Raw genomic sequence first — 69,255 nt, 5'->3', positions numbered from 1 at the left:
ATCTGGTCTCCACTGTGCAGCTCTTGAAGTTGTTCCAAGAGCGTGCAACTCACAACCTTTCCTGCTGGGCTTGGGGCATCTTGAAATACAGCCTAAGAGTACTGCAGTCAGTAAATACCACGTACTGAAAGGGCACAGGGCTTTGTCCTGTAAAGATACACTTCCTAATTGAACCTGCTGTGCCATGTGCTGAAGTTGTCTTTAGCAGGGCACATAAAAGGCTGATGTTTAAGGCCAGTTTTGCTCAGTGTCAGCCTTCATAGAGGGAGAGGATCCGTCATGGAGGATGGTAAAATAAGCTGAAAGGATGTTTAAATTCCATGCTTCACATAATTTCATGTTAGGGCCTGGCCTCTCTTATTGTTTCAGCTTGCAAAAGCTTTGGCCCGGCATCCACGAAAGCAGGGACTGTAGTGCAGCAGCCTTTATAGAGTGCCATGCAGTAGAATCCACAGTGGTGGTGGATCACAGGGGCCTTTGGGCACACCGTCAGCTCTCCTCCACTCTGCTAGTTCATTTCATATAGCACAACCCTGCCTGTTGTGGCAAGGGAAAACCTTTTTGTTAGGGCAGAGGGGAATGGTTACTGTGTGCAGCTGCGGGTAGCAAGCTGCCTGCCTTGCAGAGCTGCAGTCAGCAGTGGAATCCGCGAACAGCTTTGCTTGTGCTGAGAGCAGGCTCTGGCGTTCGGCTCGGCCCGGGAGGCAGCACTCTGTGCCGCAGCACTGTGGCTGGCAGGCGCTGACCCAGATCCGAGCCGCTGCTGAGCCCTGTGCTAGCGCATCCTCTGCGCTGCGCTGCTTCCCTGGGCCAGCACTCCTCGCCGGGCCGAGACTGATGGCGCTAATTAGCGAGGTGCTAATGAGCACCGAAAGGCACAGCAGGGCACGGCACCGCGCGGGCTGCCCTCACTTCCCTGCGGGGCCGCAGTGCTGCGGCAGCGCGCTCGGTACTTTTCCATCGCGGCCGACCCCCGCGCTCCCGGCCCTTCCAGCAATCCCAGCCCTTCCAGCGCTCCGGGCCGGGACGCGGCGGAGCCCGGGCGGGCGGGGCGGCGCATGCGCGGCGGGGCCCGGAAGGGGCGGCCGGGCTGGCGCCGGTGCGAGCGCCGCGCTGGGGCTGCGGCAGCGCCGGGGCAGCGGCGGGATGAGCCCTACGGAGTGAGCGCAGCCCCGCCTGACGCCCCGCGCCGCCCGCCTCCGCTCTGGCTTCGGGCCCCTTCTCTCTGCGCTGCGGCGGGCGGAGGCGGCGGAAGGAGAAGCCCATGGAGGGGAACCGGGACGAGGCCGAGAAGTGCATCGGGATCGCGCGGGAGGCGCTGGAGGCCGGGAACCGCGACCGCGCCCTCCGCTTCCTGGGCAAGGCGCAGAAGCTCTACCCGACCGAGACGGCCCGAGGTGAAGCCCGGCCCCCTCCCCGCTGCCCGCGGCCCGGTTCCGTCGGGGCGAGCCCGGAGGGACCGCGGGGCCCGCAGGAGGCGGGCGCGGGGCCTGCCCGGGGGCCGTGCGGGCTGAGGCGAGCGGGACCGGCCCCAAAGGCAGCCCGGGGCGCTGGGGGCGCGGCTCGGCTGGGAGAGGGGCCGGAGTGTGTGCCCGGGAGCGGCGCTCGGGGCAGTGCCTTCCCCCGCCAGGGCACGGCTCTGGCGTCGGGCGCTGCGCGGGAGTGGGCTCACCTCCCCCTTCCCAGCGGGATCTCCCAGCGCCCACCCAGCTCCTCGCCTGCATCCCCCTCCTCCCTACAGCCATCAGGAAAAGCGCAGCCATACAGACGAGGCTTAGCCCCGATTAACATCAGGACATCTCAGGCCCCAGGCCGAGACAGGCTGGGTTGGCTGCTTTTCTGTCACTGTGAATCACCCCTCTCTAACAGCTTGCAATGAGAGCTGCAGCTCCAGAGTGGACGGCGTCTTCATTCGCTAATATACTTGTGGTTTGGGTTTTCTTGCGTTTCATTCCCTTTTGGTTGTACAGCAGCCACGTAGGAATTGCACACGGGTTTACCTTTCCTAGAGAAAATGGAATATGTGGCACCCCCAAGACTTAATTAGCTCTTCTGATTATTCCATACTAAAAACTGGGAAAATACTTAGCAACCTTTTAGTGAAGAGTGTTAAAAATAATTGTCTCAAAGGAACAGTAGTAGGGTTTCAGTGTATGTAGGACTGTTATCTGTCTTGGAGCCTTTCTGTCACACAGTGCCAGAAGTCAGCTCAAAACACCTTTGGATGCAGCAGGGACTTGTTGCGTTCCTCTGGTTCTCACTTACGTGGTCTGTGCTGTGCAAGGAGTAGGAGCAACTTCAGTGCCCTGTACCACTTAAAGGCCTCAGCATTTGCCATTTCTGCAGTGGAAGTCCGAGGCCAGATCTTGACTGGAAGTTGCTGTGAGGAGATGCAGTGAATTTTTGGGCCTCTTATCTCCTGACTTCTTCTTATATGCAAACAATAATTGAAGATTTCACTGGTGCTTTTCCTTTTTAATTAGTGTTTAATTTTTCAAGAGTTTGGTTTTTTCTCCTGCAAGACAGTATGGATGTAGCCATATTCCCCTAAATTTCTGTGGCTTGAGAACATGACATGCATGCAAATACGTGGAGGTTTTTGGAATCTGTGTTGGTCAGGAGCAGGAAGGCAGAGGATTTCAGTTCAGCTTCTTTCACCAAGGAGAGCAGATATCTTCATCTGCTTCACACAGCTTGTATCTTATATCTCAAAGATAAGAGTTAAAGTAGATTTCAGGAAAAAAAATCTGACTTGTTTTGAACATTTGGGTTTTTTTTTTTTCAAAGTAGGACTGCCACTACATAACCACCATTATAAAGTATTCAGTGCAAGAAATAGATGGCTAATTAGGCTATTGTCTGTAGGACACTTGTTTTATTCACTGTGGAAATTAGCAAAGTCAATCACAAATGAGGTACAGAGCTGGGGAAAAGAATTTGGCCTTGTGGTAGTGGGCAGTAATCTGGGGAATTGTGTCTTCTTATATTAAAAGCTTCACAGAATTTCTGTGTATGTTAAATAAGTCAGTTCACACTGTTTCCATTAGTGACCAGCTAATTGTTTGTGCTTCGTTTTTCAGGTATTCAGCTTGAAACAAGGGCCTGATTTGTGGAACTGGTGGGCAGTTAAAGCTCCATCTGAAGCTAAAGAGAATGCACATGCCCTAATACCACTGAAAAAGTTCAGGCCCTAGGCCTGATTTGAACTAGGTACTTAGAAATTAGGGGACTCTGAACATTTAATATCTCTGTGCTTCAGTTTTCTATCTGTGGAGGTGGTTAAATCTTTTAAACTCATTTCATTTCCTCCCAAAACAACACCAACTCATTGGATTTATTTTGGTTTTAAAGTTTGAGGTACTTAAATGGCCCTCTTAAAAGTGCAGTAAAGTGCAAGGACACAGACTCTTTTTTTCAGGACAGGTTCTGGAAGGGCTGCAATAAATTACAACTGGCATTTTACACTAAGAACAAATTAAATTGCTCTCATTGGCATCTTTTAGTTGGGGATCCACTTGAAGAAAAAAATCCAACCTGTAATTCATAATTCAGATAATCAAAAATGTGTCATAGCACATATCAGAGAGAAAGAAGCAGTTAAGGTTTTGTGAGCCCATCAGTTCTAACAAATTCTCATTTTACAGTCATAATGTGTTGGGTTTTTATGGTGCTAGGACAATGTGGTGCAGCCCCAGTTGTCTGTCTGCTCACTTATTTTTCTCTGGAGTGTGAGTTAGAAGGTGGTTGAACAAATTTCTCCCTGAAGTTGCAGATTATTCGTATGCTGTACCTTCAGTATCATTTTGAGAACAATTGCCCACCATTTCACAAACGAAGTTGTCAGTCATAAAAGCAATGAGAATGGTAGTGCTGAATCTTTTACTGGTGGGAGCTTCCTCCTCCTCCTGATGTTGTAGTGGATTACAAAAGGGCAGATAATAGGTTTTAACTATTGTCTCTGAAACAATACTATGTGTGATCTGCTTTTGGCAACATTTACATTTAAAGGGCATTCAGCACTGTCAGTGAAGTTTAGTTTTGCTAAACAAAGCTTCTGCCTGAAACACGCTGACTGCAGCAGTGCTATTTTAAGGCTTTACTAGTGTGAAATGTAAGGTCAGTGCTTGTTTAATGATTCTGAGCTAATGACTTCATAGTAGCAGTGTCCACGTTGACGTCATTCTTTGCTAGAAAATTGTTTTATGTTTCAGCTGTTCAAAAAATTGTTTGATTTTGGTTTTTGCTAATGATTCATCTTGCAACTGAACAGAACCTAATCGCTTGTCTGGAAAAGATTTTTTAGAGTGAGCTTAAAGGTAACAAAGGACAAGATGTCCCTTTCAAACTTAGGTGCCATTCTCTTTGAAGGCAGAAAACAATGTTAAGGGAAACTTGATTTTTTAGTGCTTCTTAAGATTTTTTTGCCCCATTTCTGATGCTGCCTTTAAAAACAAGTTTTTTGGGAGCATGTCAGTTTAGTTTTTAGACTATTGCATTAAGACAAGTTCTGAATTAAACAGAATTCTTCCATTAGTGAAAGTAGGTGGGGAGGGGAATCATGTTCAATGCATAATGGAATCAAATGTAGTCCAAGGATCTTTCATTCAACAGCAGGTAATAGTACACACAAGAGAGGCTTCAGACACACTCAGAGATAAGATTCGTTGTCTTACCTGCTAACAAAATAAGTTTTTGGTTCCCCGTATGCCCTATTTTGAAATACTAGATGCACAGTGAAGGTTTTCTTAAGTGCAGTGTTAGTGGAATAATCTAACAGCTGGTTTTACCACAGGCAGTTCATGGAAGAGTCAGAGAACTTTCTGAATATCTAGACTGTATCTTCTGTTTGAAGGAAACAATGGCCCCATACCCTTTGTGTGGTTTTCTTTTTCAGTGTAGGACAATAGCATGTTTGTGTACGCTGTGTTCTGCTATTTTAAGAAGTTCACACTGATATATTTGAATTCGATTTTTTTAAGCATCCTGCATTGTATTCTCAGCAATGCAGCTCCATTGTGAGGTCTGAGGAGGGGTTTAGAAAATAGTGATCTTTAAAGTATACTGCAACCAAACCTATTCATGAAGAGACTTAGAGGCACAGAGCTTGCTGTGAAGAAACACTGGATGTTGAAAATGCAAACCATCGCCATGCCTGCATTTCTGCTCCCACAGGTTCTGCATAAATATTGGTGCAGGGATGAGAAATTTCTAGAGCAATACCAGTATAAAAGGAGGAAGTGCAAAACTTTGAGTAAGCATTGTTTCAAGAAGGCCACATGTTCAGTAGGACTCTGTGTGATGCCAATGTTAAATTGTCATACTCACTGGATAGAAAAATAATTATTTTTTTGTTTTGTTTTCTGGTAGCACTTCTTTGGAGCACATGCAGACTGAAATCCTTAATTCCCAGGGCACTGTCTGTTCAAAGCTCTGTTCTTGATTAGTTCTTAATCTGCAGACGTGGTCACCTTGTTGGAGTTGTTATTACTTCATTTACCTCAGAACTTCATGTGCCACAACGGAGGATATTAAAGTATTACAAATATTGAATGTGTCCTTCAGTTATAATGCATAGTGCAGCTGCAGCTGTCCTGTTTTCAAGCTCCAAATTTCATTTGTAGTGAGAGCATGCCCTCAGTTACAACTAGGCATCTAAAGCTTAGTTTTTTCCTTCTGTCTGCTGTAAAGAGCTGATCTGATCAATCCGTGAGTCTTGCTGAGGCAGGCAGAGGGCAGGACTGGCTCTGAAGTCAGCTGACTTTCTTCAGGCTGAGTGTAGCTATTCACCAATAATGGAATGGAAAAGTAAATACTGGGGAGCTTTTAAGAAGTGGCTCTCCTTTTCAACAAAGCTCCACTTTCTATTCTTCCTGTGGTACACAAGCTATGATGTGTAGGATCCCAGTTTTCTGATGCTCTAAGGAAGACCATGCTAAGCAGAGGAGAATTTTTTTTTTTTAATTTAAGAGAAAATTCTTAAGGATTCTTCCCACTGGCTTTCTAGAAGAAAGTGCTATGCTTTCACAGTGCAGAGGACATTTTTCCTTAGCAGGTTTTGTTAGTGCATTTTTCATGCAGATAGTAACTAATTTTCTTTATGAAACAAATTTAGCCTATGTAGTTTGCCATGTTGCTCTGAAGGAATCTGTTTTCAGGAAAGGTGGACTATTTAATAATCTTTGATCTGTATTATACTTTGTGTGCAGTCCCTTATGTTAGAATGGTATTGTTTCTGATTCATTGCTAAGACAGGTACCCCCAAAATACAGGCTTACATACAGAAAGAAAAACCAGACTTTGTGTATAATGTTTATTAAAACTGCTAAATTTGAGATCTGCTGGAACATGGAATGAAGGAGGATTTCAAGGACTAGCAGAAGCCAACTGGTTTTCAAGATTCAGGTCTTGAGTTGGGTGTACTTGGCTGGTCCTTGGCTGGTTGTGGCACTTTAATAGTGGTTTGAATTTCAGCTGATATTGCCTGGAAGGAATAGAGCATCAGTTTGTGGCAATCATGACTCAGGTTACAGATAGGTATGTACTGTAGGAACTGAAATGTGCTGGAGATGGGCTTGGTGTCTGTGTGGCATACTTTGTACTTTCTGTAGCGTGTAAGGTTAGTTCCTCTTCTTCAATTTGCAGTTGCTTGTTCTGATGTTTTCACCCCAAGGCACAGGTTTAGTGCCTCTAAAAAACATCTAGAAATGAAGCACCTGGACAAATTCTCTTCAGTGTTACATTACCTTGGCAGAGATGGATGGGAGGAGGCCGTTCACTAATTTTGAAACACTTTTCCATAGTTTTGCCACAAAAAGGAATTGTTAGACTGGCTGCAGAACCATTTGTGGCGCAAAGTGGTGATCAGTAAGGAAGGAGGACATAGCAGCAAGTCTTGTTATGTGGTGCTCTCATCTTAGATACCTGAGAGCCCTGACTCGCTCACTAGTACCTGTAATGATACTATGATATACTGTTGTTTTTATAGTTTTGTTGGAAGCTATTACGAAGAATGGAAGTGCTGCTGGGGGAGGAGCTTACTGCCGAAAACCAGCCAGTAACAGTGATCAAAGTAAGCCCAATAGCGCGAAGGAGAGCAATGCATCTGCTGCAGGTGAAAGTGGAAAAGGCTACAACAAAGACCAAATGGAAGGAGTATTAAGGTATGGCTTAAATATGTCGCTGCTTTTCATTCTGTGTATTATCTACTTACCCTTTCAACTCTGTCATCTAAAGGAGCCACAGGAAGTTTGAGGTTAGCTCAGAGGGGTTACTGGTACTGAACTTTGACTGGAAGGAAGAGCTTTGCTGGTTTTAAACACCAAATGAGACGCTATCACTTTCTGCAAGAAAGATGCTACTCCTTTCTTCAAACTATTAAGGCTGCTTTATGGAAAAATAATACTCAGAATAGTTATTGAAACGATCTCATGGTAAATGGAAAAATTCTGTTGTACAACTTGCAGGACAGTGTTTCTATTCAATATTTTTATACTAAAGATACATGGTCACACCTAAAGTTTATTTTCAAGCTAATCTTGCTGTACTGGTCTTAAGAGTGGACTTAGACAAATGTTAAAATTACTTTGGTTTGAATGTAAAGGTGTCTGAGAAGCACTGGAATACATCATCTGAGCTGCAGTATAAACTCTGCTTAGTGCAGCTTGATAGTATTAAGAGGAGGTGACATCAGGAAAGGATGTGTGAAAAGAAACAAAGGTCAATAAAAATGCCCTTTTGAGGCAAGTAAGTCTTAAGTCGTGTTATTATTGCATTCTTGCTGGCTGTAGGAGCAAGAAAAATATTGTTTCATATGTGCCTGGGTTTGTGCTAAAGAAATATGGATATAGCAAGGAAATTGCACAGCTCAAACCCCAGTATTTTCAGATAAACCTAACCCAAATATTTTCAAGGTAGCTTGAAGGAAAATCAGGAGATCCCTGTCTCCTAGTTTGTGTATATTGGATGTTGTGCATAAGAGAAATTTGGGGGGGGGCGGTTTATGTGCATCTGTATGTTACTGTTGGTATGCTCTTGGGATCTTCTTGAATTTCAGTAATCTGTTCAGCTGTGCTAACAGTGAGGCAAGAAGTACTTTTTTATTTGTTGATACAGAAACTGCATTCAGGCAGGTAGACAGCAGCAGCTCTCACATAGTTATCCTCTTGGCGTTATTTACTAGTGCTTTTCATTTGCCATCATCTCTGCTTAATTAATGTTATTGCCTTTTGTGATACATCTAAAGTAAAACACAGATAAGCCTGTATATTTTTTGTTAAAATGAATGTGGAATGTGTGTTTGGATACACGTATGTGAGACAAAATATCCAGAAAGAAGTCCTCTGTAAATGTGGCTTAGGTCAAAATAAGGCATGTCACATTCTCCCAGAAAGCTGCTGCAAGGAGGGCTGTCTTGGTGCCAGCAGTCACTCACCTGTGACGTGCCATTCTGAGCTGCAGTCTGCTTCAACATCAGGCTCCCTGCAAGATCAGTCTGTTTGTTTGTTTTAGCAGAAGGTATGTTGCCTGCTTTGTCTTGACTGAAATGGTGTTGTGGAGCTACCTTTTTTTCTCTGGTAGGCTTTTGTGATATTGGGTATTGCTTTCTTGAAGGGATTTGTTAGATGCTATATGGACTTAATCCAGTTTCTTGAGATCAGGAGCGGAGTTAGGGGTGTTCAAGAATTGCACATAGAGAATAATCTTGATGCAACATTGCTTCAAGAATATCGAATGTTGAATATGGAGTTTTAAAACCTACCAAGATCTTTGCGAAATAAGTGATTGTCATACCTTGCAGAACAGCCCATGTTTGTTTGTTTAACATACCACTTAAAATCATGTGTTAAAACAATATCTTCACCTTCACTTGGGGAACGCTGCCATCTTTTAATACAGCAGTTCATGAACCTTTAGAGAGAGATGGATTTTTTTGTTTAATGTGCAGTGATCAACAGAGCAAGTTTTGAAATGTTTGTCATGTTATTATTTAGTGACATAAACCACTTAAAAAATTGGTGGTAAAGAATTAAAAAACATGCGTGCCTTGCCAAGGAGAGCAGAATTAAATACAAGCAATGGCCTAAAACTAAATGGAAAAATATAACTCATTCAGTGATGATAACTGAGAGAAAGTTCATGTTTAAACCACAGTGAGAATGAGCTTTCTAGTTGGAAACATGACAGACACTTCAGTCAGGCCCCAGATTTTTCCAATTAAATGAAACATGCCCCTTTGGGGAGGATATTCTTTAGAGAATAGAGTTTGTTGCTGCCATATGCTTCTGCTTTACCGCAGTGGAATGGTTTTCAGATGTTTGAATTGGTTAAAGAAATAGTGTGTGAAAAGAAGTGGTTTTAAACAGTGTTTCATGCCCAGTTGTTGTCTTTTTTTCTGTAAGGGAAGAAGTTTGCTGTAAGGGACAGCAAGGTAGCAAAACCTCCAGACTTCAATAAATTCTGACACTTGGTATGGACATCAGACAGATAGAGTGGTTTGCATGTGCATGATTCAAAAAGTCATTATCCTCAAATGTTCTTCCCTTCAGGAGTTTTTGGTTCAGTAACTGAATGTAGACATAGGGAAAGCGCTTCTGCTTTCAGCTGCACTTCCATGCCATTTCCAATGCCTTTGTTGTAAGCTTTACTGAGCTGTCAGGGCGACTGACTCTGAGCTCCCTGGCTTGGATCACTGATTAAAGTTCCTGGAATTGTATAGCTATCTTGAATTTGCTTGTGACAGCAGATTTAAGAAGCATAGTGAGGACATGCTTGGAGCAATGTAACTAATTTTGCTGCATTAATTTTCATCAGGGTTACTCTAGTAGTGTGAGTAGCTACAAGTACAAACAAGCATCTCTGTGCTGGCTTCATTTTTTCCACATACACAGGGGACACTGATCACTAGCAAGTTACCATAACAGTTCTGTGGAGTATTACGTGAGCTTGCAAGCTGCTCAACAGGGAGAAGCGTAAGATGTAACATATTTCCTTTGATTGCATAAGTGCTGGGTAATGCTGCTCTTTGTGGGAGCTGTGCTCGCTACTTCACTGTGACAGTTTGAAGGTTGAGAGATACCGCAGCACTTTGTTGCTTTTCGTGGAAATGCTTTGAAAATCCCATCTGTAGTACAAGCATCCTTTTCTTAATGATCCTTACCTTGTCACTGAGAACTGGATCAAGTTGTCTTAACACGCTTAGGTGACCTGCATGTGGGAGATACTGACAGGAGGCTAGCAGAAATATGCTAGGACCCACAGTAGGCACATAATGCCTTCTTAGAGCAAGTGCCCTAGAAGTCTCCAGTCTCCAGAAAGCTACACAAGCAATGTCAGCTTAAGACTAATGTGTGAGAACCACATGCACGACAAAAAATGAAGCATTTTCATATTGTATGTTTTATACAGGCTCTCTTTAAATGATCTTAAGATGCACATGGTGTTTGACCTCTTTGGTCTTTTTCTTTTTCAGTCAATAAGCCATAGCATGTATTCCATATTACCCTTTTGACATCTGAAAGAAAACTGACATGACTAGTAGTATGCTAAATTTGCATTGTTGTCTTGTGAAAACTGTGGTCAACAGAATACTGTTTTTCCTGCCTTGCCAGTGCCTGCTTCTTGGAAGAAAGCACAAGAATCAAATTTTGTATTTGGATCTTTGAGATAGAAGCATGAGTTCTGTAGAAACCTTGCAAGGCAGTATTAAGTGTCATTTAGTAGTGGTCAGGAATAATCTGTAGCTTGATTTGAATTCATGTAGTGAACAAAAAAATTGTCTCTACGTATTTCATGGATCAAACTAGGAATATAAGTTGTGTGACTGACTTTTTCCAGGCATTCTGCTGACACTTTTGCAAATCCAGCAAAAAGAGTGATATTGGTTCTTTTCTAGCTTGGTGTCGAGAAGATAATTAACTGGAAGAGGATTAATAAGAGCAATCAATATGTGTGAAAAAAAAACCAAACCACCAAAGCAAAGAAATCAGGGCATGCCTTTAATTAGGCTGTGGAGCTGCCATGAATTGTTGGAATATCCAGTTGAATGGTTGAGAAATAAAGGTGGAAATCATAGTCATAGAGCTTGTCACAGAAAAGTGGCAGAGAAGACATGATAGACTTTGTCAGAAAGGTCAGAACTAAAATAAAAGCTTAAATAAAATCTGGAGAAAAGTATGTTGATGTAAACACAGCCTTGACTATTTCATATAATACACACAGTAGAAACAAACTGATCAGGTGCATCCAAGAGCAAGGTAGTAAGACAAGCACCCTAATGTGTTGTTGAATCTATCAGTGCAACAGAAGTCTGAGAGTTCTGCATTTGTTTCAGAAACTAGGGATATGCTGGTACCAGCTCGAGTTCCTTGACAATGCTGTGACCTTCTCTTCCCAATCTAGAGCGCTTCTTTCAGGCCATGTTTGCCACCCAAACTGTGACTGGCACATTCCCAGCTCAGCTGCAAGATACCATTTGCATCAGGCTCTCTGGCATAATTGGAAATTTGACCTGTATAGATTTTGGTCTGCATTTTACTGTGTTTTTCTGCTCAACTCTAGGATCAGAAGTCAGTATAGCTTCCTCTTGCTGGATTCTTTGTTACTAACATTCACATTGCTACTCACTGTGCTGCTTAGTTCAGATTACCATTGGGAGAAATAATTGTGGCTCCCTTGACATGCTTCTGGTTGAGGTATTTGTCTTTTGGGCTGTTCCTGTGAGGCTTTGGAAGACCCTTTGAAATATCTCATCATACTCCAAATTTCATGATTGTGCATTGCTGCAGGTATTTGATACAGTAAGGCAAGCATCTCTGATAGGTTTTGTTAATCTGATAAAAGCTGGCAGTGCTGACCTAATCTGAATTGTAGATTTGAAAAGTGATCTGACAAGCACAGCATTAGGATCACATCATTTTGTAGTCACAGGAGAGCCAGTGGTGGCAGCCCTAGGGTTTCTGCAGGTGAGAAGAGACGTTTCAGGACCTGAAGGGCTTCCTCTGCTGTCAGCCATCAGAGCATGGAGAGGAGCCCAGCATCCAGCAGAGTTGTTGGTGCTGCAGTTTGAAGCTGGCTGACCAGTTCTGCAGGTGCCTTGTCAGCTGCAGGCTGGGATCGTGGAGCTTTGCAAGTCGTGATGAGATACCTCTGTCAACAGACTGGGGATAAATGTAGGCCATCACTTGCTCTCCTGCAGTTTGAGAAGTCTATTTTGTAAAAGTCGGGTGTTATTTCAGGAACAGCCAGCAAATCTGTTAATCAGAAGAACAGTGCCAAGGTGTTGGCAGGGGACTAACAATTCAACAAGGAGAGAATTAACAGAAATAGTTTGATAGTAATTCAGATACAGAAGTGATCCAACCAGAAATGAAAAGTACAAGAAAAGCAATTCACAGAAAAAACAAAACCCCAAGCAAAGTATCAGTGAAAACACCAAACTTCAAATAAGCCAGAAATAAAGAACAACAAAAATAACCTGTTCAATACAGAATGGGTAAGCAAGTGGTGTGTACATGAGCATTTTAAAAATAAATGTCTGCATGGAGTTTACATGTGCAAGAAAACAAGCAGTAGGAACTGCAGTGCCTTAAGGGCAGCAAGATCAAACAAACAATAATTTGCAATGCAGCATTCAGGAAGTTGTTTATGCTTGAGAGTGTTGCAGGGGTTTTAGGTGCAGTTAAAAGCCAGCAATAACATCAGTGATGGGGCTTTTCTAGAACCTCCACTGGTTTTACCCTTAATTTTTCCCTGCGTTTAGTGGCTGAGTTTTGTGCCCTGTAGTAGGAGAAAAGTGAGAAAGGAATGCATCCTTCTATCCACCTGCCTTCCCATGACAAATCTCCACAGGATAATTCAGTGGTGCAGGTGAAGGTTTCTGGCTGAGTGGGGATTGTCAGAGGTCAGTGTACTAAAGTAAAAGGTGAGGACTATGTCCAGAAATCTCTGCATCTTCTGAGGGGCAAGAATCAAGTTGGCCATGGCTTCCAACAACTTCCAGCAGCTGGAGAGAAATTTCTCATCAGGAGAGTGGAGTTTTGGGGGAAGAAGACTTGGGGTATCTCTTAAAGGATGAGGAAGGATGGGGCATCTGAGTGTGCACCCAACAGTGTTAGAGAAGCCTTGTGGCTGCACAGCGCTGTGTGAGCTGAGTCCTGGTGACCCCACAGTTTGTCCTGTGATAAACTGACTTACCAGGTTCCGTTTGTGGTGCATTAAAGTTTTTTCTTCTCAGGAGTACATCACAAACAGTGGTAACTTTGTTTAACTGGAAAGCACCTGCTAATCATCTTTGCTTGTTCCATCATCCCCAGTGCAAGTTTTGGTGCAAAATTCACATGAACTCAGCTGAGGGGGGAAAAACGGAGGTGTTATCCTGTTATGATTGCCCTGAATTGTGCTGTGTCAGCAACCTCCTGGCAAAAGTCACTGACTCCCTCCCAGGAGGAAGCTGCATTAATCAGATGCTGGTGACTTACAGTCCAGGTGGTTTTTCCTTGTGGTGGCCAAGCAATGGTGTAAAACTGTTGGCTAATGGCAGAGTGTGGCAAGGGCTTCATAGCACAAGGTCACTGCTGAAAATTCCAGGCTTGGGTATGGGGTTTTCCCCCTGTGAATTTGTAAGATAATTTAATGTTTTCTAGCTTTAAAGCTTGATCAGCCTAATCCAAAGTCCTACTGAACTGCAAAATTTCCATACATATATGCATGTTCCACATTTGTGTTTGGAGAATTTTTCATTTACCACTAAGAAAGACTTGCAAAGAAAAAAGAGAAATGTGTTATACCTCGGCTGAACATGTTTCTCAGTAATAAAAATACCTCAGTTGTGGGCCAGGTTCAGGATAGCTGTTGCATGGAGGTGATTGCATTAATCCTGTAGATCTTTTGGTAGATACCCACCGTTGCTGCTTCTCCTTTGAGGGTCATCCACTGTGGAACATCCACTGGTTGTGAGCAGGAGAGAGCTCTCAAGTGGGTTTTGGGGAGTTAGAAGTACAGGTTGGCATCTGTTGCATTCCTCTTTTTTTTTCCCCAATATTTCTCCTTTTGGCATCCTAGAGTTGTGAAATGAATGTATATTGCAAGTAAATAAACTTCCATGTTAGGTTTTTTTCATGAAAAATGACAATATGCTGTTGAGGGAGAGAGTTGTTGATGCACAGTGCTTAAAAACACATGAATGGGTGTTGAACATCAGAGTTTTAATGCTAAAACAATAACAACTTCGCTAAACATTGATGGCTTGCTATGTAATTTTATACCAACCAAAGTTCTGAAGAGTCTGGCCCACAAACAGAGAGCTCAGAAGCAGTTGTTGAAGAGAACTTAGATTGGATACTGAGATAGCAATTCCATGAAATAAAAGCTTAATTTGATACGGTTACACATTTGAATAAAGCTACCCGTTCTTGGTACAGTACATAAGTCATCCTGGCATTGAGTCTATGGATTAAAGGATCTGTACATTACCACACTTCTTTCTGCTTGTGCAGATTACCAAAAAAGTTTCCAGTACTCAAGAGTATAATTTAATGCATTTTCTTTCCATCCTTTCTTGATGGATTCACTGTGTTCTTTTTAGTTAGCTCTATCAGCTTCCTAATTGGAGCTTATTAAATGTTACTTCAATATAATGAGCTATATTTATTTCACAGGATGTTTGTGTTGGCAGCTGCCTGCATACATTCATTTCAGTGCTCTTGTGAGCATTACACCAAGGCTTCTATAAAAGCTTCTGTATTTGAATGCAGGAAAAAGGATCCCTCAAATGAAACTTGATTTCATCAATCTGTGAAGTAGGGTGGACCACACATGTTGGTGTGGTTGTACTTGTGATACTCACATTCCCTTAATTACAGGATACCCATACTTCTTTCATGGGAGTGCCAGAGGCTGGCTTGCCCCCTTGTTTTCCACATGGCTGCTCTGTGTATAGACTTGGAAACATTAAACCCAAATTTACGTAGACATTTGTGCATGTAGGAGAATGTAGATAAAATTACAGCCAAGAGAGGAGACTCACATGAAGCTTTTAAAGTATTTATGGATGTAATTTCTATTTCTTGCTCAGAACAGCCCATTTCTTTTGGCATGCACCCCGTGTCAGTGTGCCTCATTTCTGCAGTGCAAGTTTGGGATTCAGCCTTTTCTTTCTGAATTCTTACCCAAGTAACTTGGTTTGATTGTTAAGCTGTATTTACTAGTTTGATCAGTTCTTCCTGCCCACAAGAATTAATGTTCTCACTTTTCCTCTAACTGCTCTTTCTTTCTTCTGGGGTATTGTGAATTATACTAAATCATTACATCATTTCCAGATTTTGCTTTTCCTGTCTGGGTTAGACAGCCTACATAAAGAATATTTCTGAGGTTTGAGTTTTAAAAAATGCTACACTTGGTTATATGAGATAAGCTAAATATGTAATTGCTGGAGCTGACAGTGTGACTTTGAATTTATATAAACACTTACAGAAAGATTGTTAAGATCCAGGTGCATTCCCAGCAGCAGAAGTATTCTCACATGTTTTATTCCCTGAAAAGGGAATGCTTGAGTGATGGTATGATTTTACTTTTGTTTGGAGAAAGGGAGGTATTGTTTGCTTTGTTTTATATCCTTCATACTGAAGTGCATTTGCTGTTAATAGTCAAAACACATTTTCCTACCTACTAGTTGTGCAAAGTAAATTTGGAACCTTCTTTTTATGCATTATTAACAGCAATATTAATGTAATTGTGGATGAGGAAATGCTACAGTAGTTGCAAACTGAAACCCTTTCTTACAACTGTGGTAGTAGAAGTAAAAGAAATGTACATAATAAGCACAATTCTGAGTTTATTGTGAAAAAAATTACATTCTTTGTTTCTAGAGTGGATATTTTAAAAATAATTTATATTGAAAGCAAAAGATGTAATATAGTGCACCAGTGTAGTATATGACCTCACTCACAGCTGTGTGTTAATCCACTACTTTTACATCTTTCTGCTTGCAACATTTTACATCATTTTCTTTTGCAGTATAAAGAAATGTAAAAATTATTACGAAGTCCTTGGAGTGTCAAAGGATGCAGGTGAAGAAGACCTAAAGAAGGCTTATAGAAAACTTGCTTTGAAATTCCACCCAGACAAAAACCATGCACCTGGAGCAACAGAGGCTTTTAAAAGTAAAACACCATTTTTACTTTATATTTCTTTTATGATTAAACTTCATCCACATAAAACATATTTATCTGCATTGTTCACTTGTATTTTTACAAATGTAAATGTGTTTTTTAGCTCTTGTTGAACTGACATTTTTATTCAAGAAAATATTTTACCTTTGTTATATTAGAAGTATAGATAAATAACATGGACTTTGGCAGTAGGGCTTGGTTTCAGAAAATTGACTGTAATGTTCAGTACAGGGGACAAATACTTGACCTCTGAAACCCAATTGCACTTTTTTACTGTTGTTGACTTAATGTATTCATTGAATTTTATTGCCTTGGATCTTTACTGTACTTGAGCTAGAAATAAAAGAAAGCAATTCTTGATAGCAAAATGCAGTTTTTACTGAATCAGGTGCCACACTAAGTTGCCTCTTCCTTAGAATTTCTTGTATGTTTGCAGTTTTACTATTTTTTCTGCCTAAAAACACCTGAGTTCAATCGTGGCCTTACTAGTAGTTGCCTTTGACCATTTTTGAGGTAAAATTTACAGTCTGACTTGACCTTATTTAAGGCTGCCCAGCTTAGCCCTACACAAGGGAAGTTATTAAAAAAAAGCTTTTTAAAGAAAACTACAGCTTCATCTCAGATGAAGAAAAATGTGAATCTGTAAGAAATGATAATGCATAAACAATCTGATCATGGTACATTTTTTATTTTTTTCCTGTGTGAGGTTTACATGCAGACATTTGAAAAAATCATTCGGATAAAACACTTAAATTGGGGAGGGAAAAAAAGAAAAAAAAAGTCCTGAGCAAGACTTCTGATACAGACTTTAAGAGGTAATTATGATAATATATTAACAATTCCAGGTGAAAAGTAGATACTGCAGAGCAGGAAAGTTGATTGCTATTGATTCATTTAATACAGCTATGTGATGTTTTTATCTAAAAGGTACTATTCCTATAAAATTGTCTCAGGCAGTGGGAATAAAATAGTTCTTCCTTGTTAATAGCACTTCAAATCATCTTTAAAATGTTAAAAATCGACTTGTTAATATTTTATTTAACATGAGCACTTTCTACAAGTCCAATTTCTTCACCCGGATTTCACTTTCTGGTTTTTAAATAGATAAGTAAATGAACAAAAAATTTTGTAGGGGAATCTCATTGACCAAAAGTTATTTAATTTTCTTGCATTTAAATTATCGTAATCTTTTTGTATGGCTGAGTAAATTTATGGTTTAGTTTTCCTTTAAAGATATCTGATCAGTTTTTGACATGAGAAAAGGAGTTCATAACAGTAGTTTTTATTTCATAATAATGCTTTATTTTAAGGAAAGGTCACATTATAAAACAGAATTGCATTTCGTGATAAGTAATGTACTTACTTAGATCTTGACCTACGTAGTACTACTCATCTGTTGTACTGAGCAGTCTCACTGAAGTGAATTTTAAATCAAAAAGTTTGTGCAAATATAATAACTTCTGCCGTCTTTTATCCATTTAATCAAAAATCTTATCTTTGAAACTTTTGAACAGTGGCTTTTTTTTTTTCCTTTTTATGTCCTTTTTGAAAAGCAAATTATATTGGAATCAAATCTGTTGTGAATTACCACCAGAAAATCAAGAGCAAGTAACAAACAGGCATATTGTGACAGTAGGGTCACATAAATTCCTTTGAGTTTTTTCCTCCACTTAAAGGAATTGCTTCATTTTTTTCCTAAGGGCATCCTAAAATACATGTAGCTAAAACTCATTAACTTTTGCTTAGATTGGATAACGTTTAAAATATTAATTATAAAGCCACAGTCTTATTTGCCTGTGTTGAGGTTATAGTGTTGCACCTTTCACGAACTTCTGATGACTGATGGCTTTTCAACACTGAAAATCATAATCCCTGTGCCTTGGGTTGCTTGGCTGCAAAAGAACTCTTTTGTTGGAGAGGCCTGGAGGAGAGAGTAGAGAGGAAGGCAGAAAGGGTTTAATGAAGATATGACTGCGCGAAGATTGTTCATCAAGTGGCAATGCATACTTTCCATCAGTCTGCAAGGTCATTATGTCTGTGCACAGCAAGAAAAAAGCTTCTGAAGTCAGCAGTATATGTGGGTTTTCTTGCTGATATTTTCCGTGCTTACCTAAGTGAGGTTTTTTCCTTTCTGCTGCCAAAATGGCAGCTGTTCATTTGTGATACCATGGCATGAACAGGGACAAGAATCCAGGCCAGGCCCTCCAAACACTGAGGTCATATTTTCCACTTGAGGAACACACACATTCCTGTCACACCTGCATGCTCTACTCCTCAGGTTACATCATGCAAAACTTTGTGTTATTAATGTAATCCATAAATACCTTCAGAAGCATGAAGAAAAAATACATTCACACTCTTGTATGCAATGAAGTTGATGCATTCCAAGAAATGACCACTCACCAAATGAAACCAAAGAAAACCTGCTGAGTCCATGATGTTTTTTTTAAGCTAGGCTGCTAGAGCAAACTGCAGCTTCAGAGTCTCATTGTAATGCTTGATGCTTTTTTTGTAACTGCAGTGAGAGAGAACATTTCCACAAGGGTAGGTGTTCCCCTAGAAAAGGAAACAAAGCTCTCCTGCCTTCTGCCTTGTTTAACAGGATAAAAGGCCTTTGAATAGCGGTGGTGGGAAACTTTGTGGAAGCTATTCGAAGAAAAGTGGAGATGTTTCTGGACCTTGTTCTACTGTAGCTGTTTTGTAACATACAGTAAATTGCATCATTTTGCTGCCTATTTTTTACTTTGAAATTGCATTTTCATGCTGGAACAGCTTTTATCATGCATTTATGGGAGTTGTGTTTTATTCCTTGCTTCAGAAATTGGAAATGCGTATGCTGTGCTGAGTAATCCCGAGAAACGAAAGCAGTATGACCTTACAGGCAGTGAAGAGCAAACTTGCAATCACCCTAGCAATGGCAGATTCAACTTCCATAGAGGTTGTGAGGCAGATATTACTCCAGAGGATCTGTTCAACATGTTTTTTGGAGGGGCCTTTCCAACAGGTATTCGTATACATCAGCATAATTGTCAAGATGTACTGCCCAGAGTGGCATTAGAGTTTATGACATGATAAAACAGTAGAATAATTCCAGACAGCCTTGAACCCCAGCTCTACAATCTGCATCAGTTTATTTTTCCCTCAAGTGTTGCTAAATCCCAAAAATATCAGTTCTTTGGGATTACTATCATACAGCTTAAAATACTTAACTTTAAGCAACTTTGAAAGCAATACTTACTTTAAGAAACTTTTTAAGATACCTTAATGTAATTTTATGAGCTATTGTGGAGTAATGTAAAGTGCTTTATGTTGCTTTTGTACTGACCTCTAAATAGTATTTTTGTACATGATTTAAATGTGGATGTTCCTTCCTCAGGTAGTGTACACTCATTTTCTAATGGTCGTGCTGGCTACAGCCATCCAAACCAGCACCGTCAGAGTGGGCACGAGAGGGAGGAAGAGAGGGGTGATGTAAGTTTAAGCACTGTTGGCTTTAAACTACAAAATTTGCTTTCAGTATTGTGATTGTACAGGAGCTCTGTACTGTAGGGGAGGATTTGTACCTGCCAGTTGGGTATTTTAAACTTCAGTGGGTGGTTCGCTTACTGACTGGTAAATAGGCATTCAAATTTGAGAAGGTAATTAGCCTGGTTTTGTAAACCTGATGTTGTATGTCAGTCTCTTACTGGTGACTGGTATTATTAATCTATATATGCCACTAATTGTGGTCACTAATCCTTGTATGCATCGAAAAATTTACTTGGGCTGAGGTAAGAATTGAACTTACAGCCCAGTATTCACCTGCATGAATTGTCTCTAGTCCTGTATAACCACAGATCCCTGTATAGATGAGACCAAATTATGGCATACAGTGTAGCTGAATGCAGCTTTTATTTGGTACTTGCTTGTGTGTGCGTGCTAAGCCATGAACTCCTGCAGCTTGAGCACTGTGTGAATATTGTGTATGCATTTGAAAGTTCAGGTAATATCACAGTGTTTGCAGTTACTGTTTTCCTAGCAGCTTTTGAGGCTTAAAGCAAAAAGTCACAGTTAGCATTAAGTATTGTCAGAATTTACCTGTTTGCTTGATGGTTTATGAAATACCTGACTCTGTTTTGTTCCTTAGGGAGGTTTCTCTATGGTCATTCAGCTGATGCCTATTATTGTGTTGATCTTCGTCTCCTTGTTGAGCCAGTTGATGGTATCTAACCCTCCTTACGCCTTATACCCAAGATCGTAAGTAATGCTTAATTACATCACCTTAAAGCAGAGGGGAAGGTGATGTAAACCACCCTCTCCCACTTAGAAGCATTGTAGAGAGTCTTCCATTAGTTGATCTTTGATTTCCCACAGTGAAGAAAAGGGAGGGAAGGTGTAGATGAAGCAGAACAATTGAGGTGTGAAGAACATGCTGTGAGAATGTAATGGAGAAGAGGTCAGCAGTACCTGGAGTTCAGGAGGTCTAGTACAAGGCAGTGGGTCCATGCAACATGGCAAGTTGCAAAGATGTTTCATCTCCAACACAGTTAACCAAAACCTGAAATCTGCTAAAGCTTGTTACTCTTTGGGGGGTAATCTGTGTTTGTAGCAGGTGAAGAATTTGAAAGCAACTTTCTCATCCTTATTTAGGTGTTAAATATGATGACAGCTGGGAAGCTTGGCTGTTCTTTGCTTCATTCTAGGTGATGGTAAAATCATCTTTTTCTTGTGAAGAATTCTACTTGTGAAACTTACCTGTCTCATACAGTAGGATATTTAAACCTTTTTTTTTTTCATGTGAGAAATAAGTAGCTTGGTTCAAGTGTGCAGTTGGTAGAAAGGTGGTAAGTGGTGGAAATAGCCCACTCACCACACTGGTTTTAAAGGTCCTTAGTTCCTTGCAGAGCCCCACAACAGAAAGGTTTCTTTTCTCCTATTTTTCAAAGTTCTCTGTTTCTGGAGTAGGATGTTTTTCCCTTCTGCAACTAAGCTGTTGTAATGCTTAGAAAAGCTTTTCTGCCAAAATGTTTGCATCTGGTCTTTGATTTTTAATCTACAAAATGCCAGCAGGAAAATGACTTTATCAGGGCTAGCAGCAAGCATTTCAGAATGGGGATGCTGTACTGGGTTGCTACAGAATACTGACCTGTTTCTGTTGAGTTTGAATTTAATTTTCTATTATTAAAACTTATATTTGGCTAAAGAGGTATGAAATAAGTGTCTTAGTAAAGTGGATTTTTTTTGAGATCAAGTGTTTAAGCAGCAGAAGTTTAATGTTTTGGTAAATGCAATAATTTTATTCTCTAGCAGATTATAGAGCCATTCTTCTCATTATTTGTCTCAAAATGGCAAATTTAGGAATGTGCTGATATTGTTCTGTAATGGCAATATTTTTTTAAGTCTATTTGTGGTGTAAAAACAATAATCAAATTAATATTTAGTCTTTCTTTCCCCTGCCTCCTATTTTGCAGAAGTACAGGGCAGACCATAAAAATGCAGACAGAAAATTTGGGTGTCATTTATTATGTCAATAAGGACTTTAGAAATGAATACAAAGGAGTGTCATTACAGAAAGTGGAAAAGAGTGTGGAAGAAGATTATGTATCCAACATTCGTAATAACTGTTGGAAGGAGAGGCAACAAAGTAAGTTTGGTAATATGTGTCATTTCATGAAATCATGTACTACTATAAAAATAAATTGCCTGAGACAAGAAGGAAGTGCTTGTACTATTACAATATCTCAATGCAAAAGTAAGGGTAAGGTCTCCTGCTGTTTCTCACTTCAAAACTGTCCCCAGTGTCACTTAGTTTTTGAATTTTACTCAGTGATCTAACAACCATTTGCGAATTATCAGCAATTTTAACCTGCTGCTTTATTAGCTGTGACCATTTCTCAGAAAATGAAAGACTACACTAAATTGATAATGACAAAGCTTTTGTCCTTAACTCACTGTGATTTCACAGAATTCTCATGTCTTCCACATTACTTTATCATGGCAATAGCTCATTTCCCTACGTGCTTTTATACAAGTAAATAAATAAACCAGAAGCTTACATAGGTGTTTCCAGAGAGACGAAAAAATAATCTGCCTTGGACCACAGTACATACAAACACTGCTTTTCCAGGCAACCAAGGACAGGCAGCACATCCTGTAAAACAAGGGGGTTTAGTTTGCCATCTGTTTCTCCAGTCTAGTATTATAAAATGAGTTACTTCTTTTCAGAAACCTAGAATTCGGTGTTAAAGCATAAGATCACTGAAGAGCACCACCAGCCTTTTCTAAAGCAGCATCAATTCTAACCAGTTATTCTGTTATCTGTGACCATTTTGTGAGCTCTGTGGGAAGAGCACTGCTAAAATTACATCAGTGTTGAAACCAGATGGTTTTAACTTTTCAGGTGGTGAGCTTCAGTCACAGCTAACTGGAAAAATAATTCATTAATGAACTGTCACTAAACTGACCAGAAGCAAATAGAATGCAATTCTCTGAGTCAGATCACATGTTCCTGCCCAGCTTTGGTCTCTGCAGTCCAGTTGTTTGGTACTTGTAATTTATCAGGTTGTGAAAACTACCTAAAGTGATTTTGAGTAAGAAGCTCCTAATGTTTTTGGGTTTTTTTTTTTCTGATTATAGAAACAGCTGATTTTGTGGTTTTATGGATTTAAAATACCTGTTGTGTGTTAAATTTCTTTGACAGTTAAAATCTATCCAGGGTTAATTGATGTTTAACAATGTCTTGCATTTTGAGTTGAAGTGACAAAAAAGATTTTACAGAATGACAGTGCTCAGCAATGTCAAGCTGTTGAGCACCAGTATAATACAGAGAGCTCTTATTTATTAATAACTCTGAACACTGACAGTCTCAATCAGCATCAGTTGAAGTAAAGGGTATAACATTAAGATTGGATTTTTTGGGGCACAGACAAGATGCTAGAGGTATCAAACAATGCAGGATCACTGAGAGTGGCCTGTATTTGTAGTGGCCTGTATTTGTAATGTTTCATGAGGTCTGACAGAAGTAGTAGGGGATTTTTTGTTATTTTATTGTCGGAGATTTTTGTAGGGTGTGTTTTTTTCTTGTTAATCAGATACTGCTGTATGTATGAACTCTGAGGGAGCTGGAAGGCTGATACAGCTTTGTCTGCTCAAAAAGATGGAATTGTTACAAAGATCCAGCAAAGGAAAACTGTAGCAGTGCTGTTTCAGTGGTGTCTGAGGGAAGTTAGAACAGAGAGAAGGCAAAAAGGGCAAGGATTAAAACCTGAGGTGTTTTTTACAGCTCTGTCATGTGCCAAGTATTCAGTTTGTAACCAAAAAACATCTTTTCTCTTTTCTCCTTAAAGAAACAGACTTACTTTATGCAGCAAAAGTATATCGAGACGACCGCCTCCGAAAGAAAGCAGAGTCCATGTCCATGGAGAACTGCAAAGAGCTAGAACGGCTGACCAGCCTCTACCGAGGAGGATGAGCTACGGTTACACACACATCTTACCTATGCTGTTATCTCTCCTGGAACTGAGAAGAGATTTAGTTTCACCATGGATGCTGGAAAAGAGGGTGGATGTAAAACTCTACTGTGTAGCTGTTTCCAGAAACCTTATGCTGAAATATCATTTAACGGCTTCTTTACCTACTGTGAAATATAGGTAACTTTAATTGTTTAGATTTTACTTCAAAGCTTCTGTGAATTCTTTCAGCAGAGAGAATAGCTCAGAAAGGATGCTATACTTGTAGAGACTTAGTCATAGTGGTTCTCCTCTAACATATTTGCCATGTAAATATCTGTGGAAAGAACTCTTTGTGTATATATGAGTTAAATGACTTTCTATTTAAAAATCTCAGAAATTTAGTTCCATACTACATTTTGTCTCACTGATGGAATAAATGGTATGATTACATCACTCCTATTCAGATGTCAAGTGTGTGGAGTTGAAACAATAATTTTTAATATTTTATCTCTAACTCTATGTAAAATCTTCTAGGTTTACCACTTAGAGGAACTTGGTATTTTTAAATATAATGGCATATATTCCTAAATATCTGTTGGGGTTAATTGATCTGGTGTAGAGTAGCAGTTTAGCTGTTGTAGTTTTTTAGCATTTCTAAGCAATGCTGAGAAAAATAAGAACTACACTAATCTCTTTTCAAAGTAAATATTTGCAAATGCTGTACAGACCATTACAAACATTGCTTTTAGTACTTGCAGCAGTTTACAGCAGCTCTGCCATTTGGTATTCCAGTAGTAGTAAGTCCATACGTATGGTTAACATGCATCCATAGCTTCCTTAATTTTCACTGGAAAGGTGGAGGAAAACATGCAACACTAAAATCTTAACACTAAAATAAAAAGGCAACCTATTTTTTTTTTTCCTGGCAGGCTTCCATTTTCTTACTACTTTTTTATTTCAAGCTAGGTCCCAATCCTGATTCCTCAATGGGCACCGCAAGTGGAACAGGGAAATTTTGCTAAGGACAAGCTATGTGCCTTCCAACCCCTTTGCCAACTGTTTAAATGCTTTGCTGCTTTGCAGTGTGCTCCTATGGTCAGAGCCCTACCACTTGTCAGAAGAGGTAGGGTATGTGTTTCCTGGGACCAGAGTGTAGCTGGACTGACTTTGTAGAAATGAGCAAGCCTACTGTTTGGCTCCTACATGGAAGATCATGTAAATGGAAATGGAAACTATATGTAGCCACACCTGCTGATGCAAAGAGGTGTTCTGAAGCAGCTAAGTACAATGTACTTAAAGTTTATCAAAGTGTGTTGAAAATGTTTTTAGGTTCAGTAGCTGATGTTTTTTACATTTTAACAGTGTTATGCAGGGGAATGTTTCTTGTATTTGAGAATGCCAGATAGCTTGTATTATGGGCAATATATTTTGGTTGAGAAAACTGCTATCTTTGAACAATGCTATCAGTTCGTGTGGAGCCAAATACTTCTCCTAAACTGAAAATTGAAATACTTTATCTGACTTCATTGCAATTCCTTCTGATCTACAGCAGGATATGACTTTAGAAATACACTAAATGCTATTATTCCAAGTGACCCAGAAAACATTTTGCATATATCCCTTTTCCAAATTGTCCCTGTGGAAATGTCTTCTCTTGAATTGGTGTAACATGAAACTGGCTGCAGGCTTTTAATTTAGCAGCTAAACCAGCATTCAAGGTGGACATAAAAGCCTTCGGCACAAAACAGAACTAAAAGTTGCTGAAGCAACAGAAAAAAGGGTTGCTGTACTGAATGTCCTTGCTAAGACTATAGTCAAAGGGTTCAGATGTAATGGAAAGGCATCCAGTTGTTTGAAATATGCAATCAAAAACTATGGAGAAAACCAGATTCCCCAGATTTTGTAACTGTCCAGAATGTATTGTAATTATATTAATGAAAACAAACTATCAAAGTACATCCTGGTACTCCTGTGTCTTCTTAAATGAAGAAAGTTGTTCCAAAGGCTTTAACAGGTACCTGGGCCTTCCTGTTTACAAATGGGTCTGAGCTTGCAATCTTTTAGTTAACAGGAAAAAGGATATATAACACATTTATCAAATATTGGAACTGTGAAGTCAGAGTGAACAGATGGTCTCAGCAAAGCTGCCTGTAATAATCCTATGGGCTGTGTCTGCCCTGCAGCCACTTCTGGTGCAGGTGAGAAGTGGGGAAAGGGATGGATGCTGAGCTGTGTCAGCTTGGTTCCATTGCTGCCAGTTCCTCTGCAAACTGGAATGATGTGCTGGCTGTGCCCTATGGCAACACAGACATCCCAGAAGGTTAAAAGTGAGACCTAGACTGCAACATTTCATTTGACTACCTATTGCAATTAGCACTTTCTGAAAAGGAAATAATATGTTTATACTGGTGGAAGTATGCTGCTTAGCATTTAACAGATTAAATAGTTGCACACTTTGAAATATGTAGTAATGTGCAAAAGGATGCTGTGATTTCCTGTGGCATGAAGATTAAGCTGCTCTAAATATGGCCTGCAAACATTCTTTTAATATTTCAAGTGGGTGTTTTTCTCCTCATGATGTTGTTTTTTTTTTTTTCTCAAGTCTGAAGGGTTTTTTCCTTTATAAATGTCAATATCTTCTCTGGATTTGTTGAGGGAATCTTCTGGAAAGTTCAGAATTAATTAATTAATTCTCTCATTTGCAAAATGCAAATTGGAGAGGGTGGAGTACTTAAATCTTTTCAGATGACCTTTCTTCAGAAGGCAAAGTTCCCATTAAAATAAGATATTGGAAAGAAAAGGGGAAAACAAAACTGGTTTTGAACAGCCTGACTAAAAATCCCTCAACACTTTATCTACCTGCTCCTTACTGTTTTTATTTAGTCATTACCTTTCATTTAATCTAGAGTTAAAGATAGCACGAGCATGGATTCTTGGTTTTATCCTTCAAAAGGGCAGGCAGAAAAGCCCTGCAAAAAGAGAAGAATCTTGGCGTGACTCTGACATAGCCTAATGAAAAAAGGAGGTGATTTACATCTGCTGAAATATAACATCAATATGTGTTCTATTCATGGAGCATCCTGAGTCACAAGTGAGTTCAGTGTTCACATCTGATGAACATTTCCCAAGTTCTCTGGGTAAAACAAGTCTAAATTGGAATTTTTTGCCTTTTTTTAAACTGTCTTTTTTTCTTTTACAAGTTTCCAAGAAACGGTAGAACATTACAGCACTGAAAATGTAACAGATGCATTTAAATAGACAGCAGAGACAGCTTTAAATAATAAATATTTTTAATATAGTTTTGTAATAAATGCTGTAAATGGATTTAAATGGGAGGGCAAGAATATTTTTAAGGTTGTTTGTTCATAAATTTCATTCATCCTTAAGCAGTTGTTATTCTGACTTCTTGTAGCTCTGTCAAATAGAAGGAAAGTGCAATAGTAAAAGCATTTTGTTTTTTAAAAAGCAGGTAATACTAAATAAATTCCTGAAGCTGTAACTTATGTATAATGTAAATATAGGAAAGAAATTGGCCATTTGTTGTGGTTTGGCCTCGGCCACGAGCCAAGCGCCGTGCAGCCAGCTCGCCCACGCCCACAGCGCCACGGGGAGGGGAAACAAACGCAGGCAAAACCTGTGGCTGAGATGACAGCGGTTTAATCACAAACAAAAACAGATCTCAATGATCAATAGCAAGGAAAAGGGAGAGAGGAATAAGCCCCAAGAAACAGAAGTGATGCACAACACAATTGCTCACCACACTCTGACCCGTGCCCAGCCTGTCCCTGACGAGCAGTCAGCAGCTCCTGACCAGGCCCCCAGTTCATACACTGACCTTGAGATGCTCCATGGGATGGAATTGCCCTTTGGCACATTCAGGTTTGCTGTCCTGGCCGTGCTCCCTCCCTGCTTCTTGTGCCCCTGCTCACTGCCAGAGTGTGGGAAACTGGAAATTCTGGATTTAGGGTAAGCACTGCTCAGCAACAGCCAAAGTATCAGTGTGTTACCAGCATTAGTCTCATACTGAATCCAAAGCACTGCACGGTACCAGCTGCTAGGAAGAAAAGTAGCTCCCCTATCCCAGCTGAAAGCAGGACACCATCATAAACTATACTTCCCATACTGCTCAGTCTGGCAGGAATTTGAGTATTGGGCTTCTCCATGTTTTTAGAAGTAATATTAAAATACACTGTTTAGTTATGGTGTTATCCTTCATGCAAAATACACTTCTCCCTTCAGTACTGGTTTATTCCATGTATAGAAAGACTTATTGGGATGGGAGAATAAATTCCCATTAATAGCAATACAGGAGCCATCTCATAGATGCATTTGCATAGCTTTTATTCAAAATGTGACAGGGAAATAAGTAAAATTTATTACTGAGCATCATGGCTGCAAATAATTAAAAAAAAAAAAAGTTGCAATGTTTTTAAACATTTTGTGTATAGTAGGGAATATTTTAATAAATTAGAAGACCAAGGTTGTCCCAGGTAGCAGTTTCAAAATACTACCAGAAGGTCACACAATGATTTTATGGGGTTCTCTTTTAAGTATCTCTAATATGACCAAGTCCTTATCAAATTGCTGTGTGTGCATGGCTTGGACTAAGAAGGAGGTATGGATTCTCAGTATTCAAATAAATTTCTTCTTTTGAATGACCTTTTCCTCTGTTACTTGCAAAAAGTGGCTTATCTCTGTTTCAGACTTTTTGGAAACTTCGCTGGACCTATATGTTCAGAAACATTAGCAAGTGATTTTATTTTTTTAAAATTTACACTGTTAAAAATTTTAATTTGATACTGGCATCCAAGCAAAATCTTCAGGTATCAACAATGCTCTAGTCGCTGGTGGTGTCCCGTGGGCTCAGTATTGGGCCCAGTCCTGTTCAGTATCTTGACTGATGATCTGGATAAGGGGATTAAGTGCGCTGCCAGTAAATTCATGGACAACACAAAGCTGGGTGGCAGTGTTGATCTGCTGGAGAGCAGGAAGTCTCTGCAGGGGATCTGGGCTGGCTGGATCAATGGGCTGAGACCAACAGAATGAGGTTCAACAGGGCCAAGTGCTGAGTCCTGCCTTGGGTCACAGCAGCCACAGGCAGTGCTACAGGCAGGAGCAGAGTGACTGGGAAGCTGCCCGGTGGAAAAGGACCTGGGGGTGCTGGTGACAGCAGCTGAACATGAGCCAGGGCGAGCCCAGGGGGCCAAGAAGGCCAAGGGCATCCTGGCCTGGATCAGCAGTGGTGTGGCCAGCAGGAGCAGTGATTGTCCCCTGTACTGGGCACTGGTGAGGCCACACCTCGAGAGCTGTGTCCAGTTCTGGGCCCCTCACTACAGGGAGGACATTGAGGTGCTGGAGCGTGTCCAGAGAAGGGCAGCGGAGCTGGGGAAGGGTCTGGAGCACAAGTCCTGTGAGGAGTGGCTGAGGGAGCTGGGAGTGTTCAGCTTGGGGGCACCTCACTGCTCTGCAACGCCCTGGCAGGAGGGTGTCAGCCTCCTCTCACAATGACCAGTGACAGGATGAGAGGACATTATCTCAGGCTGTGCCAGGAGAGATTCAGGTTGGACATTAGCAAGAAATTCTTCACAGAAAAGGTGACTGGTACTGAAATGGGCTGCCCTGTAAGGTGGTGGAATCACTGCTGCTGGAGGTGTTTGAGGAAAGACTGGATGTGGCACTCAGGGCCATGGTCTGATTAACGTGGTGGTGTTCAGTCGTAGTTCAGACTCGATGATCTGGGATGTCTTTTCCAACTGAATTTATTCTGTGATTCTGTGCTTGGCCTGTAGTAGCTCTTTTTTTTTTCTTTAGAGAAAAAGCATTGATATGTGCTGAGCAAGCTTGGGGTTTTTTTAGATCTACCACGAGGGTCCTGCATTCTGATAAGACTTTAAAGATATGCAGTTACCATTGTTACACTGTAGGCATCTACTAAATTAATCTATATATTTTTTTCGCGTCAGCTGTTAAATAGCCTGCAGGTCCATGGTTTGATGGACTAGATCCGAGAGTAGGGGAAATAGGCAACAGTGCAAGAGTGGCAGTAACTACTCGGCAGAAAAAGACGTTTGCCCTGGCTTGTTGATATTCTTTAACCGAAACGCTACGGTTTGTTTTGGTTTTGCTTTGTTTTACTGCCGGGGCGGCGCGGGGCGGAGGCGGCGGGGAAGCGGTTCCGGGGCGCGGAGGGCGGTGCCGCGGCTCATGTGACAGCGGCTCCGAGGGGAAGCGGCGGCGGAGCCGTGCGGGGCGCGCCGGGGGCGCCGACAGGTACGGCGGGGCGGGCGGGGAGCGCCTCCGCACCCCCCTCCCGGAGCGCGGTGGTCGCACGGCGGGGCGGGCGGGGAGCACCTCCGCGCCCCCCTCCCGGAGCGCGGTGGTCGCGGCCCAACCGAGCGCCCCTCCCGGCGCGGCTGGGAGCGGCTGTACCACGGCAGCGGGAAGGGGGGTGGCGGCCGGCCGGGCCTCGGAGACGGAGCGCGCCCTCGCTCCGGCCGCTGCCCTCCTCGGAGGCGGTGACGGGGCGGCTCTCGTCTTGTCTCGCAGGCCCGCGGAGGCGGCGGCGGCAGCACCGGGCGAGCCCCAGCCATGGCCGACGTGAGTGCGGCTCCGCGGGGCGGGCGGGACGCGGGCGGTGGCTGCTGGCGGGGGTGGGGTCGGGGCTGCCGAGGCCGGGCCGGGCCGGGCCGGGCGGGTCGGGAGCTCCGGAGGTGCCCCGCCCGCTCCGAGCGGCCGCGAGTAACGCGCCGCCCGTCTCTGCCCGCAGGACCTGAAGCGGTTCCTGTACAAGAAGCTGCCGAGGTAACGCGGGGCCGTGCGGGGCGGGCGGCGGGGCCGTGCGGTGCCAGCCCGCTGCCTCGGGCAGGGACACTTCCCCTTCAGAGCCCCGTCAGCCTGGCCATGGGTAACTCCAGGGTGGGGGGTATCCGCAGCCGCCCTGGGAAACGGGATTCCAGCATTCCTATTTATTCCAGTATTCCTATTTCTTTCTAATATCTAACCTGAATTTCCCGGGTTTCAATTTGTACCCATTACTCCTTGTCCTGCCGCTGCAGTCCCTCTCCAGCTTCCCTGTAAAGCCCCTTCAGATAGCAGAAGGTTGCTGTGAGGTCTCCACCCAACCTTCCCTCTCCCGGCTGAACAGCCCCAACTCCCTCAGCCTGTCTTTGCAGGGGAAGTGCTCCAGCCCTCTTATCAGCTTCACGGCTTCCTCTGGACTTGCTCCAGCAGATCCATGTCCTTCTTACTATTGGGGCCACCAGACCTGTACTAAACAGAATAAATACTAAATTAATGAAGGCATCATTTTTTTTCAAATTTTCCCATTTCTTGCACATTTGTTCACACAAAAACCCCTTTCCTACTGTGTTTTTAAAATGGTGTCTCTTCTTCCTTTTTCAGTGTTGAAGGTCTTCATGCTATTGTAGTCTCAGATAGAGATGGTGTGCCTGTTATCAAAGGTAACTTCAGCTTCTCGCTGTGCTCTGCAGCTGAAATCCTGATTGAACAGCAGGGGGTGGAGAAGTACAGAAAAGTCTTCCTGGTTATGCAAAACACCCAAATATCCCAAGTGGTAGAATTAAATTGGACTTTAAATAATTAAAGTTCAGTAGTTGATTATGTTCGTCTTTAAATATATCCTTTTGTTTGTGCCCTCAGAGATAGTAGTCCATGGAAGTTTTTGTCCATGACAGGGGTTGGAGTGCAGTAAGTCCTTGGATCTTCAAGTCCCTCACAGGCTGATTGACACTAAGTAGTAGAGAGAGCTCAGCAGTGTTTTGTTGGCCTTTTTGGTACTGTAGTTTTTATGTTCTGCAGTCCTTGTTTCAGATGTTTTTGGCTTGTGAGTACAGTAGTTTAAGGATACAAAGATTCAAGTATTGCAGATTTATTTTGTTCGGTGCTTGGAGTATTGAAACACCCAGCAGGACGTGCACATCGTCACCTGTCTGCAGTCAAGTGACTGTGTGCCAGTAATGGGTTCAAAGGCTGGAATGGGTGCAATGGCACATGGAACCAAAGGGACATCAGCAAAGGCATCCTAAAGGAAAAGGATTAAATATTTCTTAGGTGTGCTAGCAAGGATGCTGGTGTAATGAGCTTTGATCATACAGAGAGCATTAAATTATTTCACAGCTTGTGAAAACAGTCTGGTGTTCCTGTGGGAGCACCTCAGAGAAGGATGCTGGTATAACGAGCTTTGATTATTTCACAGCTTGTGAAAACAGTCTGGTGTTCCTGTGGGAGCACCTCAGATGTCTTACATGTTTCTCTGCCTTTGGCAGAGCGCTGAGCTGGATGAGGGTTTGGGATGCAGTCAGAGACACCATGTAAAGATAAGGATTTTCTTGTTTTGTTCTAGTTGCCAATGATAATGCTCCAGAGCACGCACTGCGACCTGGCTTTTTGTCCACCTTTGCCCTTGCCACAGATCAGGGCAGTAAGTTAGGACTCTCCAAAAACAAAAGTATCATCTGCTATTACAATACCTACCAGGTGAGTAACCTCAGTGTGCCCTGTCCTTGAGCTGTTCCTGCATTACATTGAGCAAGAGAAAGAAGGTTGTTTAAGCTCTGCTTGATTTTCACTGGGCTGCTATTGAAGTCATTTTGGTTTATTTCTTACACAGATTAAATGGCTAAGACAAACTTTCACAGTATTTCTTAAACTTCTATTTCTCAAAACTTGAGATTTACTTGTTGACAATGGGAAAGTGTAGTAGTTCTGAATTTGCAGGAGGTGTTGCTCATATGGTCTTGCAAATCTTTTATGAAGGGTTTATGTACTCTTTTATAAACCATGTTTATAATTAGTGACACCTAACATTAATTAAAGCATATGCAGCCTACTTTGTAGCTAATCTTGCTGCCAGTATGGCTTTGAGGTAAGGATGCTTTGAAGTACCACTCACATGTTTCACAAATAAATTGATTATTTGTGTCCAATAGTCCATCATCTACTACATTTCTGCTCTTTCATGAGTTCTAGTGGTCCTGAGAGCTTTTAATTATGGCTGCAGTAAACTGACCAGCTGTTTAGCCTACAGTGTGTCCAGCTTGGTTTGGAAATTAGGTGGGTGGGTGAGTTAGTTTGCCCACATCAGTACGTTGCTTTGACTCTCTTGATGCTGCTAGCTTACTGTAGTGCCCACAGTTCCATTTCCCTGTTAATGGAAGAACAGATAGTCCTGCACAGGGAACAGTATTTTAGAACAGTAAACCTGCCTGCCCTCCTGTTTCCTATGGAGGGTGTGTTCTCCACAGTGTAATCTGCGGGGTCTGCAGCTGGGGTGGGCTTCTGGTGGACAGCACGCTGCAGAATGTGGAGGGAAATGCCAGGTTTTCCATCTGCAGCTCCCTGTACTGTAGTGTGAGTTCTGTTGGTGTTTATAACCACAAATCTTAAGAAACAGGTACACTGAAAAGTCACCTCTGTGGCTCTTGCTCCTGCTTGTCCTTTAAACTGAGGAGGCTGCTTGTTGCAGAAGGAGTTTATGTGGAAAGAATTTATCAGAGCCCTGACATCCACGGTGTGTTAGCTGCTGGCTGAGCACTTCTCTCTCCTTGCAGGTGGTGCAGTTCAATCGCTTACCTTTGGTAGTGAGTTTCATTGCAAGCAGCAATGCCAACACAGGTATGTCTACACTTTTGTTTTAAAGATTGCAGTATTTTAAGGCCCAGGTATTTTAATAATTGAAAATAAATTCCCTGAATTCACTTCAAGCTGTGTTAACTTTGTTCCTGCTGTGAATTTTGTCAGCGTATTGTGAAAAGTGAGAAGGAAAAGGTGTGAGTGAAAATTGACAGATTTAGGTGGCTTGCTGGAGTTGTTACTCTTCTAGAAGCATGTTTCTCCTGTGATTAACCCTGCCCACGCTGCATGGGCAGTACTGTGCTGTACAAGGCAGCTCTTGGGTCTCTTTCTGTCAGTCAAGTTAACATTCTGCAGGAACATGTGCAGATTTGGCTTGAGTTCTGTGGGGTGGGGAAGTCCTTCAGCCAGGCCCTATCCTTGCTGCTGAGGACATGGCTAATGAATGTGAGCAGAAGGGATTTAGTTGTGGTACAGCTTCTTGGGCCACAGTAGCGATGGAAGTGGCAAGGCAGTAGTGGGGGACAGTTGTGCTGCGCTGGGCGCCTCTTTTAGTGCCAGGGACTGTAGACACCCTGCCTGGGGGTGCTGCCCCCTGTTCACAGGAGAGTGAGTAGCTCACATGAAACATTTCAGGCTTGGAAAAACACTGCCTGTGACTTGGGACGGGGAGGGAGCTGTGGGCTTTGGAGGGAGGCTTCTCGGTGATGTTCTTTGATGGAATATTCTGTCTCTTCTCTCTTTCCAGGGCTGATTGTAAGTTTGGAGAAGGAGCTCACGCCCCTGTTTGAAGAACTGAGGCAGGTTGTGGAAGTTTCTTAACCCAATGGTATAGCCAGAGTGCAGCATTCCTCTGCAGCCCAGTGGACAGAAAGATTCAATAATCATCAGTCAAATAACACGTCTCCGAAGAAATACCACAGCTCCTTAGTGTACTAAGAGTAAATTGTACATAGTACTGAATCTGAAATGATCTACTAGTGTGTTGTAGGTGGATGTTACTTTAGGCCGTGCTTCTTGTATTGTGCAGTACTGGAGAGCCCACCAAAATAGCTCCCATGGAGTTTAGCTCAGCCGGCCGAGCCAGGTCGGCGCGATGCCCTTGGCTCAAAGGAGCGACCCCCGGATCTCTTTACAGGGCACCAGGCACGTGGCAGGGTGTGTCTGTCCTCAGGCTGGCCACCACTGCGTGTGGGAAGGCACATCAGGTGGGGCCAGTGAGCAGAGGCGTGCTTGGAGGCATTGTGAGAGCAGGAACGTTAGCGGTGATGTGTCGGTACAGTCGGTCGGGATCCCAGCTTGCTTACACGGGGTGCACTTTGGCAAGGGAGTGCTACTAATCTGGATGCTGGCTGCATCCTGCTTCCACTAGGAAGAAAGCTGTTTCTATGGAAGCTATTGCTGTAGGGGTTTTCATGATGCCTAGCTAAAAGCACCCAAACAATGTCTCACTTCTTCATGGGGTTTTTTTGTGTAATATGGTTGTGAAGATCTCATGTCTCATAGTCTTTGTGTGGGTTCATCACTGGTGACACTCTCAGCTTATTTACCCTTAGGTTTTCTTAAGTAAATAAATATAAATAAAATACAGTATTTTTAAATGACAGAGCCTGGTCCACTCTTCTGTTGCACTGTAATACCCCACAGCACATCTGCTTGTCTCTAGAGAGAACAGGTCTCTTAATTGTTTGTAAATGTCCAAAATCCATGAATTTGTACACTGAAAACTGACTGGTGTGTCTCAGTTGGGCAGTAAGGATACCAAGTCCCGGGGCAGTGCAGAGATCTGTTGCTGGGGGTCAAGCCTGGGCTCTTAGCCCCCCTCTTGCTCCCTCCCAAGTCCCCTTGTGACACCTGCCAAGCACTGCAGGCCTGGGGGACAGCTCTGGGCAGCTCTGAGCCCCAGGCTGGCAAAGGGCACGCCATGGCCCCGTGTTCACACCTCATCAACCTGTGGTGCAACAGGCAGGGTGGGGGAACAGTGGTGCTGGAAATGACAGCTGCAGTTCCTGGCTCAAAAAGATTGTCGGTCAACCCTTTTCCATTTAAACTAAGCTGCAATGGGACTTTGGTTGCCGGTCTTACAGAAGCAGCGGGAAGGCGTGTGTGTTTCTGGCAAAATGTGTTTGTGCTCCAGCAAAGGCCTCCCCTTGCTGTTTGCTTCTGCTCAGCCCATCTGTCTGTGACGGCTCCCAAGGCCACCCAAGTGCCATTTCTTTCACTGGCTTCAGTTTGTGACACCATGTGCTTGTTTCCAGTGTTTTGTGAAGCAGCCTGCTGCTGTGAAAAAGGGAAGGCTATGTTTGTGGTTTCCCCACAAGCTCCATTTCCAAGCCATGTTCACAGGACAGTGATGTGCTGGAGAGTATCATCTCTCTCTTCCCCTTATGCTGCCTCTCTCTCACAGAAACTCAGCAAAGGTTTTTAACTAAATGGGAGATGCCAGTTTCTTAAAGCTTCATTAAGGGAAAAAGGAGGACAAAGCTTTAACAATACAGTACAGGAATATAAAAGACCTGCGGTAGTTTTATAATGACATTTTATTCAGAAAACAGTCTATATAAAAATATTTACCAATACTTTTAATTTCTAAGTTGAAATAAAATGCTATTTATATGTCCAAATCTAGATTTTCTTTCTTCTTCCAATGTGCTTTTGCCTTCCTCTTCTGCACTCTTCTCCCAGGAAAGGCAAACCCCTTCTGCATGAGCAATACCAAACACAGACTGCAGCGTGGCATAGCAGGAGAGGTTGGCAGGTGCTGTTTCAGCATAAATTTGATTGTTATGCAGGGAGAGAGGATCTCCCCCCTCTGCCCAGCCCTCGAGGAGGCACAGAATTGCTCAGGGTATCTTGCAGCTGGGTCAGTCTGGTCTTGAGCCTCTTCAGTGCATCAAACTGCTTCCAAAATACAACATCTATTTAGAGTACAGCACCAACATCATGGGGTTCCACTTCTTGTCTCTCTAGTGAGCCACAACGCTGTTAAATGTGTGTCCTATGAGTGCCAGGAAGCAGATACTGTTTCTCAAAACCATGGTTTGTATACAAGTGTGCTTACATGGTGCAGCTCACCATTACCTACAGGTGCTGACTGAAACAAACATTCCCTTGTAGCCATCCCTGTGGTATAAAGCTAAACCATATAAAAATTTGTTTGACCTGAACTAGGTGTCGGACATCTGTCACTTTGAAAAGGGCCTTGAAATACTACTCTCTGGATTACAATATAGATGCTATTTACAAAATGTAATTCTGTCATTTTTCTTCAGGTTTAAAGCCTAAACAGGTAATAAAAAGATATTTAATGTTTCCAGAAAGGACCTGTTTTAAATAAAAGGTTCAAGGTTACAGAACATGATACTGATGCTTACTTGTGATGCAGCTTGCAATAAATTAATGAGTGCTCTGAATAACCCCAAAAGTTTTGAACAGTGACCACTTCTGTGATTAGGTGGCAGTGTTTGAATTCAGTGCGTTGCAGGCATACGCCACACATATCAAACCCACACTCTGGTTCTGCAGCCGTCCCCTGCACGACTCGGCAGCCGCAGAGCACCCAGAGCCGCAGGATCCCGTGTGTGCAGAGCTGGGTGGCCTCTGTGAGGGGGCACAGACAGCGCTGGGGACGTGAGGCTGCCCTCTGGTAAGGAATGCCTTCCCCGTGGAGAGAGGCGGCTGCTGCCAGCGGAGCGGGAGCGCTGGCACACAGCTAGGAGCTGAGGGCGGCACCGCGCTCCTCCAGCTGCTTCCGTATCTGTGACTGGAACAGAAGGACAGCCCATTACTGCTTGTCTGCCTGCGTGGGGGTGTGGGTGACCACAACCCACCCAATTCCTGGTATCTTTTTAGGAAGTAGTGCTTTCAAGCCTTTACACTGTCTCCTCATTTCTGCCATCATGACCCAGGACATGTGGTCTGGGCTGGTGGATGATCCATATTGTTTACCAAGCATATATAATGACATCCTTAGAGATGGAAGTAATTTTTTCTTACTAATGAGCATGCCTGTAAAAGTGCAGCCCAGAAATGCTGAAGTGGGTTTCCAGGCAGATGCATTGTGCCCCTGTGCATGGCACTGATGAGGCCACACCTCGACTGTTGTGTCCAGTTTTGGGCACCCCAGTTCAGGAAGGTGCCTGATTCCAGAAAAGGGCAGTGGAGGGGAAGGGACTAGATCATAAGTGAGGAGCAGCTGATGGAGCTGGGGGTGTTTAGCCTGGGGAAAAGGAGGTTCTGGGGTGACCTTATCATTCCCTGAAAGGAGGGGGTAGCTGCTGGGGGTTGGTCTCTTCTCCCAGGCAACCAGTGACAGGATGAGAGGACAGAGCCTCAGTCTGTGCCAGGGGAGGTTTAGCCTGGACATCAGGAGGAATTTCTTCACAGAAGGGGTTGTTAGACATTGGAATGGGCTGCCCAGGAAGGTGGTGGAGTCACCATCCCTGAAGGTGTTTAAGAAAAGAGAGGATGTGGCTGTGGCACGGTCTAGTTGACAAGATTGTGACTGATCAAAGGTTGGACTTGACGACCTCGGAGGTCCTTTCCAACCTAACTGATTCTGTGATTATGTGAAAACTGCCCATTCCAATCCAGCCTGGCAGCCAGAGCAAGCACTGCCTTGCGGGAGGAGCTGAGAGCTGTAGCACTTGTGTGCCCAGCCCTGGGGCTGTACTGGCAGTAGCAGTGCTGCTGCCTGGGGTGCCCTGCAGCAGCACACATCACCTTACCAGTTTCCACCGCAGGATTTTAATCCACTCGTCAGCTTCTATCCCAGTTTTGGCACACAGGTAGTATGTCCTTAGTGGGAACACTAAACTGTAAGTAAACAAAGCTTTCTTAAGTTGCTAGAACAACTGGCAGCTCTCCCCAAAACTGAGCCCAGCCGGCTGGTGCCAACAGCTGCTGAGACAGAGCAGGACAGGGAGGCTGTGCTCCCCTTCAGCCACCAGGAGGGAGGGTAACCAAGAATGGGTGACAGCCATTTGCAGCCCAGGGTCCTTAAGGACAAGGACCTTTCTAAGGATAAAGGACCCACATTTGGGGACAGAAGAGGTTACCATGCGACCTGTATCAGTGTCTGACCCCAAGATCCATGAGTCTAGGTGATGATTATAGGTGCTTACAGAATTAGAAATGCCCACTACACATGGGCCCACTTTTTGCCAGGAGTAATTTGGCAAAGCCATGCAGGACTGACAGAGATTGTCTGACAGAAACAGACTTGTGAGTTAGAGGATGAGAAGGGTCACAACCACCAAAGGGCCTTTCAGAAGCACACATTGTTTATCATTCCCCTTGTTCCAGCAACATGGAGAAAATCTTGCAACCTACCAGAAACAATTGACTCTTTCCTGGGAATAGTCAAATTGCACAGCTGAGCATTCAGTTAAGTCAAGTGCTCGAATTGGTTCCGTAGCCTTGAAGAGAAAATGTTTTTAAAATGTGGACACATGAAAACAGAAAATAAAGTTATCTCAGTTCATCTTCAGTGCATCTAGACATTTACAGGCACCTCCACAGGTTTTTCCAGGCATAGTTACAATGGCTGTAACACCATAAGCACAAACCAGCAAGCACAATAACATCAGTGGTATGATGCAAAGTGAGTTTAACATGAAAAAACCAGGACAGTTCACATCTGGACAAGCAACAGAGGAGATCTCTGCTGCAGGAATGTTTGAGCTACATGGAGTGTGCTGAGGGTTTGGCTGATGCCATGTAATGTGACTGACACAGCAGCAAACCTGGTACCACTTTCAGCTAAGGTTTACAGAGAAAAAGCATATATAAGACAAAGGTCTTATCAGTCTAGCCAGCTGTTGGAGATTTAATTAATTCCTAAGTGCCTTAAAAGGACGAAGCTGGGTAAGGAGAAATGTAGAAGCAAAGTCAAAGTAGTGCTTGCAGCAGGAGTGATAGGTCTGGCTGCCTGAGAAGCATGTGTGCACAAGCACACACACAAATATATATGTGTATCAAAGTTTCTTTGGGCAAGCTCAGGTGCAGGGACCTAGGTTGTGTATAACAGCAACCCACATCTCTTAGGAGTTTCACACTCCCTAGGTGTGAGAGACCTTCCTCCACTTGTTTCAGCCTCACACTGTTAAGGCCTCAGAAGAGGCAGCTTTATTGCTTTCTGCCCAAACACCCTTAGCTGTTTCCATGGTCCTCCGTCAGGTGTGTGGAGGTATCTGTTGCTTTCTCATCTTCCCTTAATATTTTTGCTGCCTCAGTGGCTGCTAGCAATACCCTACATTAGAAGAAAGCCCCTTGGGCTGTGGTGAGATCCCAAATGCTGTCCCAGGGTCAGCTGCAGACTGCTCACACGTAGGTCCCTCAGCCCCACAGCAACAACAGGAGTGCCAGGAGACACTGGAGCTGCTGCCTGGAAGGAGGTTTTAGTCCTGACAAACACAGGAGTTCTTCTTGCCTGGCAAGTCACTAATGGAGCGCGGCTCTTTGAAATGCTGTCCTGAAAACTTAATTCAAGTTGTCTTGAACTGAAATGAAAACTGATGGAAAGCCCTGAAAAAATGTAACTGTTTAGAAATGGTAATATTTGGTGAGAGAAGGCTCTTGTGTCTGCTCTGTGTAAAAATCTGTTAGAGGCTTGAAAAAGGGCTTGGCAGAGGTGAACAGTTTGGCTGTGTTTATGAAGGAACCTCAAACAAAGGCATTGTTAGGGCAAAGAAACTCCAGATGTGTTCCTTATCTTTACTCAGACCAAGACAGAAATGGAGCAGTAACTGTAAGGATGCTGCAGATTAATCTTTGTCAGAAGAAATTTTAAATTAATGGTTTTCCATGTATGCTGTGAGTCCACTTGAAATAAAAGGATGAAATCAAAGAATGCAAAGGATAACACTACTATTTTTAGAACTATTTTAGCAGCACACTCTGTCAGGCTGTGTCTAAACTACAAATAAAGATTGTGTTGTGCTGGTAGCTTAAAATCCACTTAACAAAGCAAAACAAAAATGTATTCTAGGCCAGGTTGGGCAGGGCTTGGGACAGCCTGATCTAGTGGAAGGTGTCTCTGCCTGTGGTGGAGAGCTTGGAAGAAGAAGATCTTTGAGATCCCCTCCAACCGAAACTATTCCATGATTCTGTGTAAAAAATTCCTGTAAACTCTATCCAGTAGCTAAGACTGGCAGAGTACAGTAAACATTTTCCAGCTGAAAACTTGCTTTCTCTTGTTGAAGTCATCAGCAAAACTGACTTTACCTGACAGGTTTGACCCCTCTGACAGTTTGGGAAGCTTTAGCTTGGAAAGCTGTGATACAGATGTGAAAACCAGAGACACAAGAAGGCTGCAGCTGCCTGTGTAGATGTTTAAAAGGTAGAATTGGTGTTTGCTACTTACTGTCTGGTCTTTGAAGTACTTCAGTTCATTCCTATGCAGTGTAAACCACCTTGTTTTCCAGCTCTGAAAGATCAAGCACGAGTGGTAACTGTCTTGGGAGAGTTTAGTCTAAAACTTCTTAGGAAAGAAAAACTTTCAAAGCTGCTGCCTTGCCCTGGTTTACAGTTGTGCTTTGTTATTGCTCAAAATACAAATTGTTCCTCTCTGCAGGGAAATACAGGTGGAGCAATTTCAGCTCCATGTTGGTTTTAGCTTATGTGGGTAATCAGAGTGGAAGCAACAAATAAGAGTTTTCCTTACCTTGACTATTTTGCCTTGTTTTACCAAATATCCTTCTTTGGTACCAAGCTGTGAAATAAGAAAGGGATTGGTGTTAGAGGCTGAGCTCTGCTTCTGTGTCCCATGTCCCCCTCTTTGCCTACATCGGGAAGATGGCTCAGTTCTTTGGGAAGCTCCCCACAGACACTTGCCCACACTTCCATGCTCCCCCTGGGCAGATGCAGTCACCTTGGGGTGAACATGGAGCTGTGCTGGCCCTGGAGGCAGCCCCCAGGCTGTGCCCCCTCAGGGAGCTCTGCCCTGCCCCTTCCCAGTCAAACACAGCAAAATGAAGCTGCAGCTACAGCTATAAATGAAGCTGCAGCTACAACTATAAATGAAGCTGCAGCTACAGCTATAAATGAAGCTGGATGGTTGCCCCTGTAGGTGTTGTGACCAGCAGCACATGGGGTTCCACTGGCAGTGGAATTATCCCCAGAAAAGGCTCCTCAAAAGCAGCCAGGGGAAAGTGTTGTTTTACTGAGCTGTTCCCTTCTCTCAACCAGGCTCATGCTTGACAGGAAAAACCTGTTATGTTCAATGTGCTTTGAAAAATTGGGTTTGAACTGTTTCTCGGGCATCATGAGTGACACTTGGACCTTACGACTTCTTAGATACTGAAATTCTCTGTAGGGACCTGGCTGTGAGACCTCTGAAAATCAAAATCTTGCCAACTTACCGCTTGTTCTTGAAAAAAATATTACCTTTTTATTGGTGGTGTGTGGAAGTCAAGCTTCTTTGGAGGTTAAAGTGTAACTTGGTGATGAAGGGTTGGTTGTGAGACACATCAGAAGTGGTTCTTTTTGCAACTTCATTAACCCACATTAACATAACTCTTCCTCTTCCCCCCCCCAAAATACTGTATGTAATTAAAATAGCTTCCTCTCTGTTCAGAGCAAAATGTTCTGGAGAAACCACCTGTCTCACTTAGACATGAGTTACAAGGGATTTAGGGACTCTAATTGCTGTTCAAGTGAATCATTGGCCCTAATGATTTTGTGTGTGTATGCATTTTTTTTTTTAAATTCATGATAATTTTAATAATGATAAATTATTCTAAAAGATAACATGAGAATGAAAATCTTTCACGTATTCTTTGTTTGGATAGTCAGACTCACCCAGGTCAGCTGCAGACAATGTTTTTCCAGGGACAGCATTGAAGTGACAACAGTTATAAAAGCCTTTGTTTGCCATGGGCTTGTACTGAGCAAGTCTGTATTTGTTTTGCCTTGTTTGGCAGAGACTTCCTGTGTTTACAAACCCGTAAAGGGATTAATAACCAGTCCTACTCCATAGCTCACTCCAACAACCATGCTAGACTCAGGCCAGGAGCACCCCTCCCAGCAGAGCACAACTTACTGAGGGAGCATTTGGGACAAGGTCACTTTCTGTCCTCCCCGTCTGCATTGCAGTGTGCACTCGGACAGACTCATAAATGGAAGGCTCCTCCACTTGCCGTGGGTAGGGATGCTTCAATACAATTAAAGTTCCTGGAGAGAAAAGAGCAGGAGTAACTCATCTGGCAAGTCCAGCTTAGGAAATAACTTGTCAGTAGCTACATCTCTGGTTAATTTCATCTTTTCCCTAAAATCAAAAAGGCAGCTGTGAAAACTGTAAATAGATGGTACCTTTTCAAAACCTTTACCCTTGCAAATGCTTGCATGAAATCTCTTGACTTATTAAATTGCTTTCCTGCCCAAGAGGCTGGCTTGGAGAGTAGGCAGGATGCTAAAACAGATAGGAGGCCACAAGAGTCATTGGGTTTGCCAACATGCCACTAGCTGGTGCTTAAATCACCTAATCTGTCAGAGCTCTGGCTACAGGCTTCCTAACAGCAAACCCACATCACCATCGCCCTCAACTGTTTTTACCACAGCTCTTCCCAGCCAAACCTTTCACTATAGCCATTCTTCTTTTTCTCCACGTAAGGTTGTGTTTATTGCATGTTCCCTGAAAAAAAACCTGCATTCTCAATAGTGAATGTATTGTACTTTTCAAAACAGTGAAGAACATCCTTGAAATAGTATCTGCTCCACCCTCTAACTCCATTCTTTAAAAATAATGTCACAGCATACCAAATGCTGCTCCATCTGCATTTTATGCTGCTATTGCAGCTCTTAAAGAGGAGGGATGCTAGAACTGGTAACAACTTGAACTTGAAACCTACAGATGTATGAGTAATTGAAAAGTATTCTGTAATGGGAAGGGCTAAAAAGAGAAGTGGAAAAATTGTATCTGAAGTAACGAGCAGAAATCTGTTTGCAGGCACAGGGGGTGTATGCAAATGTGATCTATTCAACTTGCTGTAGGTGGAAAGTCAGCATTGGTTTATTTCTATCTGGCCTTGCAGAAAAATTATGTTTTACCATTTAAAATAAAATTGAGAACAGCTCCATCACCATTCCAGAGAAACTACTTCTGAGCTGTTGCATAGAATCGGGGTATCATCATCTGTACACCATGGATAAAAAGCTCCCTTGCAGAAATGGAAGGACTAATATAACACTTTATACAGTATTTGTTTTCTAATAAGTCCTCTGTGGACTTTTTTTTTTTTTTTTTTTTTTTTGCCTCCACAAAGACAGTTGTACAGAATAATCTGGTAATTATACACAGCATCTAACAAAAGTTGCACTGTAGCAAGATTATTCTGCCATGTCTGCATCTGCTGATGCTTGGATTGGAGTTGACTGAGCCACTACCTCAGTTTTGACAAAGCATGGTTGTGACCCAGGAGAAATTTGACACCTGTATCTGAAGGAATATTGCCTGAGTGTTAGTTCTCTCTTCCCCTTTACTGTTTTCCATGGTATGGTAAGGTGGAAGGTTTCTTTACATGATATTCAATTTTTTTTTTTTTAATTTTGTAGCACATTTGACTTAGAGGTTTCACGGAGCCGGTAGAATCTGATTAGGAAACCTTAAGGTGGCAAGTGTAGATCTCATCCACAGAGATCAGATAAAACCAATGTCTTGCTTATTAGTGTCTGTAACACATGCAGTGAAGGAGGAAGGAATGGGGAAATACAAGTTTTGTCATCTGAAATCTTTACAGAGATAGGCCTGTGGGTGCATGCCTGATTTCCCAGGAAAAATAGCTCACTGGCACAGAGCATACATGTGGGAGCTCTGTGTTTGAACCACTCTTGAAAGCAATTTTAAAAGAGAGTGTTTTGAAAGATACAAGTGCCATGTTGAGTGTACAAGTGCATTTTTCTTGGGGAAAGAAACTGGCAAAGGAGCCCTTGAATTTAATGTTTGGGTTAGCAGAGTACTGGTGCAAACTTAGTGTGTGACAAGTTACAGTTATTGCATGTGCCAACTATCATTTAACTGGGCTCTTCAATACATAATTAGTACTGCCCTGAGTTATTTGCATACACTTGCCACTGAGGATACTGAAGTTTTTGGCATTAACTTGTACTGACATGTCTTCAATTCTTACACTTGAAGCTAAACATAAAACTGACATTGCCATGATAATATCCAGTTTGTTTCTCCAAGGATTCTAGCCTGATGGTGTTCAATTCACTTGTAGGAATCAAGTTTAATATTTTGACCCTTTAATTCAGTCAGCACATTGGTTGTTAGAGAAACTTGTGCTTTTCTCTCTCCTCTTAAAAGCAAGAAAAATCACTGTGATGGCAGATGGCATCAGCATGGTGATGGTACTGCAGGCAGAACAGGAGAGCTGGTTAAAAACACATTCCCTACAGGAAAGAGGAGCATAACACTGTAGCCTCCTTCCTTGGACAAAGAATAGTGAGATGAAACCATTTCAAGTCACTTTTCCATTTATTCTTATTGGGGGATTTCAGCTTCACAGATGAATATTTATTTCCTCACTAACACTGTGCTTTGGTTTTGCTGGTTTTGAGAATGTTCTAATCCTCGAATTTTCTAATTTTGAAATCCTTCTTCCTCTGAGAAATTGAAAGGAGCTCATAGCCCTGGTTAGCAAAAGCCCAATAAGTTTATGTGTAGTTTATCTTCAAAGAACTTGAAAGATTTTTTTTTAAGTGGAATTTGCTTAGATACAAATACAAATGTGAATTTATGAACACTTTAGCAGAAGATCTATTTGCTAGCACAACAGAAGCTCTTTTTAGTTAGATCTTTGTGAAGCATGGCTACAAATGTGTTCATACACACAATATGGCTCTCCTTACCTGTTTCACTTCCAATTAAAGGCTGGTTTGCAAAATGCATGACCAATTCCTTCAAGCTAGAAAATTCATTAAATCCAAACTTGAATGAAGTTCCTGTGTGCTCTACATGGAAGTGTTTCACAGAATCTTTTCCCCTAAAACAAAAGAGGAGAATTTGTCAAGAAGTAAATGCCAAAGGCATTTGGCACATACAATCCTTAAATAGCATTAAATAGCACACTACAGGGACCCAGATCATGGGCTGCCAATCACTGTCTTAGTAGGAATAGTACTGCCATCACTGTCTCTCACTGTGTTGTGATTTTCAACAGAGCTGAAAATCAGATTTTAATTGCTGACTTACAGATATGAGATGATGAAAGCCTAGAAAGGCCAAGTTGGTTCATTTAACTCTTGCATCAACAGAAATACTCACAGAAAAGATTTCAAGCCTTCTGCCTAAATAGGATGAAATCCTTTCACTTACTGGACTTCAGCCTTGAGGCGTGTACTAAGTATGTGTCTTGCTTTTCAAGTAGCATCCCAATCTCGCTGAAAATGTCTTCTGTTTCCCCTGGAAAATGGCCTGTCTGTGTTTTGCACCCAAACAGGGGTTTAATAACCTGATTTTAAATGCCAAGGGCTTTAGAATTTGTTTGCTTTGTCTCTGTATTTGGATGATTGGTTCCACTAGGATGGGCACTGACAAACAAGAACCAGGGTCCTGTCCTGTAAGGGAAGTAACAGCTTTTGTTTATGAAACCTGATGGCGTTTAGAGAAGTGTGCAAGGTCTCACTTCCTGGGTAGGCAATTATTTTCACTTCAAAAGACAGTGAAGCACTTATTGCAAATATTTCTTCAGTGAAAAAGTTACTTTCTTTAATGTTACTACCACCCAAAACAAACTGTCTGAGGAAAAACTTACACAGTAAATATACTGGAAAAGTGCTGTGAAAAAAATTAATTAGAGCATCTCTTTCACTGTTTATTGCCACTTCCAAATAGGATAATGGTTTCAAACTGGTATTTAAATATGTATCTTTGAACAGTATCTATGTTATTGCAGAAGACAGAAGAAGAAGGCTTCTATGGGCCTCCCACATGTTTTGTGCTACAGTCAGCTGGGGCACAAAAGCCAGGTGCAAATGCTCAATGCCAGGGAAGAGCTGCTGCGACTCTGCTGCAGTTACAGGCGTTTCCATCTTTTTGTTTAATTTCTCAAGACAGTGTTGCAATGAGAGCAAATTGTACTCTGCTTCCTCCTTCCTTTTCAAACTGGCTAATGTAGCTGGGGGAGGAGATTTCAGGCAATATGGGACCTCTCTTCCTACAGCTGTCAATAAAAACCTCAAGGGATGGCTAAGCATTTTTTCCTTGAAAAACCCCAAGCTATAATCATGACCAAAGTTCCTTGTGAGGCTGAGGTAGAAAATGAAGTAAAAGCTACAAAAGATGTTTTAGGACAGAAGGAAAATAACAGCTAGAATTGCTGAAGTTATCCTTTCTACAGAAATGTATCAGAACAAAATTGAATTACTTATTCTACAATTAAGTTTTCATATTAGTCAAAAAACTGCAAGAAAACATAACATTAACCAGTAGAAAAATTGTAAAATATTTTAAAATGAAAATCAGTATTCAAAGGCGATGTACCATCAGAAACAACAGAAACTAACAGAACAGAATAAAAACCCAAACTTCAGACTGGGCTATTCAGTTCATATACTAATGCAGTAAGTAATTCTCACTACATGAAGAGCTGAACAAGAGATTGGAATGGGGCCAAAATAGACTTTTGTAGGTCTTCCAAGGCTAGAATCTGTCCAAGCAGCAAATTTATTTTCATTAACTAACACTTCTGTTTTCTGTTAAAAGACCTATTTAAATTTTGGGTTATTACAAGAAGTTGTTTCCTGAATGCCCTTTAAAACTACCTTCAAGATGCATATATAATTTTTTAATTGGCTGAGGTTGTTATCTCAAATAATGCTTAACAACTTAAAGTAAAAAAATATTAACCAGAAAAACAATGATCCACTTAATTTTTTTTTTTTTTTTTTTTTTTTTTTTTTTTTTTTTTTTTTTTTTTTTTAAGGAAAGCTATTGCTTATAAATGCCACTATTCTTTTTGGCAACACTTGCACTAAATTCAGTCATTGCTACTCTGAATACTCATTTCGTAACAGCATCTTCAGATGTGTTGGGCACCCTGTGTAGAAATGGCTGCCTATAGTGGTAATAATTTCAACACACTTGCTCCTCGATCTTCTGCCAGAAATGGGTGAAACACCTTACTGTTGCCTTTCCTGAGGAACAGGGTATGTGCAAATCAGACTTTCCTCAGTTCCCAAGCAACTATTTTTCCAAATTGTAACAGCTCCTGGTACTGAATATGCAGAAAGCCACAATCTCAAGGGCATATGCTGTGCTCCTGCCAGGGTTGGAAATAACCAGCAGCATTACACAGATCAAAGTGACTTTAGAAAGTTACTGTGATTCAGCTGAGTTGTGGTCACAAATTGTCCAGAGACTCAGTTTGCAGCAGGAATGAGCTTGCATGCACCAGTTTAAAATTTTTGGTCTAGAGGCTGCTTTTATCACACAGCTGCCAAAGGTTACAAACATTTTTAGGGCTGGTTACCTCCACCCAGCAAACGTGCAGGGACTACCTTATGTGTCTAATGCACGTGTCCTTCGGTTTCCTCACTAAAATGTTGTGGCTTCTCTCCTTCTGGGAGATTCTTAAATGTGATTCCATAGTGAAGCAAGCAGGCCCTGCTTCCTCTGCTCTGCATTGGGTGTATCCTGAACAGTTGTGTCCTAGATTGCTGCAATCGACTTCAAGGCTCTGGCACTGATCACTCACAAGGTGCTTTTCAATTTAGTCACGGAGACCTGGCTAAGACTGAACCTTAGCACAGAAGGGAGGAGTAAAACCAGCCAAACACTGGATCATCCTTCAGAGGCGATCGTTCCTATACAGGGGTTCAGAAACTAGTAAGATTAGCACCCGTTAGATCTTTGCTACTGTCCTCGTCATAAAACCTTTCTACTCCCACCAGCTGGTTCTTAAGCTCTTTTAACTGACGTGCAGATTTTTTATCATGCAGACTGAAAATTTACAGCCATTCTAAAGAATTATGTTTTCCACCAATAAGATTAATTAATAATTTGGAAAAATGAGAGCAATTGTCAAATCCAATCAATTTTTTTTTTTCCTCTAGCAAAATGTCATTCAGTGGGATTACACCAATAGAAATATAATTCAAAATAGTTTTAGCCCTAGGGGGGAAAAAACCAAAAATACCTGTAATGCATGGGACATTCAAACATGGAAGTAAGTGCAGTATTAGATTAGTTCACCCTGTCCATAGCCTACCTTACAGAGAGGGAGTACAAATCTTCCCTTTCATTACTCTTCCTCAAAAGATAGCTCCCGTCCTGCCCGTTGGAGAGCAGCAGCGCTTCCGCCGCGTGCCGGGTGAGGTTGTCGTGGTACCACCTGGGGAGACACAAGGGGTTAAAGCATCCTTCACTCCGCTCTTGACTGGCTGATGCTGCTTTTTGGAGCAGGGTTAGAAAAAGCAGTGCTAGTTTTGAGTGCTACAATTTTGAGTTACCACCCTCCTCACAGGCACTCACAGTTTACACAGACCTGTGTCCCTTGCAGTGGCCTGCAAAACCTTTTGACACGGTCAAAAAACTATTTCTCATTAACACAAAGCTGTGCACGAACAGCTGACTGTTTTGCTGGATCTAAAAACACTGCAAATTCTGCTTGCATGAGCAACAAATTACCCAGGTCTGGGCTGACAAGATGAGAGCAGTTTTGGGGGTTATACAGAATCCTTTGTCTATTTTCAGAAGCTGCACTTCCTGACATATGTATGTTCTTTGGTACACATCCTCTTCTGGGCAAACAGGCAGCGCTGAAACTCCTCATAAACTTTGAATTTCCCTCAATTCGTCTTCACTGCCAAGATCTGCAATTAAACATGCTTCCTAAGCTTAGAATTAAAGGGATCAAAATTAACTGACAAAATTTCAGTGGAAATTAAGATAGCTTGCTATTGTTTCCTCTTGGCCAGGTATGATCTGAGCAACAAAGGAAAAAATCTAAACATGGTTTCAGTTTATCTTCAGTGAAAATTAACTTCATTTTTATGAACAAGTTTTGCAAGGACTTTAAAGGAAAAAAAACAAAAAAACAAAAAAACAACTCTGTAAAGAAGTCCAGGAAATGTAGTTTATGGGTTTGTTTCCATTCAGAATGTTCCACAATGGAAACACCCAATTTTTTACAAGAGACAGGGATCTCACTAGAAATGAGCCTGAGACTTAACACAAAAAGCTGGAGCTGTAAAAGGTTGGAGCTGAAATCCTGCAAGGCACGTGATAATTACCACTCCCTTTTAAATGCCTGTAGCATTGGGAGCAAAGCCTGTCACTGCTTCAGCCAAAGAAACACAGTTTCACTGAAAGCAGAAATGCCAGGGCAGCACTTTCCACAACTTGTATCGCGGCGGTCTTCGAAATGAAACCAGGTGTAACTGTATCCTCCCTCTCCTTAGCTGTTCATCCCAAGTTTCCACCAAACTTGGCACCTCACACAAAGCTTTAACTCTGAATTTGGACTGCTGCCTATTTGAAAGGCCAGCTGGCTGATGAATTGCTTTATGAGAGACTCCAGACTGTTAAGCCAGAGGAAGAGAAGATCCATGTGAAACTCAATACAGGCAGGGCATTGCTGTTTTGGCTCTAGAATATGGTCCATCTACACTGTAGAATAAAATAATGAATATTTAAAGAGTCAAAGTGTCATCCTCTGGAACACCTGTTAGCCAAAATCCGCTTTGGGATTAACTGCCCAAGTAAGGAACAGGCAAAGGTCAGATCATTCCCGATGTGGGGAGCATGGAACCAGCATGGGCAGACCTGCAGCTGAGAGTGCAGCACTGTGTTTTGGGGGGGATTTTGTAACACTGTTTGGCTCACTTCTGTGCAAAAGAAGCACATGTTGAGAAAATCTGTGAGTGGTCATTGTCATGAAGGAGGCAGATTTAGTTTGAGGTTGCTCATAACTGTGTTGTTACCTTATTTCCCAAAAAAAAAACCCTCTTTCACTAAACTTTTGAAAGAGAAGTCACTGAAGTTTAAGAAATGCTGTGTTTAAATCCACACTCTTTGCACATAAAAGACCTGTGGCTAATGAAATGTTACTACTACTACTACAAAAAAAAAAAAAAAAAAAAAAAAAAAAAAAAAAAAGCCAGCCAGAAACCAACAACAAAACCCTTAATTGGGAAAATAATGTTGTTTGAAAGTGCACTTCTAAAACTTTGCTGACAAGGCTGTACCAGTTTCTTGCCTAAATATGCTGTCTCAGACAAAAATCCCTGAAATGTTACTATGTTCCTCTTGTTCAGCTCAAAAAAATAGAAGTGGATGGGAGACAGTAATGCAGATCTTGGTGTCAAAGGGACTGTTACACACAGTTTTGGGGTTTTTCTCTTCCTGACCATGACAGATGGTTTGATCAGATTACTTTGATATTCCACTGTGAAAATGGTCACAAAAACTTCGTTCCAATTGCATAAACACAGGTAAAATATTAAAATGCTGAAGAAAATTTAGAATTTGCATCACGGACCACCAGGAAGGTAAACAAATACACACCTATGCAGCCTGCTCTCACAATCAAGCCTGAGCTGACAGTACACATAGAAATCACCAGGACTAAAAATAAACCCAAACAGCCCTGTGCTTAGGCACTACTAGGTATACTTCAGGTAAATTTAAGTGTTTTTCAGAGGGAAAATCCTTCTATTTATCTGTCTCAGGAAAAGACTTTTAAGCAGTTCTTTGAAATTGGCAGGAAAATCAAGATGGGAGTTATGGCTTATTTGGCAAAACTGTAAAAGGCAGTCCACCTTCAGCTGAAGTTTAGGTTGTCTTCTGAATTACACCTGGAGCAGGAAATTGTTGATACAAAACACAATACTGTATCTACTTTCATGCCATCTTAAAATGAGGCATTAAGGAAATTAAAATGCTTTACAAACACCCATCTCACTGAAGCCCCCAGGAAGTCCTTCATAAAGCTGAATTGTCTTAAGTCTTCTGTTTTGCACATAGTGGATAATGTTGGATAATCAGAATGTTTCTGAAGGTCCCTCCAAAAGTCATCTTTATAGAGTCTTGTATTCACTACAAAACAAGTCCAGAGTACTTTGACACCTTTCAGACTGCAAACCATCAGTAGTGTAAAAATTGCCTCAGGTTCTTGACTGAGATTTCTCTGAGAAACCCAAGAAGAAAGACAGATGAAATTCCTTCCTTGCTTCAAACTCACTTCTGGCTGTCCTTGGCCTTGTACACCCTCCCAATATTATACATACTTCTGGGAGGTTTCTCTTTTCTAATTATTTCATTTCTTCTATTAAAAAAAAAGTGTGGTCAACTTTTTGGGGTTCCCTTTCTACAATCTGACTAGCAATCTCATGCTCAGAGTTTACAGCTGCTGTCATTTATCCATTCTTGTTACTTTGACTTCGTCCTAAATTACATTAAATCTCTTTATCCCATCCATGTAAGCATGCTTGTGTTGTCAGTGTGGTTGAATGGCCATGCCATGCTTCCTGCTCTTTGGAATGGCCAGTGAAGGCGTGTCTGAGGATGGACAAGAACAGCCAGTGAGATCACTTTTGCTACCCTTTGAAAAAGAAACCATTTTCAGACATCAGCCTGTTCTTTAGGTCACAGTGCATCGGTGATGGCACAGAGGAAGGACTTCACTGTTGGCTTTTACAGGAAGGAGAAGAAAATGAGACACCCAGTGCCCCAGAATGCCCAAACTCATCAGAGCACACAGCCTTGCCCTGAAGATCTGTCCCTCCAGTCACCAGCGGTGTTTCCCCATGGAATGAGCTGGTGGCTGCTGTAGTGCAAGCTGTGACTGTGCTGGCCAGCTCTGCTCCTGCAGCTGTGCCAGTCATCACAACTCCAGAACAGGATGCAGTCACGTTAAAATCTCTTCTTGGGAACATCTCTTTGTAGTTAATGCAGCAACTAGAGCTACCTACACCATGGTGAAGATCAGGAATATGTTACAGCAAAGTCTGCAGTGGGAAACTCCCTCTTCAGGTTAGAACATCATCCTCAAAATGTTCATTCATTCTTTAGCAACCCAAGCTGTTCTAATGAAAAATGTTAATGAAACTTCATTTCTGTGTCCCCTGAAGATGAGTACCCTTAGGTATGGCATCTGTAATTTCTGATAATGCTGTTTTCAAAGAAATCACGTGGATATTTTGCAAAAAAATCTGCCTGTGAAATAGGAGCTGCTGAATAAACTTGTAGCTGGCATCAGGTGGATAAACTTTAACAATAACAGAATACACAAGCAACACAAACACTCATCCGTGAAAGGGTGAATGCTGAGTGACTTGCATAATTCTCTTCTGAGCCATTTTTATGTGAAAACTGTGTAACATTCAGCAGGAACACTTGCTTTTCTTCCTCACAAAAATGAAAGACAGTAGCACCAGAAGAGAGCACAGCTGGAAGTTCTGGCTGCTATTTGGCATGTTTGGAGTGATAACTCTGCAGTATACCGAGCTACCAGATAAATGTAGTAGGCAGAGGTCACACTTGGTTTTTGTGTCCTTATCAGATGTTCTCAGACAGGTGTAGCCTGGACAGAACTAGAAACCTTGTGCATGTTTGGCTTGCTTTTGTGAAAAAGTCAGGCAGTTTTAAGTTCTTTCTGCAAAGCAAGAAGGAGATTCTTGGTGTGCCGCTGGGAAAGCTGTGCTCTCTTCCCAGAAGCTCCCTCCCCTGCTGCAGCAGGGGCAATGTGCTGGTGCCATGGGGTGGGTGGAAGGCACTCGGCTCTCTGAGCTGCAGGAGCCAAGCAGGAACACAGCAAGTCTAAGTCATCTCTTGTCCACCTCTGAAAGGTAGCAACGACCCAGATTACAGGGAAGATGGGCCACATGTGCTCCCAGTAGGACTTCACTCCCATAGTGCTCACAGCAGTTATTTACCCTCAGTTAGTTGACTGGATTTTTTGTTGTTTGTTTGTGGGGGGTTTTTTTGTGGTGGTAGACGTTGGCAAGTTTTGTTTTTTATCATTTTGTTTGTTTGTTTGCTTGTTTTTAATTAAATATATCTTCTACCACGAGGAGTTGAATTTGCTCACACTTTGAAACTATATTCTAGCCTCAAAGATGTATTCCCTCTCTTAGGTTAAAGCAGTAGTCCACAGTACTGCTCGATGGAGTGCATGGGAAAGCACTGACTTATCTCCTCTGGCTGGATGCAATGCTCTCCACATGCCTGTGCTCCAAAAATGACTGTAAAACTAACTCACTAATTCTCTATTTTTGGCACTCTGTATTTCAGCAACTTCCAGCTCTTATCTGTCAAGTTTAGTAGCTTGGGATTTTTAATTATTTTTTTTTTCCTAATATCACACCCTAGAAGCATTGCCCATCAAATGAAAATTGCAAAAGGGTTTTCTGCACCTCACATCACTAAAAGTGGAGTTTTGGCCATGTTTTCAATGGTGCATGAGTTGACAGAGCTCTAGAGAATCTCCAAAAGGGCAAGAATGCTGAGACAGAAGTTACAGGAGTCAGGCAACCAAACTGCTTGGTATTTGTAGGACATCCTTTCAAGGTGTTACAATGAAATTCACAAAGCTGTGTAAAGTACTTTGCTGGAATACAAGGAAGCCATTATATTGGGGGGGGGGGGGGGGGGGGAATAATTTTAAAATAGAAATAAGAGGAAATAACATCATTGTATCCAGTCTTAAGGTTTGTCTTCTAACTGTAGACTTTCACTAGTTCAGCTTCTGCTTTTCACTTCCATCTTTTCTCCCCCTTCTTTCATCTGCCTTCATTCTGATTTTCACCCATAATTTGGCCCACTTTCTAGTCACTTTAATTTTTATCTTCCTTAAATTAGAAAACAGAGATGAAAAAATTCTTATGACCATTTACCCTCTTCCAATCAAACATGTTCCTCAGTTTCACAATTTTATTATCACCTGATTTAGGCCTGTGGCTTAATTTATCTTCTGTCACTAAAACTAAGTATGGAATGTATTGACCAGCCTTACAAATATCATCTGTCATGGTGTTGTCAGACCTGAAAGGGCATTAAGTTTGGACTGTAGAAGGAAAAAGGGCTATAAAAATTTGTTTCCTCTTGCCCTGCACCTTTCACTTTCAACAGACAAACAGTGTCACCCAGACTATGCTGTACTGGGATGCAAAGTGTGCTTCCAGAGGCGCCTGCAGTTACTGGGATGACGGGATACTCCACATTCTCGCCTCTTGCGCAAAGAGCCGCGCAGCGGAATTCCCCAGCCCCGCGCTGTACGTGCTCAGCCACAGGAGCTCCGCGCTGCAGCTTCTGGCTGTGCTTCAGCTCTAACAGCAACGAAGGCAACTGGAAAATGGACTGACTCCAGCAATAACCAAAGTGGCCTTCAGAGAAGAATCCCATTGTCAGCTTCCTTTTCCTTTTAAGCCAAGGTGCTTATGTCTCTTTTGGCGAACTTCAGTGGTTCCTTTTAAACATTTTGGTAGATTTAGGGACAAAGCTAATGGGTGAGGCAACAAGTTTCTAACAACATGTTCTGCTTTTGGCCTTCCTTTTCGTTAAGCATTAGGTCCACCTATACACACGTCAATGCAACGAAGCTGACAGTAATCTGAATTTTCCCTACATTGCTGATAAGTTTCCATTCTGCTGAGCAGCTAACCTGGTAAACTACGAGCACATCCCAGTACTCAGCCTTTTCTCTTAAGAGTAAAGTCCTTCCCATTTCACACTTCTTTAAACCTTATCCAACTTCTTTGATTTTTGTACCAGAAAGCAGAAGCCTTAAAAGAAACTGCTTCAAATTCCACCCCAAAGATATGTGAATGTTGAAGCTGCTTCTCATTTGAATGACCATTGTCTCTGTTGGACACACGCTCCTCACCAGAACTGGGTCTCTGTTGTGCTGGATACTGCATCAGCTGTCAGGGGAACTCTGCACTGTGAGAGGAGGGGACTAAGTTTAGGATGGAAAACCCTTGTGATGACTGAAAATTTCATTGCATGGTCTGGAGAGTGATACACCTACTTGTGACAGCTGAAAAAGCACTTACATTAAGAGATCTTTCAGATTATGCCACAAGAATGTCTGCTGCATGAGTTCTTTTGCATCTTTAGGCAAAAAAAAAAGGAGGAGAAAAGTGGCTTCAGTACTAGCTGAAAAGAAAGGGCCTTGTTTAATTATTTGAAGGGATTCTTTACCTGGCATTGCTTATTCAACTTTAATGCATTCAACTCAACACACTTCCCTGAAGGAGATGCTGAGTGTTCTGTGAAAGGGTGAAAAGTTTAGGTTTTCCATTGAAGTGGAGGTAAAATAAAGAAGGTACAGCTTTAAAAATGCATATTTGTAGCCCTCTAATTTCTACTCTTTCCTTCTTCTGGATACCATATTAAGTACCACATCAAGCTGTATTTCTACAGGACTATTTATGAGGATGAACTCCTTGCTGTTTATAGGCACATGTTTCTGGCATATATTAACTCAGACCACGTTGTGGAAATAAGTAAAAGTCTGGTAATTGGGAATCATGCTTCCCACAACAGCTGCAACTAATTTTTCTTTCCTTCTTCCCTGTATACTGTGTTTTAGGATGAGCCCCATCTTACAGATGTAAAAAAAAGTATAAAATAGCTACTCTGGGTACCACTGTAAAGTGACTTTACTGAATTTCATACCTGTTAGGTGCTTCAGTTATCAGGCATTTCATTAAAAGGTTCTTTTAAATATGGGAAAGTAGCACCAGTGTGGAGCTAGAATTTCCAAGCTACTTTGTTGCACTCCAGTTTGTTCATTAAGTGAACGAATTGCAAAAATAAGCAATGAATTGGTCTGAATCCACAAGCACTCGGGAAGCAAAACACCCGTACTTTTCTCATCAGTCCTTTTTGAGTGCAGAGCTGACACCAGAGCCTTTCTGCTTTGTCAGAATGATCACTGGCCTTTCTTCTGCTCTGCCTCGCCTTTGCCCTGCTGCCACTGATCCCACCCTGCCCGTGCCCACCCGTGCTGCTCCTCCAGCCCGTGCTTCTCCCTGCCCACGGCAATGCTGCCGGTGACAGAGTGACCCAAGCTTTCCTCCTGCAAAAACCAAAAGTAACTGGCAGAAAAAAATGGGCGAGTCGCATAAGACCGGGAACAAGGTCTGTTGCAACCTTCAGCCTTCCTTTTTGCTCCTGGGCTTTGGCTTTTCGGTGAGCACGATGTCCTCCTCGCAGTGGCTGTGAATTGTCTGCCGCTGTCCCTCCTGAAGCCCCAGGCACATTTGGGAATCCTGCTGCCGTCAGGCAAGGACAGCAGCTCTCCAGACCAGAGCCCAGGCCAAGCTACAGGGCGGCAGCTGAAGGGATGGCACGGGCAGGGCAGGGATCTGAGGGCAGGGATCTGAGGGCAGGGATCTGAGGGCAGGTGTGGGTTTGGTGCTCCCTGCAAACGCCGGGAAGCGGCACAGCACACCCTGGGCTCTATCCCATGGCGATGGCTTCAAGGCCACAGAGGTTCTCTGAGGGAAGGCGCACCCCTGCCACCAGCTCCCCGCTACATTGGAACCGTGTGCCTGCGCTCTCGGTTTTCTGACCATTCTTTATTTCTGCCGCTGCCCGGTGCCAGCCCCTCACGCCCACCCCCGGGACGAGGCGCTGGGCCTCTGAGGGCGCACAGCGCGCACGGAGCGCCTCGGCGGGCTGGCTCAGACATCCTCATCCCTGCCTTCACCACCGACACCCAGCAGCTCCCTCCCCGCCAGCCCCTGGGGTGTCCCGGCAGGCCCAGGGCTGTCACCCAGGATGCCCGTGGCGCCGCTTACCCGAGCGCCATCAGCTCCCGCTCCAGCGGCGCGGCGGGACGCGGCTCCCGGAGCTGGGCCATGGTCCCGCGGCTGCTCCGCCGCCTCGGCGGGGCTGAGGAAGTGCGGGCCGGCACCTCCCCCGCTCCCCGGGCGCGGCCCGGCCCCTCCCGGCTCCTCCCGGCCCGGCCCGGCCCCCGCCGCCCCGGAGCGCCCCGGCCCGAGGTGAGAGCCCGGCGGTGCCCGGTGTGCCTCCCACACTGCCAGCGCCGTGGTTTATCGCCTGAATAATTCGTACCTCCCGTCGCTTTAACCTGTCCCTACCCAGAAGTTGGTATTCCAAAGCGTTTCGTTGTCCGCGCGTTTTTCTCCCGCACTCCATCAGTGAACGCCCCTCGCCTCTTCTGTGTCCGCCAAAGTGCTCAGGAGGAAATCTGTGGAGGTGAAATTTGTGGATTTTTCTGTAAGTGTCAGATGTTCAATCCTGTCCCCAGCCAGCCCCCGGAGCCCAGGGGGGCTGTGGCTTGCCCCTCCGAGCGCAGCTTTCCATGGCCGTGCCGCTGGATTGCCAGGGAAGGGGGATGCTCCTTGCCCAGGCTCTGCCTGGCCCCGGCACCCCGAGCCTCTGGTTTCCCTGCTGATCGTCCGTGCGGGCTGTGAAGGGGTCACGCTGTCTTTCTGAAACAGGAATAGGAATGTAAACTGCTAGAAATGTACAGCTTCATTCCCTCTTTGGAAGTATCGAGAGGACTGAGCTTTGTGGATGAGAAATTTCTGAGCATTATCTGGTGTCTGTTCTTTCTAATGCTTAAAAAATCCCCTGCAATATTAGAGGTTATTTGTATTCCCCAATACTTCATAGACAGTAATTATTGTAGGTGTGGCAGATTCCTTACTAATCTTTTTTGAACCCCCCCCCCAACCAAAAAAAAAAAAAAAAAAAAAAAAAGGGAAATGACAGAATGCTCCTTTCCAGTCATGCCAAGGGTTTTCACCCGGTATCCAGGACTAAAAATCAGCTGTTTCCAGAAAGACTGGTATTTAGAGAGGACAAAATAGATACTTATTTTCCCACAAGCAGCCATATGAACTGCATGCTCAGTGTGGAGCTAAGAGTCATTTGGAACAGGATTTTTTAGCCTACAAATCCTGGTGGTCTTGTGAAATCAATTTTGAAAGAGCTTTTCTAGCGTCTCAAATGGGAAAATCTTCAGAGAGGTTCCATGTGTCAGACCAGACTGTCCTTTGAGTTTCTAATTGTGGCTGCAAGGTGCTCTGCTTCTGTACTTACCTGTTCATGGCAACAGGCAGACATTCAGTTGTAGATAAAGATTTTGCAAATAAGCTGGGAGTTTTTTCCTTACTAGGAAAATGTAATTTTTTTAGTGGGGAAAATAACTTTTTTTTCCCTTTTTCTGAGTTTTCCCCTTCCTCTATTGCTTGTTGAAAGCTTGTGATCTGATACTCTCTTTGGTAACCTGACTCTGAAATCCACAACATTTAGTTAAATAGATGCTTTGATGTCTACACTGTTTGCTTGTATTTGCTGGATAGACTTATTTATTATTGTTCTCCTGTTCTGCAAGCTGCTGTGTTTGATGTCAGCAGTGATGAACCCATTCCAGGTTATCTTGTCTGTCTTACTGATAGAGGCAGCAAAGCACCTATGAAAATTTCTGGGTTACTGAGGAAAAGGCACAGAAGGAAAAATTAATTGAATTCCAAGCAACAAAGAGCCAAAACTAAATTCTAGTAAATTCTACTTATATCACAGATGGTCTTAGGTGGTTTCCAGCCCTTGTGTACACCATTGTGTTTTGTGCACCAGGGTGTTGCGGTGGGAGGGGGTTCCCATCTGGGAGCAGACACTTCCTCTTACTCTGCACCTGAGAGTGCAATGTTTCCTCTTCATTTGTAGAAAAAAAAAAATTAAATTAAAAAAAAAAAAAGAAAAAAGAGGCAGAAATTGTACTCTCATGCGTCAGAGAACGTCTTTCCATTCAATGAAGTGCACTTGATTTTGGGTTTTTGGCACAGGTTAGCCACTGGACAGAAAGGCTACAGATTGCCAGCTTGCACTTCCCCGAAGCCAGAACACTTCAGTGTCTGTGTTTTGGTCCTGTTCCCGAGCACGGGCATCCCTGTGGAGGAGTGGTTCCGTGTGCAGTTGAGTGCTGTGCAGAGCAGACCTGTAGATAGCAGCAGTGCTCTGGTGCTTGCAGCTCAGCCCGAGCGCTGCTGGCCACAGAGCACCCCCAAAGGACAGTCTGGCTCTCTACCCATCCCCTCACGGCTGTCAGTGAAAAAACAAAATGAGATTCAATTTAAAAAACCAATCTCTTCAAGCCTTTCTTAAATAACTGCACCGTCTCACAGGAAACAAACACCACACCCTTATTGTTTTAAATTTAAGTCATGAAAAGCAGAAGAACTATGGCTGTCAAAATGGGGGGTCAATAATGATCAATACATGTGCAAGTGTTCCTTGTGTTGTGTCACACTAGGGTTATTCCAGAATGGAATTTACCAGCAGAATTCAAAACCCAGTGAATGCTTTACAGAGCAGCCACCAGGTCTCTCAGTCCAGAAGGTGTTTGCTTTTATGATAGTGTTTTGGGAAACTGTGCGTTCTGTTTGAGCAGAAATTGTGGATTGCTAGGTGAGCTTATATCACGTGTCCAGCAAGGGGTCAGCTCCCAGGATCATGGTGGTTCTTCCAGGTTTTTGAGTTATTATGTAGCAATTGTTTAAAACTGTTTGAAAGGTTTGATTTTTTTTTTCCTCAGGTCGCTGTAATTTTGTACTTTAAGATATACTAAATTAATAAAGGACTATTTGGCTTAGATAGGCATGTGACTAATACATAGGTATGATTGCTGCAAAAGTGTAATAAATTTTTTCAGGTAGTTGTAATTTTGTACTTTAAGATATAGTAAATTAATAAAGGACAATATGGCTTAGATAGGCATTGACTAATACATAGGTATGATTGCTGCAAAAGTGTAATAAAATAACTCCAGTTACTTGACAGAACGCAGCAGCAAATAATTGAAAATTTAATTTTTTCCCTTTAACTATTTCACATTCTAATAACCTGAATAGATTATAGATAGCTGTGAACCATCCAAGCAAAGATGGTCAGTCACAAAGACAGTGATTTCACCCAAATGAAAGTTTAAAACCCCAGAAATTTCACAAAGCCATTGTTAACATGATTGTTAACAATGAGGGGCAGGTTGGGATGGAGCACAGTGGGCACAGGCAGAGCACAGGTTTCCTACACAACAGAGAGCTGGCCATTGATTTATTCCTTTTAAGGTGACTGCATCTGATGATTTTGCAGTTCCCAAGACATCTAATCTCTGTCACACTCAGGTATGACCCCATGGGATTCTGTAGAACCCTCCAAAGCAGCTACAGAAATCTTTCCACTGTGATCAAACACAGGATGCACACTAACATCATCTTCTGAAATAAACTTGATTCTTCCCTTCTGAATGTGGCACAGATTGTCTTGGAATCTTCATTGGAAACAATTGTTATGCTGGAAAACACTTCAGATACTGGATGTCAGCATAGCGATGAGTTTACTTTGTGGATTTGGAGGCACCTAGGGCAAGTTTATTCGATGTGTTTATAACGTCCACAGTCAGCACATTTCCAGAACCTGCCAGCTAGCCCTGTGCTGGCTGCAATCTGTTTCAGACAGGAAACACAGAACAGTGGTGAGAAAAGGAATTTGAAATTACCCAAGTTCCTGGGGGAAAATGGCTTGAAGACAGATTGTGCAAAAGGAAGGGCTGTTCTTGCCCCATTTTCTCCACAGTCTGGGCGGGGCAGGGCTTCTATAGCCAAAGATCACACTAGTTGTGTTGCTGTCAGGGCTCATTCCCCAGACTTGGATTAGGAACAAGTCTCCACTTAGGCACAGCAAGAGGTGCAAGAGCTCCCAAGCCTTTGTGGAGTTTCCTGCTAAGTAGGAAAGGCCCAGCCATGTTCCAAAGGAATATGATTAGGTATGGGATATTAATTTAATAATAAAAATTAATTTGATTTAATAATATTAATTAATGAAATGTTAATTTAATAATTCAGCTTTATAAGTCTCTTAACTCTGCTCTTGGAAAAAAAACTAGCATTCTTCATACTCTTCATGATGTGACTTTTAGAAATTATAATTTCTAACATCATACACTTTCTCCTCTTGTTTGCTCTAGGAAATTCAGCTACTCCTCTAGGGCTAAGTACAGGAGGATTTTTTTTTTTCTGGTTTCTGAACTTAAACAGGGACACAGAAATAAGTACAGGAAGTTTCCCTTGATGCTTGCTAAATTTTTTCCTAGTCCTTGATTGCTGTGTGCATAACCAGGAGCTGGAGCATGTATATTTTGAGATGATGGTGGGAGATTAAATGCCTCTAGCTAGAACAGCTGTGTTATTGCACATGGTTTGGTTTTCACAGTTTCAATAATGTGGATAATGATGGGAAGATTATGTGTTTCCACTTTCAGTTCTACAAGGAAAACTTTCTAGGAACTTTGTCAGTCCACTTTTTAATGTGTGTGTGTGCATGCGTGCTTGAAGCCTTCAACATGTTTTTCATGTCTTCTTAGACACAGCCAAAGTCTCTTCAAAACTTCCCACTTTAGAGGAGTGTCATAGACTCTGAATAGATGTTGTGCAAAAGTTTTTCCTCTCCAGCCAACCCCTAAGAAATAAACCCAAACACCTAGAAATTATCTTTAAATTAGAAAAGGTGGGTTTCAGCAGCTGTTAGTGGCAGCAAACGTGAGGAGGTGGGGGAGAACAGCTCTTGTTGCCAAAGGCCAGGATGAGGGGCAAGGCTGGACAAAGACAGCTCCTCTTGTGGGCCACGTGGTGCTTGAGCCAAGTGACCTGCTGGTGGTTCAGCCCCTTTCCGGGAGGAATCAGAGCTGGCTGGCAAGTCTGCACTCGGAGCTTACCCAGTAGTTACAGAGGCAGAGAGGAGGAACCTCTCCAGACTCCAGGTGGGGAGGTGCTCCAGGGCTGGAGACCTGAATGTCCCCATAACTGTCCTGCAGCAGAGCCCAGAGTGCCAGCTCACCTCTGTTCCCAGCTCCTCACAGGTGGCATTACAGTCCCCATGGTCGAGCCTAAGGCAGAGACTGCACCCAGAGCAGGACTGGTGTCCATCACCGGCGTCCATCATCACACAAAAACTGATGGAGATGCAGCGTATGATTTTAGGCTTTGGTAAAAGTCATAAAATACAAAATGAAACTGTTTAAACTAAACATGGGTAAGGGAAAAAAAGGCTGAGAACAGTCTTACTTGCTGTTTTGTAAATCTGTTTGTTGTGTGATCTTATTACAGCTCATAAATTAGGTTTTTTAAATTTTTGCTTTTTGCAGCTTTAAAGGTTATGTTCAAATAACATAAAATAAATAACAAATTATATATATTATAAATAACATATATAATAAATGCAATAGCATAGCATAATACAATATAATATCATGTAATATAATATAATGCAAATATTTCTGTCCACTATCAAACTTGATAGCCCTGTCACCTTATGCAACTGTTAATGGATACAGGGACAAGCTTTAGGAGTAATACCAAGACCTGAGTAGAAAGGAGCTCAGAAGAATAAATTATTTTACCCAAGTAATATTATGTTACGTCAGTAGCTCTGAAAATGTTTGAATGTTGCATCATTTTGCATTTTATGGCACTGCTGATTCATAAATCTGGAGAATCTGGGTCAAAATGGGGATGCAGCTTGCTTTCTGAGAACAATGATTGCAATTATTGTGCCTTTTCCTTCGGTTAATATGTTAACATTATGTGAGCATAGTATGTTAGGGTTCTCCCAGAAGACCTCTTGCTGGAATTACAGATGCCAGGCATTTTTCAGTGCCTGGTCAGAAGCACAGTTCACTGCCAGTTGCTAATTTAAAGATGTATACGGACCTTGTGGCAATTTTTTTTTCTACAATGAATAAGAGCCTAACCTTAGGAAGGGTGCGGGAGCTTTATAACTAATATTTTGTGGACCCTAATTGCTCTAATGGGTGTTCAATGCACTGCAAATGCCTGGTATGGATGGCTGCTTCTCCTGCCAGCACGTGGCATCAGTGACCATTTGCAAGCCAGCAGCAGCTTCATCTTCCATTCCATTCCATGTTCAGGCATTTCAGTGACTTTAAAAACCAGCACTCAGTCACATTAACACCTGAGAGCAGTCTCCTGACAGGGTCAGGTTTTAAATAGAGATCCTCTCAGAAGTCTGGTCTTTCTTACCTGAGAAGTCCATCTGGCTATGCTTGCAGGCATGATCCTTGCATGCCCATTTTGGGGCAATTGCAGTGGCTCTCTCCTGCAATAGTGGGAGAGGCTGTGCACCTTGCTGTGCCCAGCACATTCTCCCTGCTCAAGGGGACGAGAGCGTGTCCTCTGCTGGTTTTGGTGAGGGGGAAGCCGAGCTTCGCTCCGCTATGGAGGATTGTGCGAAAAGGGGAGAGAGCAGTGGATGCAGGCAATCATCCAATGCTTTCCTGCAGAGCCTTCAAAAAGCACCAGGACTGTTGCTTATTTTGTATTTGAACTACAGATATTTTCTTCTTTTCTTTTTTTTCTTTCCCCCCCCCGCCCTCCCCCCCCAAGGCGAGTGCATTTGGCCAAGTAGCACAGTAGGGGGTATTAAAAAATCCTGCCTGACCACGCTGCTTCCCTTCCCTATAGCTATTTATTGTACCATGGTCCACAACAGCTGCACTGGGCACCCACGTGACGCACAGGTCTGGCCTGTGCCAGCATTTCAGCCCGTCAAGCCCTCTTATTTATACTGCGACTTTCATAGCAGCAATCTCACCCCACTTCACGTGGTATTATTAGACCTTGAAAACCGGTTCAGATAAACATAACTGAAACGTTAAAATTCTCCAAACTGATTGACATAAACAAGTAAAGTAGTGAGGGGCTGGGGAGTTTGCTCAGATGTGTCCTTGTCACCGTGATTTTGGCAGAGTAGACGGGCTCTGGTTTGAATGAAATACAGCTTTCAGGTAGTGCTCTTTGGTTCTGTTACCTTAGAGCAGAGCAGGGTGCACTCATGTTTAAGTGCTGTGAAGTTGATATAGCTCAGGCCTTGTCAACACTGTGGGTGTGCTCCAAGTCCAGCCACTGATCTAATTTCACTGCAGACAGGCGAAACTAATCAAAGGACAGTTGTATCCTGCAGTACAGGTGCCTGAAATGCAAGCTGTAATTGAACAAAGAGAGAATTTTGGATGACCCAGGAATGAACCAGTGAGGATTTTTCTGGGTTAAGATGAAGAATTAAGGAAATTGGGATTTGAGACGCAAACTTGATATGGTAAAGAAAGTGGAGACTCTTAGAAACATGGGGCTTTTGTTGTTATTATGGCCTGATTTGGTTTCAGGGGGTTAAGAATCTCCTCTTTGAACTCAGAAATTAAATTTGCACTTTTATTCAGTGCATGAGTCATCTTTCTTTCTCAGTTCTGACAGACTGTACCTTTTAATACCTGGAACCAGAATTTGGGACCTCTTGTAGGCCACCTCTATTTCTTGACATTTCTCCAGTTTTTACATTTAGGGCGTATCATCTGTTGGAGGGGGACTGGGCTATGAGTGACTTCACAGGAAATCCTAAGTTTGAAACATGAAATTCATAAGGTGCTAGCTCTCTACATCATTTTTTAATGAACATTAAAATTTAATTACTTCTTTCTTTCTTTGAAAGGATTTGATAGTCCAGGAGTCTGTTTGGCAGAGCTGGAATAAAACCAAAACCCCGTGGTCTGTAATCTATTAGGAAGAGTAATTATGCACAAGGGTCAAAGCCCCCGACTTACATCCAGGAAATTTCAGTTATTTAAATGATATTTCTTGTCTATAATAACCCAGATCTTTGCAGTCTTAAAAAAACATAGTTCTGGCCAAAGTATATATGCTATACTCACAGAAAGTGTTCTACTAAGTGGTGTAAAAATTAAATATTGCACAAATACAAAAAACACAAGAGCTTCATGTATAAATCAGGCTTCCCTGTCATATTTTTGCAGGGGTCAGAGGATCCCCCCTGGAAATCATCCTCACAGTCCTGAGGACCAGGTAAAAGTCACACTTAAACATCCACCAAAGCAAAGAGGCTTTACTGCAGAGCTGCAGCACTTCACCACATGCATGCTGCTGTTTTACTTGAAACACACAGAAATGTGCCACCCGGGGGTTTCACAGCATGTGCTAGTGTCAGACAGAAATCTGTGAGCTTTTGTGCTCCTGATATGGCTCCAAATTGGTCACAGAATGGCACCAAGTATTGGAGACACTTAGCCAGAAGCTCAGGTGGGCTGCGTGGTTCAGTAAAGCCAAGCAACCTGTACCACAGCCAGGAGCAGAGCACAGGTGCTTTTGCAAGCCCTTTCTGTATCAAAAATGAAAGCTTGAAAGTCATTGTCTTCTGGGATGGAAATGGCCTGGCAGAGAAAAGCAATGATGAGATTGAAACTATTTTTAAGCTGCTAAAATGAAGTTCAGTTGTTTGGGAAATGCTGCTGAAATTCAAGGTTGGTTTAGTACAGGTTTAATAGCAGTCCTGAGGCTGACCAAAATAAACTGAAACTCTGTAAATGAAAGGTTAATTGAACAAAAACACCCAGTGTAAAAAATGGTGGTTCAATGTAGAAATATCAGAACATAGCAAAATATTTATCTGCTTGAGTTAGTGAACATTACTTTGACTTCTGTATCAGCTGCGAGTCATGACAGAGTATTTCTGGTAAAGCTGTAGACAATGACTTTATAGCAATTGAGCTGGATGTAACAAAGCTCCAAGAAGCTGAACAGCAGTTATTCTGTGGAGTATTCTGCAAGTGATAAAAATCCATTTAAGTAACAGGTGCATGTTCATAATCATGTTCATCAAAGGGGAGGGAGCTGCACATCCAGCATAGCTTGGAGATGTCTCAGCAGTGCACAAATAGGGATCTTAATCAGCATCTCCAGAAAAAAAAAACAAACTGTGGAGTCAGGTGTGAGGGTGAAGGTGGGGGCAGTTTGGTTGATGCCAAGAAGTAAAATGTCACTTTGATTCTTCATCTGCTATCATGGTTACAAGAAGTAACCTAGGCAGAAGCAGCCCCCATTAGCACTTTGAAAAACGAGCTTTTGCTTCTTTGGGATTCAAGGTGAAAACTGCTTTTTGGATTTTTAAGTGGCAGGTTCTGTTCACATTTCTGGGCTGCTTCACATTGTGGGAAGGTTCAGCTGGCTGCTCTCTGCCACCAGCATGTAGCTAAGTACTCTACGCTTCCTTTAGGATCTAAATACGGGGAGTGTAAATGATCCTCCTTGCAAGTTAAACAGCTTGATGTCAGAAAACCCCTTATTTTTCTGTCCTCCTATTTTGCTTTAACATTTGAAATGTATAGAATTACAATACATTGAAGCAGAGCTGTTTCATGGATGTCCAGGCTTAAACACACAATCACACTGGTGAGTAACAGCAGCAGCAGGGGAGGAAAAGAGAAATCTTATCCAAGAGGAGCTGGCACATAAGAGGTACTGTGGGTCTGTCAGGCCCTTCAGGCTGGTACAGGAGCAGATGGTTATCTGCAGGAGCACACGGTTATCTGCAGGAGCACACAGTGCAAGGAAATAAAGGCTGCATCAGATCTCCCATGATCAAACCCTGTGCCTTCAGGGAGCCCTCATACTGTCAGGCTGATAAATAGATCTTTCTTATTACAGATTTTTATCTTGCAAAAAAAAGCAGCATCCACAGCAATGCCACTGTAGAAATTGCCTCTGAAGCCTGCTGCAAAACCGGGGAAAAGATGTGTAGGACTGAGATATTTTGGAAGGATAACCAGTGCTTGCAAAATATTATTGAGCATGCATTGCAATCAAGCCAAGGCAAAGCAAGCTGGTGCTGTGGCACCCTACTCAGAGAAGTGGGCTAAGAAGGTATCTGCCAGAGAGCTCTTCCCAAAAGCCCTCCCAGTGATTGTACACAGGGAAGCAAGGGTCTCACATGCAGCTGGGCTTGGGTTAGACTACCTTGGTAGTACTACTAAAGAGCTTGGCATGCCAAATTACCAGGGAGAAAGAGTCCTTAGTCAGGCTGTTAAGTGAATCAAGCCAGGACAGATGGAAAAATGCTGTTCACGAGAGGTAAACTCCATGTGCCCTTCTGAATGCAAAGAGGTGAGTACTAATTTTAGTGTTTTCCAGCAACATCAAAGTAGAATATTTCTTTCGCAAGGGCAGAAATAGCTGAAATTAGTCAAATGGTAATAATTCCATAAACTGTAGGTAAGTTTTGCACTGTAAGTGCAGCCCATGCACTCCCCCATTTCCACTGCTGCATGTGAGGAGGGGCTACCAAATCTGATCTCACTCACCCGAACCTCAAGAACAGCTCATTCCAGCCTTTCCATCTGTACAAGAGGCTCTGAAGGCGTGACAAAAAGTAGTTGCTAATCATTTAATCTGTGCACCGGGGTGCTGCTGACAAGTCCATCTCCCTGCAGAGCAGCTGAGTCCAAAAAGAAATCCTTCTTGTGGGAATTGCAACAAGTAGGTAGGCTGCTGTGGCAACCACATTCCTTCAGAAGAAAATACAGTGTCCTGAGCGGAAAAAATAGAGCAAAGTGGCCTTCCTTCTCTAGCAAGGAGGTGTACTTGAGTATTGTTAGACTAGATGGACTCCTGTATGCCAGCTACATGCTTGCAAACACCTGTGGCAAATCCCTTGCTTGTGTGAGGGATTCTTCCCTGCCTCTGTTTTATTTCAAAGGTTTTCTTTGATAATAGAGAATTGTAATTTATTTATAGAAAAGAAAGAAATCAACATGCAAAGCTGATATTTCAGATTCTCACTGATTTTACTGATGAAAGTCAGCTGCTCCAACAGTTGAAAATACTTGTCTTTAATATGTGTTGGGAGGGAGCTAAACATGTGACAGAGATGCACATCCAGGAGTTCTTCTTGAGCAATCATTTCCTTTTCCCCTGCATTTCTAGCTGTTGCCTTAAAAGCCTGTGACTGGATTTTTGAGTGAGAACATGAACCTCTTTCCTTTGAGCAGAGCTACAGGCCTTCTGGGGAAAGGTGCTGTCTGTATTTTCCCTTTGCATGGATTTCCCCATCTGTAAGGCAGAGATGACAACTCTGACCTCATCTTTTGAGTGCTGCGGCCTGGCAGGCATGAGCCAAATCACCTCCTAAGAAGAAATAGTAACATGTTTACTTTATGTAGTAACGCAAAGTGCTGTGGTTGGAGACTCAAGTGAAGAACCTCACAGGCTCAAGTAAAGTGTGAGAAAGAGTTGTTGAAGGGGAGGGCAAAAAAGAAAGATCAGTTCTTCCAATCTTCCCAACTTCTAATCCATGGCAACCTGCTGCTGAGGACAGCTGAGGGAGATGCACGTAATCAACACGTCTCTCAGCTGCCTTGGCCACTCACCCTCCTCGCCCACTCTTTGGGCTTCCCTGGCTATTGCCGGCTCTGTATTTATACCGCACTCCCCAGATACTGCAGTGGTGGCTGTGGTATGAATACTGCCAGACAGCGATCTGTCACTGTCCTGACAGGCCCCAGGATGGCACTAGTATGAGTTAGCAATGGGTTTCTGCGCTGGGAGAAAATACTGCCAGACAGCGATCTGTCACGCCTGTCACTGTCCTGACAGGCCCCGGGATGGCACTAGTATGAGTTAGCAATGGGTTTCTGCGCTGGGAGAATTCTGAGCTGCTTTCTGACACCATGAATTCTCCCACTGCTGAGCTCCCACCTTGTGATTCAGAGCCCTCATGTACACTGAGGGAAGCTGGGACAACATTAGGACAAACCTCTTTTGTTGCTGCCAGCATTGTTTTGAGCTGTCATGATAGGCATGAGCTGTAAGGCTTGCTGCTCCTATAGCAGTGAAGGAGAGTACAAATCTTGATGGGCCTGCTAACATACTGTTAATTTTGGGCAGAACTGGCTCCTCTCCAAGTGGTACCGAGTGAGGCAGTCATGCTTCATCCACCTCTGCTTTTGCAAACAGGCACCTCAGCAGGGAAACCAGTCACAGGTATCTCTGGAGAGCGGTCACAGGCTTCTGGAGGTGTGATGATGGTAGTGGTGATGATGGTCAGGAACTCTTGGAGCTCCTTTTTGGGGAGCTTTAATCAGAATGGCAAATGCTCTATGAATGAATGAAGGCACTTGCTATTTTGTGAGCAATTCTGAGTAAATTTTAATATAGTCATATGAAATAAAGTGTAAAGGGAGTGGACAGAAAGTAGAGACAGCAATGACAGTTTGCAATTTCTGAGGGTTATG

The 69,255-nt window shown here is 42.7% G+C and overlaps 3 protein-coding genes across 4 annotated transcripts; 2 read left to right on the top strand and 1 right to left on the bottom strand.

Annotated features, from left to right (window-relative positions):
• Positions 1–1,079: 1,079 nt before the first annotated feature.
• DNAJB14 (DnaJ heat shock protein family (Hsp40) member B14) lies at positions 1,080–24,491 on the top strand. Of its 2 annotated transcripts, none has more exons than XM_041424466.1 (8): positions 1,080–1,397; positions 6,986–7,160; positions 16,012–16,157; positions 18,985–19,170; positions 19,543–19,637; positions 20,293–20,402; positions 21,617–21,789; positions 23,492–24,491. In XM_041424466.1, the coding sequence occupies exons 1-8, from the start codon at positions 1,265–1,267 to the stop codon at positions 23,614–23,616; spliced, it is 1,143 nt and encodes a 380-aa protein (XP_041280400.1). In that variant the 5' UTR covers positions 1,080–1,264; the 3' UTR covers positions 23,617–24,491. The 2 variants fall into 2 exon arrangements, with proteins under 2 accessions (XP_041280400.1, XP_041280398.1); XM_041424464.1 differs by having other exon boundaries at positions 21,617–21,793.
• Positions 24,492–29,801: 5,310 nt separating this feature from the next.
• LAMTOR3 (late endosomal/lysosomal adaptor, MAPK and MTOR activator 3) lies at positions 29,802–34,793 on the top strand. The gene is made up of 7 exons (XM_041424509.1): positions 29,802–29,866; positions 30,143–30,193; positions 30,363–30,397; positions 30,998–31,056; positions 31,959–32,092; positions 33,166–33,229; positions 33,936–34,793. Exons 2-7 carry the CDS (start codon positions 30,185–30,187, stop codon positions 34,007–34,009), a joined length of 375 nt encoding a protein of 124 aa, XP_041280443.1. The 5' UTR covers positions 29,802–29,866; positions 30,143–30,184; the 3' UTR covers positions 34,010–34,793.
• A 134-nt stretch (positions 34,794–34,927) lies between these two features.
• On the bottom strand, positions 34,928–57,009 carry DAPP1 (dual adaptor of phosphotyrosine and 3-phosphoinositides 1). Its single transcript, XM_041424508.1, has 9 exons — positions 56,933–57,009; positions 48,397–48,519; positions 45,038–45,171; positions 42,228–42,358; positions 40,851–40,898; positions 40,551–40,613; positions 38,519–38,604; positions 37,915–38,002; positions 34,928–36,950 (listed from the first exon to the last, which is right to left on the bottom strand). Exons 1-9 carry the CDS (start codon positions 56,992–56,994, stop codon positions 36,900–36,902), a joined length of 786 nt encoding a protein of 261 aa, XP_041280442.1. The 5' UTR covers positions 56,995–57,009; the 3' UTR covers positions 34,928–36,899.
• Between the last annotated feature and the right edge of the window lie 12,246 nt (positions 57,010–69,255).

This window comes from Onychostruthus taczanowskii, unplaced genomic scaffold (assembly GCF_017590055.1).
Source record: "Onychostruthus taczanowskii isolate IOZ18803 unplaced genomic scaffold, ASM1759005v1 scaffold82, whole genome shotgun sequence".
Taxonomy (NCBI): Eukaryota; Metazoa; Chordata; class Aves; order Passeriformes; family Passeridae; genus Onychostruthus; species Onychostruthus taczanowskii.
Note: the sequence above shows the minus strand (reverse complement) of the source record. Positions and strands in the feature narration are given on the sequence as shown.

Bases quoted from the DNA above. Each gene is read 5' to 3' on its own strand.
- DNAJB14 (XM_041424464.1), top strand. From the start codon at position 1,265: ATGGAGGGGAACCGGGACGAGGCCGAGAAGTGCATCGGGATCGCGCGG. The intron at 19,171-19,542 runs GTATTCGTATAC...TTCCTTCCTCAG, and splicing joins TGGAGGGGCCTTTCCAACAG to GTAGTGTACACTCATTTTCT. The intron at 19,638-20,292 runs GTAAGTTTAAGC...TTTGTTCCTTAG, and splicing joins GGGAGGAAGAGAGGGGTGAT to GGAGGTTTCTCTATGGTCAT.
- LAMTOR3 (XM_041424509.1), top strand. The intron at 32,093-33,165 runs GTGAGTAACCTC...CTCTCCTTGCAG, and splicing joins GCTATTACAATACCTACCAG to GTGGTGCAGTTCAATCGCTT. The intron at 33,230-33,935 runs GTATGTCTACAC...CTCTCTTTCCAG, and splicing joins AAGCAGCAATGCCAACACAG to GGCTGATTGTAAGTTTGGAG.
- DAPP1 (XM_041424508.1), bottom strand. From the start codon at position 56,994: ATGGCCCAGCTCCGGGAGCCGCGTCCCGCCGCGCCGCTGGAGCGGGAG. The intron at 48,520-56,932 runs GTAAGCGGCGCC...GTGTCTCCCCAG, and splicing joins CGGGAGCTGATGGCGCTCGG to GTGGTACCACGACAACCTCA. The intron at 42,359-45,037 runs GTAAGGAGAGCC...TTTTCTCTCCAG, and splicing joins TTTAATTGGAAGTGAAACAG to GAACTTTAATTGTATTGAAG.